Raw genomic sequence first — 72089 nt, forward strand, 5'->3', positions numbered from 1 at the left:
TTTTGAAAAACAGTATTTCCAGAGAGGGGGAAAAAGTCCTCTTTTCTACATTGTCTACTACACCCTTAGCCTAACTAGTTTTGTTTCCAGAATAATAGGCTGATTAACTTCCAGCCTTATCAAATTTCCTGGTTATATCAGATTTGCATTAAGTAAAATATTTTTTAGACATCCCTGTTCATTTCTTTTCTATTCTGTTACATCACCGTACATTAAGATTTCTGGGTTCATAATTTTTCAGCATTTTTATCAGTACAATGCATTTTCATCCATTTCCAAATGGATGAGAGCAGAGAAGAGCAGAAATAGCTTTACCCCAGAGTCAATTTCCCATACATTCTAATTCAGGAGTGTGGAGGAGAGACAAATTATGAAGTCTCTATTTTTGTCACAGTCTTGCTCCCCACCATTACCTTCTCATCTCTGAAAGCTTTTCATCCTATCATTAAAAGGACTGCCAGCAATGTGTGCCTATATTTTGGCATTTAACTCATAACTATTGAGAACACGTACACATTTCCCCTCCAGCTAGATGACGAATAAATCTTTAAGCTGATCTAAAAGATGCCCAGTCACCAAGTTCAGGGCCCACCACTTCCATTTCTACGTGGCCTCTGATGCTACTTGCCTCCTGAGAAGGTGGTATAGATCTAAGCTTGCACAAAGAGCAGTTGTAGATGCCTGGACTACAAGCTGCCTGGCAAACCCAACCTGACACGGACAGCAGATGCCACACTGAGGATGACATCTTGCTCATGTGTGGTATCCAGGTTTTTCACTCCACATTAAATGGAATGTGGACAGAGGGAGAAGGGTTTATATAACATGGGAAATAAATCTTACAAGCAAAAATGAAAGGAATGTGAGTAGTGCATTTTGGTAGGAAAAACCCGGCTTCTGTTGGCACTACACCTGGGCTGAGGGGCTGGAGGTGGAAAGAGGAGACAGAGGGGAGCAAGAATCGACTGAAAGTCTAATTTTTAAGCTATGGACTTCCGTTTCTTCTCGGAAGACATGCCTTCATTTCATCCTATCCATTAGTTTAATGCAGACTCATTTCAAAAGCACAATTAAATTTCACGGCAGTGTGAAGGAGTTGAGGAATAAACAGCATAGTTTTGGGGGGGAGGGGCAGATCACAAACATAATCTTGGGTAATCGATTCTCTTAGCACAAATCTAAAACAATAAATGCTTTCAGGTGGTCCCTGTTGACATTTCACTTTCACATGGTACAACTCCCTACATAAGTTTCATTGTTTCATTTCTAGGGCAGTGGCTTGTTGTTGTTGTTGTTGTTGTTGTTGTTTTGTTTTGAGGGAAAGATGGGAGGAGGGTGAAGAGGAGTCCCTGCTCCCTTCGAGAATCTGATGCCTGCTAAGGAGCCAATCTCCCCAGAAAAAAAATGCAGAGACACACATATTTTGGCGCTGGCAGACTCCTGACCAGCTCAACTCTGCAGGAAGCCCCCTGGCTCTTTGAGGTTCAGTTCACACTCCCACCCCCACCCCCATCTTTACCATCAGTCCTGTGGGGAGTCACAGTAATGACACCATAATGACAATTCCACAGTCTTTCCTCACAAATTTTAAAGCACTCAAGACTGCCCCATTTACATTTTAACGCAAGAATCATTAGTCCCTTGACAGAGAGAGCTCAGCTCTTCAATTCACAGCACTTTTTTTTTCTTTTTTACCAGTAGGGAACATTTTATCACAAGCCTAGATAAAGAAGATAAAATATGACTTAATGTCTCCCTTCATGCATATGTTTCATTAGAGATTACTCTATTTTCAGAGCTACCAAAAACACACTATTTTCATAACTTAAAAATAAGCCAAATCAGCATATTTCTTATCCGACCAGTTTACGTTTTCCCACAAAAGTGACAGCATGTGAGAGCTAAGATTCTGTATACTAAACATGGAAACCTCTTGTAGTTTTCTTTTTTGAGAAGTAATATAATAATGATTAATATTACATTGTATAAACATGCCTTCATAGATAACATGCATAGAGTATTAATTATAAATTAATTATACATCTAATAAAAGTCTTGTTTTTCCATGGGTGAAATAACTTTGAATGTTTCTGATTAATTACGGGTCTGAGTTTCAGGTTATATGTAGTGTATCACCAAGTACGTTTCTGTGATTATTTGCTTTCTTTGTGCTTTTTTTTATTTGTATGTCCCTTAAAGAATTGTTAAGACTATCTACAAAAATGTGTGCCAATACGTGATATACTTTTTATGTAGAATTGTTTGAAGAACTCTCGATGTTTTCTTCATTAGAATAAATGGCTTAAAAAAATCTTTTTGACAAGGCATTCTCTCAGTATAAATGCTTATTCAAATTTCTGGGAAACTTACTGTTAGTTGCAGTACTTCTCTTAAACTGGGATAAATCTCAGCAGTGAAAAGAGAAGAAAAAGTGGAGACATAGAGTTAGCATTGCCAACTTGCTGACACATCTTCAGGAATATGATCCTGATTGACAAGGATGCTATTAAAAGGAAATTTAGCACTTTATTTAGAGCCCCTCAAAACATGACACCAAGTTTTGAGGACAAGATGATTTGGGGGCCAAATGCAGCAAACCTAGAGCAAACCTCTTGCCAGCCAGTAGGTGAGAAGATGGGACACCTCCCAGCCCCTGCTCTCTCCCATGCTGCCTGGAACACACACCAGAGAACTTTGGTATTGGGCTTACCTGCTTCCCTCTGGTATTACTCAGTCAAAGGCGTGGGATTGAATGTATTTTACTCCTTTTTGTGTCCCCAGTGCCAGCTCTTTGATGGGTGATCAGTAAATTCTTAAAGATAGATATGACATCAGTTCCTGCTGTGGCCTGAATGTTTCTCCCCCACATTCATATGTTAAAGCCTAATGCTCAGTGTGATGGTATGAGGTGGGGGTGCCTTTTGGAGGTGATGAGGGCATGAGGGTGGAATCCTCCTGACTGATATCAGTGCCCTGATAAGAGGTACCCCAGAGAGCTAGCTTACCCCTTCTGCTATGTGAGGTTACAGAGAAAAGTTGACTGTCTGGGGAATGGGTTCTCACCAGACACCAAACCTGCTGGTGCCATGATCTTGGATTTCCCATCCTCCAGAACTCTGAGAAATAAATGTTGTTGTTTATAAACCACCCAGTCTTGGTATCTTGTTCTAACAGTCTGCACAAACTAAGCAGTTATCTCTGAAAATCTTCTTAGGACTCTTAATTTGACTCTTTAAATTAACTCTTGTATTATGGTTGCTTAATACCTACTGAGGGCCAACGGACCGTATCTTTTCTGAGCTGCTTTTCTTCATTAACATTTACTCATCCTTCTGTCTCAACAAAAACCTGAAGGCTCAACTAAGATCAGGAATCTCCCTGGTCATCCTAGACTAGGGTGTTCCCCTCCAAGGTGATCCCATGGTACCTTGGGTTTCTACTTCCATAGCCAAGTTGGAGACCAAAAACCCAGCAAACTGGTATTGAGATTCCTTCAAAGTGAATGCATCCGAGCTACTGAAGATGTAGAAGGATTTCTTACCTGGACTTCCCTTATCTGACTGGAACAGAACTTTATGAGAGTCAGCTGCCCCCCACCCCTGGTCTCTACTCAGAGATGCACTGATCTTGGACAAAAAAAAAAAAAAAAAAAAAAAAAAAAATTTTGCAAACAAGTCTCATCAGAACCTTCCATCCTTTGAAACCCTTAAAAGTCACCACCCTTCCAGCCTTTATTAAGCTGATATAAAAACCTTTACCCCCAGGTGCTACTATCTCCATAGTGTACTCCTGTGTGAGTATATTTTTTCTCCTGTTAATCTTTCTATTTCAATTAGTTTGCAGGCCCTGGACCAGTCTAACATAAGTTGGTAGAGGAGTTTTCCTCCAAACACATGGCACTGTTTATTACAAATCGATTTTAACATGACTATAAACTCTCTGAAAACAGAGATTTAGTCTGTCTTAAACTCACTGACTCCCCCAAAAGGTTCTCGAAGCAGGTGCTCATCTTTGACTATTTTTTCACTTCATTCACACCAGAACAACAAAGTTCCTGGGATTAGAATTCATGTACAATAGTCTTTTTCCCCCAAAGCTAACTGGATATTTCTTAGTTGAACTAGCTATTTGATCCTTGCTGAATATGCCAATTATTCTTCTTATCCACAACCCCATTCCACCATCCAGATCCATGCCATGTTTTCCTACCCTTCACTAACCACTAGGAGACCGACAGTTCTTTTCTGCCTCTGTTGGCACTCTGGTTGGCTGGCTTCTGGTTGGGTTTGGTCAGTGGGAGGTACCAGCAGGAGATCAGAGGATAGGAGGGGAGAGAGAGGTCATTTTCTGCATTTCCCCCAGCTCAGTGCAGCATCTCTAGTAGTAGTGAAATTTTGCAATTTTGTCACCCACACAGGGTCCCTCCTTCCAGGTTCCAGCTTATTGGATTCTGCTAACTCCACTTTCTTTCCTCACTCCTTCAGCCCAATGGGTATCAACATTTTCCCATTGCTACTAATTTCTGGGTACCCAACCTTCCTTTTTTGTACCTTGGGCCCTTTCTGTAAGTGATGCCTTTATCAAAATCTCTTCACTGAACCATCAGAAGTGGTTCCTGTTTCCTGTGGAGATCATAACTGACACAGTAAATAACTTGATGGGTTGTTGGTTTTGTTTTGTGGGGGAAAGTGGGGAGGAGAGTGGGAGTGCTAAAAATGCTGGGGTTTTTACATATCCTTAATAACTGAAAATGGCCAAATATTATTGAGTATTGATGTTTTGTTATGGCATTTGCCTGGGGATATTATCCATGCTTTGATGTTTGGATTTCTAGATTGAGTTTCTTTGGATCAGCCAATTATTCTTCCATTAACTCTTTGATCTTTGTTTCTGGTCTATCTATTCTATTTTTTCCTTTGGGAATTCTATATTCCTTAGTTGGTTCTCAGTGATCTTTTCCCCATTTTTAAATTATCTCATCACTTTAATCTTTTATCCATTTCTTCTGTGTTCTGAGAGAATTTTGTAAATTATATTCACTAATTGATTTTCTACAATATTCTCCTATTGCCTGTTTCCTTCTCTTTTAAACTTGGCATTCATGTTTTTCAAATTCAAGCAATCCTTCATTATTTCAGATTTTCATAATTGTTTATTCAAGTTATATAAATGCAGTTCTCTCTTGAATCTTAATGAGACAACAAATTAGATATTTTTCAAAGCAGTTTACTGAAAATCGCAGTTCTCTGAGTTGGATTACCCCCTATTTTTCTTTGGTTTAAAAATACATTTGTAGGCAATATAATATTTCTCTTTGCCCATCATTCAGAGGGTGCTATATACTTCCCAGGTTTTGCTTACAATTAAGTAAAACTTGAGTTAGGTTCTATCAGAGACTGGTTGTGAGTTTCTGTCCAAACCCCTAGTTCAGAAGGGCATCTGAGTCAGGGTTAAAGAAATAAAGGGAAAAGGCTTCAGAAGATCCCAGCAGAATCCTGCAGGCAGTGAGTCAGAAATGACCTGGAGCTTGAGTTGCTGCCAATGACCATGTTTTATTCTTTGTATTCCTAGCACAATATCTGGTAAAAAAAAAAAAAAAAAAAAGATTTGATGGATGGATGAATGAATGAATGAGTTCAAAGTTCAAGAGTTTTTAAAGTAGTCACTGAAAGAAATTTCCATATTAAAAAATAATCAAACTTTTAAATATTCATTATTTTAACACACTGTCAGCTCAACAAATTGTGGGTTTAAAGAAGAAATTAATTTAATGTTTTTAAGTCCCAAAGTGTCATTTTTATTTAAATGCCATTGTTTTCTAAGTCTGAATCAATAGTCTTCCTCTCTGTACTTGGAGGGAACAAATATGCAGATGAATCATCCGACTTGCAAATAGGCCATGCAGGCAAGATGGTGTCAAGAAAAGAGCAAACGATTTGCAAGAGTAGACCAACGTCCCATTTCCATTATTCCAGCCATATGACTTGGGTGTGTCATTTAAACAAAGTCTTGGATTTCTTATCTGAAAAATCTGCTTTACCTCAAAAGGAAGGGGACAAAGATGTATTTTAACTGTGAAGTACTATGCAAATCTCAGTTGTGGTTATTATTATAATTTCGTGTACTGTATTGATTGTAAACAAAATGTTCTCTGAGTTAGATGGTAAAGAATATGAAAAACTTCAAGAATGGGAGAAAAAAACCCAACTGATCCCTGGCTGCCAAGGAAGTAGAACCAAAGGAAGTGAGTTTCAGCAAGAAACAGAATTGAGAAAGTAATAAAGTCCTTGCCTTTCAGAATGACTGAACACAGCACAATCTACCTGAGAAGATCAGGGTAGCTCTCTCTTCAAAAAAAAAAAAAACATCAAAAAGAGAATAAATAGGTTGTTCTATGTTGACCAAGGGGTGGCAAACTGACAACTGCAGACCAAATCTGTGCTGTGGATGAGCTTAATTTGACCGACACAGATGTTGTTGTTACTTTTTACATTGAATTTGAATAGTCTTTCTGTCATTGTAGTCCCCACAACTTTCTGTTGTCTCATACCCAACCCCATTCTCATTCAAGCTACCTTCAGGGCCTTCAAGGCTTTTGAGGTTTTCAACTCTGCTGAAGGCCAAGGTCCTAGCTGACGCCTTCCCTATTGCTCCTTCTAAGCTCTCCCCAAAGCATTCTAACTGGTCTCTATGTCTTCAGCCTATCTCTTCTCCACTCTATCTTCCATATGATGAATCTGATGAGTCCTTAAGTCCAAATTTCTTAAGACTGACATACAATACCTTTTAAGAAATGTTCCCAAAATTCCCTTTTTAGACTTCCTTGCTTCCACACTCCTCTCTTTAGGTACTCTAAACCTTCCTTTTGGGACACATGTCATCCTTATTTATACTTCTGAGCCTTATGTAAGGTGTTTTCTATGATTAGAATGTTGAAAGGCCTTTTATTCTTTATGGCCAATGTCAAATCTCATTCCTGTGAGACCCTTCCCAATCTTCTCCCGTTACTTCAGGAGGAGTTAGTTATTTTTTCTTCTGTGTTTCCATAGCACTCTATACCCAATTCTAGGACTTCTATTGCATATAAGTTTACATATCCATGTCTATTTTCCCTGTCACACTGTAAGATCTTCAAGGCCAGGGGCTCCACCTAATTAATTTTTGGATCTACCTCAGTTCTTAAAGTGATGATTATCTCAAGATTGTAATTTAGTAAAATGTTTGGAGAATACAAAATGTTCAATGGACATCCCTTTAAGGTGGTTAAATAAATAAAATAACACAGGAAGAGTGCCTTTTATTTTCCATTTCTTCTCGAAATAATAAATACTGTTATGTGGACTTTTGGGGGGGGATTGGGTAAATGATATTCTGTGGGATATGTTACCTATCATAGGGATGGAGAACCAGTCTTTCAGACATGTATCTTTGACAAAGCAGAGCAGGCCAGAACATTGTCAAGCTATCATTCTACTGCTACTTGCCATCTCCTTGCATACATACAACTGCAAAAAGTACCAGTTATAACATAGGCTGACCAAGAATTGCCTGACACACTCTAGGCAGAGCAATCTTGAACCCAGGTGACAAAGCTAATGGACCAAAACCCCAGGACATTGCAATATTATCAATGTCAACAAGCAGAAGCAGCACTCCATTTTTCACATTGCTTTAGAAGAGACCCAAGAGCAGCAGATTTGATTTGCAATACAAAGACTAAAAACAAACAAACAAATAAATGAATAAAACCAGTATCGAGAATGAAATGCCATAAGAGGGATTTCATGATTCCTAGACTATACTCATTTAGAAAAACATGCATAACTCTGTGACATATTCCTCTGTAACAGTGATCCAGCAGAATACTAGTCCTTTATGACCATTAGATTAGTAGACTAGGGTTAAACAAGAAGGGTGGTACAAAAATGTTTCTGACCTTTGAAACTTATGTGTAGTTGTATGGTGAAATAAGAGTTACATCTGGCATATCTCTCTATAATCTCAAAATAAGGAATTAACTCTTTATAGAATGTATTAATTCATTAATTCAATAAATGTTATTGAGAATATATTAGGTACTATTCTAGGTGCTGGGATGAAAAAGATGAGTAAAATACAGAATGCTCCACTTAAAGAACTTGAATTCTGGTAGATGGAGCCAACATGTTAGTGATGATTACAGATTTCTTAATTCTTTTTTTAGATTTCAAGGTCTTCTTGAAATACTATAGATAGTTAACATTTTGGAGAAAGGATTTTGACAGTATGCAAAATGAAAGTCAGTGAACAGTAATAAATCATCTTAAGAGAATAAGAGATAGACTGAAAACTATTTAAAGCGCAACTGAATAAAATTTTAATTGTGTAATTTAACACAAGTTAAATTCATTCTGAAATTATGAGAGCCTGAGCTATGGTTGGCACATTTATAGTAAACTAATTACATTTTGCACTTGCACTCTCCTTCCATACCTAAAACTACAAAAAGCATCCATTGCATAGCATAGGTTGAAGGAAAACACACGCATACATATATACATGTATATTACTTATACATTTATACATGAGGATATACATTTATATCTGAAGACTGAGACTTTGACGTCCTGAGAGTTGAGAAGGCAGCACCCAAGATTTCCATATGAAGCCAGGACCTTAGAAGAGGATTAAGTAGATCTAAATCAGTAGCTTCCCCTAACCACATTGAGGAAGGCCATCCGCTTCATTTAGTCCATGAATTCAAATGGTAATTTCTTCAGGAAACATCCTCACAGATATACTCAGAAATAGTGTTTTTACCGGTTATCTGGACATACTTTAACTCATTAAGTTGACACATAAAATTAATCATCACAGTATGCTACACTTCCATTACAGTGCCTCTAGGTATGGGTTTATTTATTTATTTATCAATCATGCCTTTTCTTTTTGTGGAATTATGTCTTTTATCAAATCTGGAAGTCTCTCCAACATTATCACTTCAAATATTGCCCGTTTTCTATGACATCTGTTCTCTCTCTCTCTCTGTGAGATTCCTCAGATTAAGTTCTACCAAATACAAGCTCCCCATTAAAAGTTCCCAAACCACAGGAAACAAAGTACAATGAGTAAAAGTTAGCAAACACAATGCATAAAAGATGATCAACCATTGAAAACTTCAGATATTAGAATGATTAGATAACAAATGTAAAATAATTATAACTAATATGTTTAAATAGTGGAAGTGGAATAAAAAATGAGCAAAGAACAAGAGACTGTCCTGAAATCCAGGTATACTTAAAGAACAAAATACAATGCAGAGAAATGGAAATTATAATTAAAACCACAAATTTGAAAGGACAAAACATTCAATTAGACACAGCTAAAGAGAACACGAGTGAACACAAATGTAGATCAGTGCAGATTACCCAGAATGCAGCTCAGAGAAACAAGGAGCAAGAAAATACAAAAGGGAAGTTAAGAGACTTGGAGGATAGAATAGCAAGTCTAACCTGCATATGATCAGAATCTCACAGAAAGAGAGAGAGAGAATAGAAGTCAAAGAAAGCAGGCAATATTTGAAGTGAGAATGTTGGAGAAACTTCCAGATTTGATGAAAGACATGAATCCACAAAAAGAGAATCATGATTGATAAATAAATAAATAAACCTATACTTAGAAGCATTGTTAATGAAAGTGTATCATATTGTGATGATTAATTTTATGTGTTAACTTAACGGGTTTAAGTATGTCCAGATAACTGGTAAAAACATTATTTCTGAGTATATCTGTGAGGATGTTTCCTGAAGAATTACTATTTGAATTCATGGACTAAGTAAAGCAGATGGTCCTCCTCAGGGTGGTTGGACATCATCCAATCTATTGAGGACCTGAACAGATCAAAAAGGTGGAGGAAGGGGGGCACCTGGGTGGCTCAGTCGTTAAGCGTCTGCTTTCGGCTCAGGTCATGATCCCAGGGTCCTGGGATCGAGCCCCTCATTAAGCCCCTTATCAGGCTCCCTGCTCGGCGGGAAGCCTGCTTCTCCCTCTCCCATTCCCCCTGCTTGTTTCTCTCTCTCGCTGTGTCTCTCTCTGTCAAATAAACAAAATCTTAAAGAAAAAAAAAGGTGGAGGAAGGGCTAATCACTCTCTCCGTTTGAGCTGGGACATCTATTTTCTTCTGCCCTCAGACATTTGTGCTCCTATTTGGTAAGCCATCAAATTTAGACCAGGACTTATACCACCACCACCCTCCACCCCCTGGTTCTCAGGCTTTTGGACTCAGACTGAATTACACCACTAGATTTCCTGATTCTCCAGCTTGCAGATGGCAGATTGTGGGACTTCTCAGCCTCCATAATCATGTGAGCCAATTCCTATTTTGTGTGTGTGTGTGTGTGTATATATATATATATATATATATATATATATATATATATATGGTTCTGCATTCTCTGGAGAGCTCTGACTAACACAAATATCAAAGAAAAATAGATGATAGTCTTAAAAGTAACCTGAGAGAAGAGATAAATATGATAAACCATTTAAAAGAGAATGACAACTAGATAAAGCACCCTTCTTAATAGCGATAGTGGAAGCCAGTGACAGTGTAATTTACCTTTAAAGTGAATTGTATACTCAACTAAATTATCTTTCAAGAAAACTGTCTTTCAAAAATGAAAGTTAAATAAATATATTTCCAGACAAACAAAAACTGAGAAAGTTATCACTAGCAGACTTTCAGTAAAGGAACTTTTAAACTTCAAAAATACACTTAACGCTTAAATAGCATTCACTATGTGCCGGATTCCTTATATTTATTAGCTAATTAATCCTCAGAATAATTCCATGTGGTAGGCACTATCATCCACATTTTACAGAGAGGTTAAGGTCCAAGGTCACACAGTTAGTAAAGAACAACTCCAGGGTTTGAATTCAGTCTAAGTAAAAGTCTAAATGAAGGTGCATTTCAGGACAAAGAAAATATTACCAGAAAGGTCTGAGATTCAAGAAGAAAGAGTAGGCAAATAAATCAGTAAATATTTTGGTATATATAAACTAATGTCTGTATAAAATAATAGTAATAATTATGCTAATTTGTGGAGTTAAAAATCATATAAAATTGATAAAAACTGCATATAAATTCAAAGGGAGTAGTGTTCTAAGTCTATGTTCTAAGTATAAATTGTTCTAACGTCTATGTATTTGTCAAGATGATAGTAAGAAATGAATTAACTTTAGACTTTGTTAATTTAAGAATAGATGTTAGAGTGGTGTGCGTGATTTCTGAAAAAGGCTGCTGCTTATGACTAAAGACGTAGAATGGCTGAGTGGATTTAAAAAAACAAGATCCAACTATATGCTACTTAAAAGAGACTCACTTTATATTTAAGGACACAAATAGGCTGCAAGTGGAGAGAGGGAAAATATATTCTGTGTAAATGGTAGCCAAAAGAGAGCCAGGGTGGCTATACTTACATCAGACAAAATAGACTTTAAGTCAAAAATTGTCACAAGAGATAAGGAAGGACATGATATAATGATAAAAGGGTCCATTCACCAGAAGAATATAACAATTATGAACAAATTGTACCCAATATCATACACCTAACATATATAAAGCAAACATTGACAGATCTGAAGGGAGAAATCAAAAGCAATATAATAATGAAGTAGAAGACATTAGTACCCCACTTTTGATAATGGAGAGAACAACCAGACAGAAAATTAACAAGGAACTTGACCAACACCATATCCCAAATGGACCTAACAGACGTATACAGAACATTCCACCCAATAGTAGCAGAATATACATTCTTCCCAGGTGCCTACTGAACATTCTCCAGGATAGATACGTGTTAGGTCACAAAACAAATGGTAACAAATTTAAGACGCCTGAAATCATACCAAGTACCTTTTCTGACCATAATGAAATGAAACTAGAAATCAATAGCAGAAGGAACACTGGAAAATTGACAAATATGTGGAAATTAAACAATATGCTTTTGAGTAGCCAATGGGTCAAAGAAGAAATCAAAACTGAAATCAGAAAATATCTTGAGACAAGTAAAAACAAAAACATAACATTTCAAAACTTTTGGGATGCAGCATAAACAGTTGTAAAGGAAGTTTAGAGCAATAAATTCCTACATTAAAAATAGAAAGATCTCAAATACACAACAAAACTACACACCTCAGGGAACTAGAAAAAAAAGAACAAACTAAGCCTAAAGTGAGCAGAAGGAAGGGAATAATAAAGATGAGAACAGAAATAAATCAAATACAGAACAAAAATTTGTCTTAAACCAATGGGAGTAGGAGTTGGCATTTTGAAAAGGTAAATAAAATTGATAAACCTTTAACTAGACCAGGAAAAAAAGAAGATTCAAATAAATAAAGTCAGAAATGAAAGAGGAGACATTACAACAGATGCCACAGAAACAAAAAAGATCATAAGAAACTACAATGAACAATTATATGCCAACTAACTGAGTAACCTAGAGGAAATGGATAAATTCCTAGAAATATATGGCCTGCCAAGGCTGAATCAAGAAGAACTGGGAAGCCTGAACAGACCAATAACAAGGAAATTGAATAAGGAATCACAAATCTCCCAACAAAGACAAGCCTCAAACTAGGTGGCTTACTGGTGAATTCTACCAAACATTTAAAGAAGAATTAACACCTATCCTTTTCAAACTCTTCCAAAAACTGAAGAGGAAGGAATACTCCCAAAATTACTTTTTAAGCCCAGAATACCCTGATACCAAAGCCAGATAAAAATACTACAGGAAAAGAAAGATATAGGCCAACATTCCTGATGAATACAGATACAAAAATCTTCAACAAAATATTAGCAAACTGAATTCAGCAACACAGTGAAAGGATCATACACCATGACCAAACAGGATTTATCTCTGGAAAGCAAGACTGGTTCATCATACAAAAGGCAATTAATGTGATGAACCACATTAAGAGATAAAGGAAAAAAAATCACATGATCGTCTCAGAAAAAATATTTGATAAAATTCAACACTCTTTCATGATACAAATTTTCACAAACTAGGAATAAAAGGAAATTACCTCAACACAATAAAGTCCATATATGAAAAGCCCACAGCTAACTTCATATTAAATGGTGGAAAACTGAAAGCTTTTCTTCTTGTTACAGGAATGTGGCAAGGTTTCCCACTCTCAACACCTCTAGTCAACATAGTACTGGAAGTCTTACCCATGGCAATTAGGCAAGAAAAAAAAATGCATCCAAATTGGAAAGGAAGAAATAAAATCGTCTGTTTGCAGATGACATGATTCTATATATAAGTTCCCTAAAGATTACACACACACACACACACACACACACACACACACACACACACACACACACACACAGTTAGAAGTAATAATTTCAGTAAAATTGCAGGATTCAAAATCAACAGACAAAAATCAGGTGCATTTCTATATAGTAACAATGAATTATCTGAAAAGGAAAATAGGGAAACAACCCCATTTATAATAGCATCAAAAAGAATAAAATACTTAGGAAAAAACTTAACTAAGGAGGTGAAAGACTTATATACTGAAAACTACAAAACATGATGGAAGGAATTAAAGAAGACACAAATGGAAAGACGTCTCATGTACACTAATTGGAAGACAATATTGTTAAAATGTCTATACTACCCAAAAAGATCTATAGATTCAATGTAATCCTTATCAAAATTCCAATGGCATTTTTACAGAAATAGAAAAACCAATTCTAAAATTCACATGGAACCAAAAAGAACCCCAAATAACCAAAACAATTATAGAAGAAGAAAGCTGAAGTCAACACACTTCCTGATTACAAAGTTCCAGTAATTAAAACAGTATTTACTGGCATAAAGGCAGACCTAAAGACCAACGGGAACAAAATGGAGAGCACAGAAATAAATCCACATATATACAGTCAACTAATTTCAACAAGACTGTGAAGAATACACAATGAGAAAGGATAGTTTCTTCAACAAATGATGTTGGGAACTGGATATTGACATGCAAAAGAATGAAACTGGACCCTTACTTTACACCATACACAGAAGTCAACTCAAAATGGATTATAAGCTTAAATGTAAGATCTGAAACTGTAAAACTACTATAAGAAAATGTAGGGAAAAACTTCATGACATTGGTCTTGGCAATGATTTCATGGATATGGCATCAAAAACACATACAACCAAAGCAAAAAGAGACAACTGCAACTACAAATTGAAAAACTTCTGCACAGCAAAGGAAACAATTGACAGAGTGAAAAGACAACTTGCAGAATAGAAGAAAATATTTACATGCCATATATCTAATCAGGAGTTAATGTGCAAAATATGTAAGGAACTCCTACAAATCAGCAGCAACAAAAAATTATTAAAAAATGAGCTAAGGACCTGAATAGACATATCTCAAGAGAAGACATACAAACGGCCATCAGTTATATGCAAAGATGCTCCAAGTCACTAATCATGAGGGAAAGGCAAACTGAAACCACAATGAGATATCACCTCACACCTGTCGGTAGCTATTTAAAAAAAAAAAAAGACAACAAGCGTTGGCAAGAATGTGAAAAATCGGAATCCTTATATATTGTTGGTGGGAATGAAAAACGAAAAATGGTACAGCTACTATGGAAAATTGTGTGAGAAAGGTCCTCAAAAAATTAAAAATAGAACTATCATATGATCCAGCAATCCACTTCTGGGTATTTATCCAACATAATTGAAATTAGGATCCCAAAGAGGTAGCAGGACTCCCATGTTCATTGTAGCATCACTGAAACAACCTCAATGTCCATTGATAAATGATTAAACAAAAAGAATGTCATATATTTATATATATATATATATAATGTAATATTATTCAGCCTTAAAAAAGAAGGAAATCCTGCCATATGGGACAACATGAATAAACCTGGAGGATATTATGTGAGTGAAATAAGCTAGTCACAGAAGGACAAATACTGCATGATTCCATTTACATGAGGTATCTAAAATAGTGAAACTAATAGAAGCAGAGAGGGGAAAGGTGGTTGCCAGGAGCTCAGAAGGAAGGAGAAATAGGTAGTTGCTAACCAATAGGTATAAAATTTTAGTTATGTAAGATACATAAGTTCTAGAGATCTGTAGTATAACACTGGGCCTGTAGTTAACAATAAATATTGTATTGTGCACTGAAAAAAATCTATTAGCAGGGTACATTTCATGTTAAGGTTCTGACCACAATAAAGCAATTTTTTAAAAATTTAGAGAACTTTAGGAAAAATTGATATATCTATCATCATAGTGGAAAATTTCAACACATCCTTCTCAGTTATTAGTAAGGCAAGCTGAAAAAAAATTAGTAAAGCTATGGAAAATTTGGACAACAAAATTAACAAACATGGTCTCTTGGACTTAAACGATATAATGCACCCATCATTTACTACATTTACAAATGGCAAGTATGTTCTCAGCCACAGGACAAGTTTTAGCAAATTTCAAAGAATTTGCATCACATAATCATATTCTCTGCCCACAATGCAATTAAGCTAGACATCCATAATAAAAAGATCACTGTAAAAAATCTTCACACGGGTATTTGGTAAGGAAACAACGTTCTAAAAATTTACAGTGCAAAAAAAGAAACAAAAATGTAAATTTATTTTAAAACACATGGAAATAATAAAAAATGAAAATACAATAAATCAATACCTATGGGATACACTGAATGTGTATTTCAAAAGACATGTATAGCTTTAAAGGCTTATTTTTAGAAATAAAAGACTGAAAATTAAGAAGTTAAGCATCTACTTTAAAGAAATTGAAAAACATAAAGTTAAGTAGATAGGAACAGATAATACAGACAAGAGCAGACATTAACGAAATTATTTAGATAGATACAAAAATAAAGTTACAGTTGCTGATAAGGAAAAATCTCTATGATATGTTATTAAATAAAAAGCATGGTGAAGAATCACAATAATATGATCAAGACTGCATAAAAATAAGATGATACATCTATATGTATAATATGTCTTTAAAGGGAAACAAAAGACAACAAATGATTGTTTCTAGAGATAGTGGGTCTGGGACAAGGAGGAAGATTTTGATTTTTCATTTTACACCCCAGAATTTTTTCTATGTTCCATATTTCTTTTGCAATTAAAAAATCCCAAAGTGATTTTATACAAGTGATTTCTTTTATATCAAAAAGTGAAGAAGAAAAAGGAAGAGAAAGAAAAAAGGAAAAAAAGAGGAAAAACAAACAAAAATATAACAGATTTTCTGTTTGTAGCACAAGCATATTGTGTAATAATAATTTGGTTGACCAGTTGAAAATTCTTGGATAAAAATAACTGCACCAAAGCAAATGTCAGTGATTCGGCACATTGATGCCCTTTGTGGAATTTCTAAAAATTCCTGGCCTCTGAATAGCTCTCAGATGAACTTCTTGCAGGAATGATCAAGGGAAAAAAAAAATCAGGCATAAATAAATAATGCTAGGAAATAACAGGCAGACTTTATACAAATGTGCTAGAAATTTAAAAGATGAGGAGTGTGTGGAAAGTTTATGCCAATATATTTGGTAATTTGTTTGATATTGACAAATTCCTGTAAGAATACAACTTAACCTACAGGAAGAAGAAAGAGAAAGCTAGAAATGCCTGTAACCACTAAAGAATCTGAAGCAGTAGTTTAAAATCTTCCTACAGAAGAAACACCAAGCCCAGACATTTTTGCCTCAAAATGAGATACAATTTTATACCTAGTAAATTAGAAAAAAGAATAGAAAGTCTGATAACACGAAGTCTTGATGGTGATGGGAAGCAAGCAGAAGTATTCTCCACTGAAGACAGGAGAATAAAGTGTACAGGCATTTTTAGAAATAACGCATTACAAACCTGAGTCACATATTCCCATACATTATAACCCAGCATTTCCATTAGAAGGCATGTTTATCCATTAGAAACTCATGTCTCTGATCTAGAGACAGCCACAAGAATGTTTATAGCAACGAGCATCCTGCATATAGTCACACAAAGTTAGACCATTTAGAAGTGAAAATAAATACAGCTAATAAAAAAAAAACACCTGAATGAATCTTATCTACAAAATGCTAAGTGAAATAAGCAATCTACAGTACAACATCATTTTTATAAACACTAAAAACAGTATTTTGGTGATAAGTATGTGATAAAATTTATTAAAAAAAAAGCAAAGCACGATCATACAAATCTCAGGAGGTCAGTTACTCTGATAGGGGAGATAGCGTATGGGACAGGAGAGGAGTATAAATATACATTTTTTAAAATATTAGAAATTTACTGACTCTTAAGTTGGATAATTATGTTCATGAGTCTTCATTTTATTAATGTTTCATAATTTACTTATATATATTCTTTTTCTATTACCAACATGTGGGGTGACTACCAGAGGACGGACTCTGTCACTGTGGTTCAAGAGAGGAGTGCCCTGAGTCACTGACAGGGCTTCTCCACTCCCTCAGTAGGTCCTTGTGATGGAGATGGGTTAGCTTCATGACAGCTTCAGGACAGCTGCTGGTAAAGTCATCAACCTTCCTTCTCGTTCCCATGTCTACCAACTACCTTCTGATGGTAATTTAACTTTCTATGTACTGACAGAGATTGTGCTGATGAGAAGAATCACAAGTGTGCAGCACTCACCCTTCATCACCATTTCAGCTTATGTACATCAGTCTCTTGTGAGTTTGGTTATCATAAGACAGCATCTGTTAGAAGATCTAGATCAAAGGACACAATGACAAGATGGTGTTTCTTATCCTGCAGAGCTAAGGGCCAGATTACAACCCATGGGATCCAAGGTGCTGCCACCCTGAATGTCCAGTCTCCTTTCCACATCATGCTTTTTATCTTTCTCTGATGGAATCCTAACTAGTTCCATAAAATATGAATTTGTTCAGGGCTCCCCCAAGATGTTTTCTTATGTGAGATAAAAGAAAAAAACATTTTCTTATGTTCCTATATAATACATGTAATATCTTATATTTGAGGGTGTAGATGATACATATATTAACCTATTTACTTTTATTGAGCATCAACTTAGCAAGTTCTATTCTAGGCTTTGAGGTTACAGGATTCCTACCATCATATGAAAGCTTATGTTCTAGTGGCGTGTAACAAATCAAAAGGAATTTTCTGTGCACTAAAAATGTGCTACCAGAGAAATTAGAAGAAAATCATGGTTAAATAACGATTCAACAATAAGCATGAGATGGACTTCAAGCAACAATAAAGGAAAAAACTAACAGTTGCATTAGTAGCACTGACACACACAATTATATGAATATCCAGAATGTATTTTGAAAGTGAAACCAGATTGTATATTACCCACACTTGTAAAATACACATACATAATTATGTATATGGGTAGAGTAACCCATTTGGATAAATACACACCAAATATTAATCATCATTTCTGGGTAATAAGATTTTAAGTACTTTTAGTTTTATTATTCATGCTTTTCTACACTCTGCATTTTTATAAAAGGCATTCACTACCTTTATAATAAGAAAAAAGGGTCTATGGCAGTATTCCCATTGAAAATAGGAATTGTAGCAACAACAATGTTCTCTGCTTGTATGTGAAGATCTGACTGCAGACCTACTTGCAGTAGTGGTGAGAATTGTTACCGACCCATGTAGCTTCTCGTCCCCTCAGTGACCGATGATCCACATTCTCTAGGTACTTGGCAGGCCTCAGGGAAGTGAGTATCTTCATGTTTTTATTTCTCATCAGTGTGCTTCATTGTCTCTAGGTTAACCCAACTGCTTTCTCCTTGGAATAGAAGAACTTTCATCCACAAATTGCCAGTCCCTCTGGTGAACACTGGACAAAATTGCTCTAACTGGACTGGTTCTCTGGAACGGCTGTATAAGACTGGAATAACACTCTACCTGTAGGTTCAGGGGCCTGCGTGGTGAAGAAAGGATCCCAGAGCCTTACAAGAGCAGAGTATAGTCTGAGAACTGGAAGCCAGGCAAGCCAGCATGACCCATCTCAATTAGGAAGCATGAATGTTCCATAGAACGGTGGGTTTCACCCTTCTCAGACACAAGTACCTTTTTTTGATAACAAATATTTTGTACTATAACCTTAACTAAAGTGAAATAAAATTTGTAAAAGTATAATTTACTACACACCTAGTTTTTGAAGAAAACCTAACATCAAACCCTAAATAAAATATAAAAAAGAACTGAAAGGAAGCAATTTATGTAATATACATATATATCATTCTGTATAAGCTTGGGCATAGTGGTGGCATAGTCAGATTATACACAGGATTACTGTGAATGCACTAGTTATACAGAGACCAATAAAGATATGTTGATTTAGGACATAAATGCCTTAGTGATGAAATTTTTCAAAATGTTTTGCTCTCAATTTACATGGTGGTTGTATTCCTGGAAAATTCAATGTGTATTAAAAACATGACAAAGAAAAAACCCACAAAGAACTTTGGATGGACTTAACGCATAAAAAAGGTAATTAGGCTCTGGGCCTAGAATAATAAAGGCTCTTCACTCACATGAATGGCCACCAAAACATTTGTAAATTGTATGAGACACAGGACAGGTTTTAATTGTGTGAGACTGCCTGTGAATTGCAGCATGTCTAACATTCCAGCCTCTTATTCTACCCTCCCAATGGTAGTGACAACAAAATACCCCTTCTCCAACAATTTCCAAGGATCCTGGAAGGCAGTACTGGTTTACCATCTTTGAGCTAGCCCAGGGCTGTCTTGGAGATGGAGCTAGACCAGGTTTTCACTTCACTCCAGCCATGTGTTTATATGGCTTGATCATGTCCATTTAAAGGGCTCAGTATGGAGTGCCAGGGTGGTGCAGTCAGTTGAACGTCTAACTCTTGGTTTTGGCTCAGGTCGTGATCTCAGGGCCTCAAGCAGGGTTGAGAGACTGCACCCCGTATCAGGCTCCACACTCGGTGTGGAGTCTGCTTGAGATTCTCTTTCTCTCTCCTTCTCTCCCTCTCCCTATGCCCCTCCTGCTCATCCTTTCTCTCTCTTTAAAATAAATAAAATAAATCTTTAATAAAATAAAATAAAGCGTTCAGTATGCAACTGGAATTTTCTGTCAGTGTTTGAAATACACAAAACTTTCATTCCAAAATTCCATTTCTGGGGATCTGTCCTTTAATTCTCTTAACCGATTATACATACAAACAATGTATAATGGGATATATATCACTCTTAACAGCAATTCCCTCTGGGTAAAGAGTTGAGAGATGGGGGTAGGAGGAAGAGACTTTGACTTTTTACTTTTTATCACATAGTTTTCCATTATGATTAGCATGTTTTAGTTTTATTAAAACAGTAGTTTTTAAGTGCTATTTTTACTCAAAAATAATAAAGGCTGAGAATGAAATGATCAACTTGAGTGTTGAACCTATGGTTTGCTTCAGTGACTCAAACAGTTGAACACATTAGCCCCAATGTATTATTGTGATGTCACTAAAAAATGTCATCTTGACATTGTATTATCTTTGATTTGAATCATTTTTTAATCAAATAAAATTAAATATCCACACTTTGTCTCAATGTGCTCTTTCAGGGTTATTTCTAAACCAGTTCATTTCTCCGAGGTCTTTTAGAGCAGAATGAATTAGTAGGGAGCTATGCTTACAGCCAGGAATTCTCCAAAGTCAGACCCCGGGGGCTGCTTACGAAGGATGAGCTTCGTAGTAGGCAAAGTATCAGACAACAAATTTCATATGTTGTCTCAAGCTTCTCATTTTTAGTATTTAAGGGACGCTAGGAGATACAGATATTCTGGAGAAATCTTTTTTATTTTCTTTCCTCTTGTTTCTTTTTTCTTTCCTTTTTCTGTATTTCCCCATCCACCCACCCAATGGGTTCCTTATTAACAAAAACATCTATTAAAGGGAGAAAAAACTAGAGAAAGGGAAAAGAAAGCCTTCCTCCAGAAGGTGAGGAAGGAGAGAATATTTCAGCCAATTGGAGGTGTGGTCTTGGCATTAGGATTCTCCTTATAACAGATCATGATAGAAAATTTCAGAACTGAAGTTATTTACAGTTTTTTAAAGATTTTATTTATTTATTTTAGAGACAGAAAGAGCAGGGGGAGAGGCAGAGGGACAGGGAGAGAGAATCTCAAGCAGACTCCACGCTGAGCACAGAGCCCGATGTGGGGCTCGATCCCAGGACCCTGAGATCATGACCTGAGCTAAAACCAAGAGTCGGATGCTCAACCACCCAGGTGCCCTGAGGGAAATGATATTTTTAAAGAAATAGTAAATAGCACATTTTCTAGATTTTTGTGTATGAGTAAACTGTGTCCCCTTGAGTTGAAAAAACCACCCTCAGTGGGCAACAATTTGTAGCATGCAGTAGCAAAAACCACAGGTGGATCAGCCCTTCTACCAGCTTAGAGAGACATCCCCTCAGTCCACAAACTGAAATTCCTTTCAGTACCCATAATCATCCACTATATACGTCCTGTATTCTTGCTTAGGAGTCTTCAACTTGGTTATTAGCACACTACATGCTCTTCCCTGGGCCTTGGATACAAAGTCAATGCCTTCAAAGCTCTAAGATTCATAATGTATTTATTTATTTATTTTATTTTTCTCTCTTGAAATGAGCAGAATATTTAAAATATTCCATGTAATTTGATACAACTGAGAAATCAGTGGACCATTACACCAGATAAATTATTAATGGTAATAAAATCCTTCATTGAATTTTTCTTGAAGGTTTCCAAGGTATTTCTACCTTCATTATCTTATTAGACATTCTGAAAGACTGTATAAAAAGTTAGACAGATTAGTGTTATTCCCATCCCACAGAATAGAAAAGTATGTTCTAGAAATGGTAAGTTACAGCCTGGCAGTGCCATAGCTGACGTTCTGCTCCCAAATCTCACCTACATCTTGTCTAAATCGATAGTTCTTCAGACACGAATTCGAAAACTATGATACTTTCAATCCTTTACTGCTGTGGAAACAGTAAAGTCTGAGCTGTCCTTGTTTCTTTAACATGTTTTGGATACAAAAGATAAGGCAACAAGCCCACAGACTCATCATATACCCCATTGGGTTTTGACAATTCTCATTTTTACTGGCAGCGGCATTTCAAGGAAAAGCTGGTGAACTGCAGGGAGCAGATAATGTGGACTTCTCAAGGTATCAGTACATCCAGACCCCTGTGTAAAGCAGATAATCCATGGCATCTGTTTAGAATGGGAGCCACAGCAAAGAAGTCACAGCTGAGCCCCAAGAAACCTGCAAAATGTGTGCACTTTGTTTACGAAGAGTCGCCCGCCCGCCCGCCCTCTGCTTTAAGAAGACCATACTGCCATCCTCTCCAGACATTTAATACAAACCCAGCTAAAATGGGGCAGTAGTGGCGGGAGAAAGAAAAACAACTCTCAATTACAGAAAGCCGAAGTTCCAGGCACCAGGCTGGGGGTTCTGTGTTTATTATTTCATTGAATCCTTGTAACCGGAGATAGGTAGACATTTTCCTTAAGCTCCTACCTGAAGTTGAGAAAACCATGAAGGACAGCAGGAAGAGAATTCACCAGAAAGCAGGCCAAGTGACTATTTAAGAAGTACCTCTCTTTTAGTACTATTGTTTTCATTATTTACCATATTTTGACATTCTCATACTGCTGCTTGCCCAATTTTTCAAACAAGTGAAATATTTAGACAAGGACTGTTGGTAGCCTTTTTAATTATGGAGTTTTGATGGCTATTTTGTAAGAGTTTAATCAAGGGGGGAACAAAAGCTTTATTAACCTGTTTTCTCACTCCCTTTATTTGCACTATATGTTTGTTTATTATCTGTTAGCACATACTCCTCATATGGTTTGAAATGAAAGGATGATCCATCTCCTCATTACCAATCCTCTGCTTCGTGATGAAAAACAAAACAAAACATATGAACAAAGGAAAAATGCCTTCCTGTCATTTCTCAGCCTTCTTTGCTGCTGCTCAGCTGGGCTGTTAAAGAGTGGGGTTTAATGAAAGAAGGTGAGAAGGTGAAAAAAACCGCCCTAATGAGCATGTGTTTAGTTATATGGGAAGATCACTGAGAAGCGGCAGTGATTTTCTTTGTGCCTGACATAACACAGTGTTCCCCAAGGTCAAGGAAGCCCAACGTCCTTCCTTCTTCACCCATTCATTCCCTACCCTGGCAACCAGCTTCTCCACCTAGATCAGATTTCATTTTTGATGGTGGAGTTAAAAAGAATGTCATTTTTCATCTCCAGCTTGTAGCTCTTGCTAAACATGCAGAACTGGTGCACGAGGTTCTATAGGTTACCTGCATCACTGGTAGAGCATCTTGTGAGCAAGCATTTCAGATCTCAGGCCTGGGATGACAGAGCCCCAGCCATGTCCGTCTGCAGGCTTGCTGACACTTACCCTTTAGACTGGGAATGAGGAAGTAAATTCCCATCTAGCACTGAAAAACAAAATGCTTTAATGCTTCAAAGGAGAGCCAATAATAGCTGTCAAATTCTAAAGCAAGGCTCCGAATTAGAATGAAATCGTGCAGTCATAATATCATTCCCAAAATGTCTTTAATCAGCGAGCGTTCCAGCCCTGTGGTGTGAGCGTCACACTGAAAATACCAAAGAAAACATGAGGGTCAAACTTTGATAGAGCTCTCAAAACTCTGAGAGAGAGTGATGTTTTTGCTTCACCAGGTCCCAAACCAGGAAATCATTACTCCTCAGTCCCAACAGACCATGCCTGTGGGGAGTGGGAGAGAGAGGCACGGCCAACCATAAGTAAAAAAAAAAAAAAAAAAAAAAGCAAGAAACCTTGAAGTACAGCTCCTTTAGGATCAACAGCTATCTCAGGGAGGCAGGACATGCTTCTCTAATGTTTTATGTCCAGTAAAACTATTAACATTTTGGCAGAAATAAATTGAGATCTTTCTCTGAAGTTGAAATACGCAGCCTTAACTGTGCTCTCATCCTCTACATTTCACTGAGTGAATAACCTAAATTACACAGAACGGCAGTAAATTGGCTCATCATAGCCCTGTTCTAATTTTAAAAGGATAAAGAACTAAAAAACAAGACAGCCTCACATGTAGCAGTTCAGGGACCAGTAAAGTCCATTAAAGGGCTGCCATACTCTTTCCCCAGACGGTCATGGGTTCAAATTCAACCTGGGTTTGTGGTGACCAAGAACCACCCAATGTCTTGTGTTGAATGTATGTGTGCCTCCACAGAATGTTCTTAACAGGGATGCTGACAGCTTGCATTTGTCCCTCTCGTTGACTTTCTCGGGAGTATAGTGGCTGGCCAACCATGTGTGGAAACTAAGTCATTTCCTCCCATTTAGAGGTGATCCTTGCATTGGGTGAACTCTGAGGCACTAAAAATCATCTTGCTTTCACGCTGTTTGCTGTCTGCTCCTCTTCCAGCTCTGAAGGAAAAGTATAGCAGCCCTTTGACTGGGGGCAGTGGCGGAGGGGGGGCGGGTTGTCTAACATCCTGGTGGGCCCAGGATAGACTTTAAATTTTAAACATGTTCAAGCATGCCCACAAGAACTGCATTTTTCAAACAAAATAACTCTCTCAGTTTCAACAAAGCTTTCACATGTGGTGATAAAATGCCAGGTCACAAGTCAAATTTTGACTCCATTACTGAGCATTATCCTTGAGCTCTAAATGGAAAGTCAGTACAATTCACCAGCTGTCAGGCTCCAGCCTTCGCCCAGCCCTGAACAACAACAGAATCACAGGCAAAATAGTTATATCTGCTGGAGTCACTACTTGATTAGATTCTTAATGATTGGCTCTGTCCACAGGTCACTTCAGCCCTTCAGCCAGTCACTCAACAAATAGACTTCAAGCTATTTGGATCCCAGGTTTCTGTTTGGAATTTCATAGAATTCAGTGAAAAAAATCCACTATCAACCAAAAGAGATTCAGGATGACTCACAGACCCTTAAAGTAATTAGATTGCTCCTCTTTATGAAAAAGCAAAAGTTAGTGTGAATGAGTTGAGATATGATATTTCCATGGAGCACTTTTCATAGGTTACAAATGATTTCCACCTTTAGATTTGATATTGAACACTGGGGGTAAGTTGATGAGTGGGAGAATGTCCTATCAGGGGTACCCCTGGGGTGTGTCGGAATTGTGGATAGGAGGGATCCTAAATACCTGGGCCACCCCAAGAGCACAGATCACCAGCCTACAGGGAAGAGTGGCAACACCCATGTGAAATCCCGTTGCTGGAAAGCTCCCAGTTTTCCTGTCGCCTGAAAGATGTGCTCATCATAGCAAGAAGACCTACCTAGATCCTTTCTTTTAATGGCTAGCAATCGTTTGAACCTAGGCTACATGAAAGTGGCAACACTTTGAAGTTGGTGTCAAGTCACCAACTCACTTGGGAAATTAGAGTCTGGGAGTCACAAGGAGGGCAAAACTGTGACTATGTCCTCCTGCCAAGAGTGTAGGTGAAGGTAAAAATCTAACAACCATGACCCCTAAAAGAAAAAAGAATCAACAGATGCTGAAGCCTCCCTACCCTGCCTTTTACATCTTTAGATAAATCTGTCTCCCCAGTGGAGGTAGGCTGAAGATGCTTTCCTCTGCTGTGGGTAGAGCCTGCACCAGACATCAGGTTCAATGCCCAGTGCTCATCCCACATCTACCCACATGTCAGTCATTCCTCCATGTATAGATGGGTCCGTCAGATCTTCGTTTATAACCTATTCCATCTACCCACTTACTAGAAATTGATCATTTCAGCTGTGGATACTTAAATGGCTATTCCCTGATGGGGAAATGGGAAATACTTTTTCTTTTTTTTTTTATAATTTTTTATTGTTATGTTAATCACCATACATTACATCATTAGTTTTCGATGTGTTCCATGATTCATTGTTTGTGCATAACACCCAGTGCTCCACGCAGAATATGCCCTCTTTAATACCCATCACCAGGCTAACCCATCCCCCCACCCCCTCCCCTCTAGAACCCTCAGTTTGTTTTTCAGAGTCCATCGTCTCTAATGGTTCGTCTCCCCCTCTGACTTACTCCCCTTCATTCTTCCCCTCCTGCTATCTTCTTCTTTTTTTTTTCTTAACATATATTGCATTATTTGTTTCAGAAGTACAGATCCGTGATTCATCAGTCTTGTACAATTCACAGTGCTCACCATAGCACATACCCTCCCCAATGTCTATCACCCAGCCCCCCTCCCACCCCCCACCACTCCAGCAACCCTCAGTTTGTTTCCTGAGATTAAGAATTCCTCATATCAGTGAGGTCATATGATACATGTCTTTCTCTGATTGACCTATTTCACTTAGCATAACACCCTCCAGTCCCATTCACGTCGTTGCAAATGGCAAGATCTCATTCCTTTTGATGGCTGCATAATATTCCATTGTGTATATATACCACATCTTCTTTGTCCATTCATCTGTCGATGGACATCTTGGCTCTTTCCACAGTTTGGCTATTGTGGACATTGCTGCTATAAACATTGGGGTGCACGTACCCCTTCGGATCCCTACATTTGTATCTTTGGGGTAAATACCCAGTAGTGCAATTGCTGGATCATAGGGTAGCTCTATTTTCAACTGTTTGAGGAACCTCCATACTGTTTCCCAGAGTGGTTGCACCAGCTTGCATTCCCACCAACAGTGTAGGAGGGTTCCCCTTTCTCCACATCCCCGCCAACATCTGTCATTTCCTGACTTGTTAATTTTAGCCATTCTGACAGGTGTGAGGTGGTATCTCATTGACGTTTCGATTTGGATTTCCCTGATGCCGAGCGATGTGGAGCACTTTTTCATGTGTCTGTTGGCCATTTGGATGTCTTCTTTGGAAAAATGTCTGTTCATGTCTTCTGCCCATTTCTTGATTGGATTATTTGTTCTTTGGGTGTTGAGTTTGATAAGTTCTTTATAGATTTTGGATACTAGCCCTTTATCTGATAGGTCATTTGCAAATATTTTCTTCCATTCTGTCGGTTGTCTTTTGGTTTTGTGGACTGTTTCTTTTGCTGTGCAAAAGCTTTTTATCTTGATGAAATCCCAATAGTTCATTTTTGCCCTGGCTTCCCTTGCCTTTGGCGATGTTTCTAGGAAGAAGTTGCTGAGGCTGAGGTCAAAGAGGTTGCTGCCTGTGTTCTCCTTTAGGATTTTGATGGACTCCTGTCTCACGTTTAGGTCTTTCAACCATTTGGAGTCTATTTTTGTGTGTGGTGTAAAGAAATGGTCCAGTTTCATTCTTCTGCATGTGGCTGTCCAATTTTCCCAACACCATTTATTGAAGAGACTGTCTTTTTTCCATTGGACATTCTTTCCTGCTTTGTCAAAGATGAGTTGACCATAGAGTTGAGGGTCCATTTCTGGGCTCTCTATTCTGTTCCATTGATCTATGTGTCTGTTTTTGTGCCAGTACCATACTGTCTTAATGATGACAACTTTGTAATAGAGCTGGAAGTCCGGAATTGTGATGCCGCCAGCTTTGCTTTTTTTTTTCAACATTCCTCTGGCTATTCGGGGTCTCTTCTGGTTCCATACAAATTTTAGGATTATTTGTTCCATTTCTTTGAAAAAGGTGGATAGTATTTTGATGGGGATTGCATTGAATGTGTAGATTACTCTAGGTAGCATTGACATCTTCACAATGTTTGTTCTTCCAATCCATGAGCATGGAACGTTTTTCCATTTCTTTGTGTCTTCTTCAATTTCTTTCATGAGTATTTTATAGTTTTCTGAGTACAGATTCTTTGCCTCTTTGGTTAATTTTATTCCTAGGTATCTTATGGTTTTGGGTGCAATTGTAAATGGGATCGACTCCTTGATTTGTCTCTCTTCTGTCTTGTTGTTGGTGTATAGGAATGCCACTGATTTCTGTGCATTGATTTTATATCCTGCTACTTTCCTGAATTCCTGTATGAGTTCTAGCAGTTTTGGGGTGGAGTCTTTGGGGTTTTCCACATACAGTATCATATCATCTGCAAAGAGTGAGAGTTTGACTTCTTCTTTGCCGATTTGGATGCCTTTGATTTCTTTTTGTTGTCTGATTGCTGTGGCTAGGACTTCTAATACTATGTTGAATAGCAGTGGTGAGAGCGGACATCCCTGCCGCGTTCCTGACCTCAGGGGAAAAGCTCTCAGCTTTTCCCCATTGAGAATGATATTGGCTGTAGGTTTTTCATAGATGGCTTTTATGATATGGAGGTATGTACCCTCTATCCCTCTACTCTGAAGAATTTTGATCAAGAAAGGATGCTGTACTTTGTCAAATGCCTTTTCTGCATCTATTGAGAGGATCATATGATTCTTGTTCTTTCTTTTGTTAATGTATTGTATCACGTTGATTGATTTGTGGATGTTGAACCAGCCTTGCAGCCCAGGGATAAATCCCACTTGGTCATGGTGAATAATCCTTTTAATGTACTGTTGGACCCTATTGGCTAGTACTTTGGTGAGAATTTGTGCATCCATGTTTATCAAGGATATTGGTCTGTAATTCTCCTTTTTGATGGCGTCTTTGGTTTTGGGATCAAGGTAATGGTGGCCTCATAAAATGAGTTTGGAAGTTCTCCTTCCATTTCTATTTTTTGGAACAGTTTCAGGAGAATAGGTATTAAGGGAAATACTTTTTCTAACCTGAAGCAATCTGGGGAGATTTTCGAAGACTGAACTAGCACTCTGCAGGAAACCTATGACTGGCCTGATGCTTCCAAAAGGCACTTACTGACCCCAGGGTTCTGGACTCACCACCCTCTGGCTTCCTCCCCACCAATTTCCCCTCTTCCTTCAGAGGCTGGTTTTTCCGGATTCTTCCCACGTAGTCCAAATATGGGGCCCAGATGTTACAACTGCTATTGGGCTCTGGCCTGGGGCGAGAGGAATGTGGAGGTCGCTATGGGAGGGCGTGCGGAATGAGGACTGGGGCGGACTTTGCTGGATCCCTGGCGAGGTGTGGTAAAATGAACGCTGAGGCAACCGCGGAGAGGAGGGCTGGGAAGCTAACCAAGTGCCTTCGGCGGGGTTCCTGGGGCCCGGAGTGACGTGGCTCCCTCCATCAGGTGGAAACCGTGCAGTTCTTCCTCGACCCAACTCACGAGAGATAAAGATGTCTAAACAACCACTAGCGCCGCCGCCACAACTCTGCCTGGGCCCCGGAGGGAGGAGGAGCGCCTTTTCTGCTGAAGCAGCGACTAGGGCTTGTTTGTAGGTTCGCAATTCACCATGATAAATGTAAAGACCAATTAAGGTTTGATCCGTGCACACGGGAGGCAGACGGCGGCTGATAGTGGAACCAATTAACGAGCATGTACCCTAATTTCTGTCGCGGCCACCGGGCGCACCGCTGTTCCCCAGGCGCCTGCGGCGGCTGTCCCTAAGCCCCCATGCGCCTCCCGCCCGGCCCTGGAGGGGGGAGTCCTCCTCGTGCGGGAGGTGCGAGGAGCTGGGTTCCCCGGCGGCTGCGGAGGGGGCGCGCCGGACAGCGAGGCGCAGAACCAGCCGCCTACGGAGCCCAGCTGTTTGTAGCCGGGGCATGCGGGTGGGGCGCGCCCGAGTGGTCCCCGCCGGGCGGGGGCGGCGGGGGCTGGAGAAGGCGCCCAGCGCGAAGCCAGCGGGTGCCCCGAGGGCGGAGGACAGGTGGTTGCGTGGCCACCGCCAGGTAGCAAACTGCTCGGGGCCTGCGCAGCGCGGTTCCAACGCTTCGCCCGCCTCCGGGCCTGGCTCACTATTGCCCGCCGCAATTGCCCGGGGGCGTCCTGGGGCAAGCTGAACGGCCAGTGGCCGCACCGCCGGCCCGGCGCGTCTCGGCCTCTCGCCTCCTGCTCCCCTCTCCCTCACCGCTCAGCCCGCTGCCCCAGACGTGACCCCCGCGCAAGGTGTTGGCGCTGCGCGCAACCGGGGCGCGCGTGATTAATGGCCCCGAGGTCGGGGGCGGCGCAGGCACGAGCCCCTTCTTGGCTTGGCTGGGGTGTGAGGGTATCCGGGAGGAGAGCCAGGTCCTAGCAGTGGGAGCCCCCGGGACCGCGGCGGCGACGGCGCAGGAGGAGGAGGAGGAGGAGGAAGAGAAGTATGTGACGCGGGCCGGAGAGGCTTGTCCCCTCCGGCCCCAGGGCCGGCGCCACGGCAGGTCCCCCGCGCCAGCAAAGTTTGGAGCCACGGGTGCCGCGCTGCGCGGTGCGCGGGTTCCTCCCCGCGCAGTTCCCTCGGTGGGGTCTGTACCGCCGCTGCTGCCAGGGCAGGACAAAGGCTCATTAACACGTGATGGGACCGCGCTTCATAAATGGGACTGGAGCGAGAGGGAGCCAGAGACAGAGCGCCCGCGGAGGCAGAGGCAGGGACCGCACGAGCGTGGCGAGGCGACGGGCGCCAGTGCTGGCGGAGACCTGCGGCCCCACGCCGAGCCAGGCGGGGCGAGCGGGAGGACCCACTGAAGAGCCCGGGGAAGGGGCGAGGCTCGCGGGCGGCGGGAGCGGAGGGGTCGCCAGTCCCGGTCGCTGTCGCGGGCGGGCGGGTGCTGGAGGTAGGGGACGCCGGCGCGCGAGCACCGTGGACCGACTGACTTACTGACCGACCGACGGAGGCACACACCGCTCCACCCCACCCCATCCCGCCCCACCCCGCCTCGCCCGCATCCCCGCGCCGGCGCCGCCTCCCTCCGGCTACTCCCTCGGCCACCCCTTCCTTCTGCACTTCTTTTCCGCCTCCGCCTCTTCTTGGCTCCCGCGGCGCCAGTGCCTTCCCCTGGCCCGGGCGGGGCGCCTCGGATCTCGGCAGAGCTCCGTAGAGTCGGGCGGAACGTTTCGTTCTAGCAGAGAAGCAGCCCCTGCGCTGGGCGAGAGGTGCCGAGGGAGCTTCTCCCCGAGGACCGGGGGATGCGAAGGGTAAGACCTGGCAGGGTTGCGTTTGGAAATACTTTTTCCGCCTCCCGCCCCCTCGGGTACTGGCCAGTGTAGTCCCCAAGTGTCCTTCGTGGAGTTCTTATTCCGTGTGAGCGAATCGTGCGTCGATGTTTACTTAGCTGTATAGCCCCAGCATGTAAACTGTGGTCTGTGCTACTTCTGGAGGTTTCTACCATTTACTACTTATTGAATGTGTGGGCACCCCTGGGTACACTGATGTGTGTTTGTAGGAAACGTGTAATTGTGCATGTTTGAAAAAATAGGCGCTTGAGTTGGTGCTGAATGTCTATAACCCATATCAGCAACTAAGTGTTCCCAAATACACCGATCTCTGCACCAAACCTAGAAACTGTCTAAAATATTAAATGTCATATAAAGAAATGTATGTCAAATAATAAACTTTTGGTGTAGAAAATATAGCTGCAGGAGCCACTCTTTTTGAGGAAAAGTAAATGTACGTTTAACATCTAAATTTGAATGTTGATGGAACCATTTAATCCAGAACTAGCCATTCGATGAAAAAAGTTGTGTTTTTGAAAGACATTTCTCGGTAAGGCTCACAATCATAAATGGATCTCCTCTCCAGTGCAAATGTTTGTAGTGACAGACACTAGAAACTGTCGTTCGGTCATTTGAAAGTTTGAAAGCAACATGCATGCTTCTAATTTTAGTTTTAAATTGAACAAATGAGAAAAAAATAGTAATCCGCTAATCATTTTGCCTCCCATCTTTTTTATTTACCTTCAAATTAAGTGCTAGTCTTGTCTTCGTTGTTGCTTCTTGATACATTAAGCATCCTTGGGCATTTAATAAGAGATTAGAACAGATTTACTGGTTCAAAGGTGTTGAAAGATATCTCTGTGGGCCCCCAACTTCTTTTTTATTACCGAGTTAATATCTTTTCAACAATGGGGGAAAGGCAATTTCTTAGCATAAACTCAGTGAACATTGAGTTATCAGTGGGGTGACCACTGCCATCAATCTATTTTGCAGAATACTGAGAAGCTCAGAGCAACTAACCTTTAAGGTTCCCATAGGACTTTATCTGATTTAAAGTGTTGCTTTTCTAATCCTACCCTACTGACAGTTTGCAAGGGAAGATATACTGATTGATTTTTCTCTGTGCCTTCCCCCCCTTCTGCCCCTCCCCATCTCTAACTCAGTTAAAAGCAATTTTATCAAAATAAAAGGCCATGCATAGTTTCTTAAGTGAGACAAATAATTTTCTGATTATATGCATACATGAACAGAATCCATGCACCTCCAGATTTTTAAATGTTGCATACTGCAAGAGGTTACTTGTAGGCACAATAGCAGTTGCTGTAGTTGGGCAAGAGGCAAGAGGATGGCCGTGGTTTTTAAAAACTAATCCATTTTAGGTTACCAAGAGAACTTACTGGAAACAGATTCTTTTTGTTCCAAAGATGTCTCCCACTCCAGGCAAGGAGCAGTCCTGGCTGAGGTATGTATCAAGTGTCTGATGGGGAAAGGTCTCATTGTGTTCCTCAGTCTCTGTGGGGGTAAAGTGATGCCACAGGGAGAAAATGCTCAGTTCTGACCTTTCAAAAATAAAATTACTATGCTTGCATACTCATTGTTAGGAAGGCAAATTAGATATTCACGCCCCCCTATTTTAATAGATAGCTTTGATATAGATGCCTATGAAAAGAACGTTATGCCTAGTCCCTTAAATAAACCATAGATGATATTATTTAATTTGGTGTGTAAAGTTTTACATTTTGGTAAAAATCTGATTTCACATTGGAGTAGAGCTCGGCTTTGTTTGTTATCCACTGTTTTCTGTCTTTTTCTGTTACCCTTTTCCCAGTGGACTCCATGCCTCCCTGTCGCGTGTGAGATCGTTCCTCTCTAATAAGCCGAGCTGCGGGATCAGTGTGTTCTTTTTGGCATTTCAAAATGTTAAAATAGTGAAATTGTTAAATGTTACCAAGATGAAACTGCTGGGAATGAAATTTCTCTGGAAGAACCACTCTGTCTGTGGCATCTCACAGTCTATTCCAAAAGAAAACTCCTGGATTCGGTCTACCTATTTTCTCAAGAAAGAAGCAGCCCCATTGATTGTGTTGATGAGTATTTAGTATGCGGTGTCAGCTTCTTAATTACCAAGGCAAAAGCCTGAAAAACTCTTTTCAAACAATCTTGTGATATTCTACTTTGCTTTGACTCAGAATTAACACGAACCACCAGGCTCCTTGGTTGTCTTGCATATTAGTGTTTGGAAGTAGAATGGGAACACTTGGCTGTTGAAGAAAAAACTATGATGAAATGGAACTTATAATAGCAGTTTATAGTTCACCACGCTTACCAAATGTTTCTTCCCAGAAAACAGTTGGCCTAATAAGAGAAGGGATTATTTCCCATAATTAGCTCTCCAGGAATGCTGCAAAAAAAAAAAAAAAAAAAAAGAGTAATAAATTGAATTTGGAGATACCTGACAACACGTGATGAGTAAAATGAGATTTGGTTGTAGCGTCTTGAATTTGGTTAGTCAGATGGAGCCTGTCCTTGAGGTTGCTGACTGTTATTCTTGGGGTAATTATGTTAGCTCAGTTGCCTGAAGAACACAGATGAGAGCTTTCGTTCCAGCAAAAAAAAGGATGCTGTGTATTCACCAGTGTAATCTGTCTCTTCTGTTTTAGTATTCATCATTTTCTAATTGGACTGACAAATTAGTTAGAGGGAAACTAGCCTTTGGGTTTAAATTATTTATAATTCTGCTTTTGCCTCTGAAAAGACCTGGACCCAACATTGTTTGAAAAACTGCTGGGGCCAAGCTTACATATTGCATATCTATATTTTGAGAGACTGCAAGCTCTGCTGGTTTTTCTTTTCTTGATTGAAGATTAGTAGAGAAGCTAAAGAATAAGAGGAAATCAAAACCAATTGATACACTTTGTATTGGCAAAATTTTAACTTCATGACCACCACCCCCCCCCCCCCCCCCCCGATCTCCAGTGCTTTCTTAGTTCTTCTCTCATAGCGATGTTCACTTTCGATTATAACTGCATGGACGCTGTTTCTGAGGGCTTGGGGGATACAGCACTTTGCCACTGAATTGTTATTTAATGTTTTTGATAATCATTTAATTCACTGATCTGTATCTTCTTAGATTAGCTTGGGGTAACTATATAACCCATTATAGATCAACTCAGACTACTCCCAGATATGTTCTGGACTAAAAGAATAAATTTCACCCAGAAAATATATAACATCAAATTATATACTGCACAATTTTAGATGTTTGGGATGTATAGACACACTTGTATAAATATATGAACAAACTTTTTCATAGATGTGTATCATGGCTGACATAAATATTTAGACCCATTGTCTTTATATATCTGAATATATAATTCAGATTTTAAATAAATACTACAAACTTGGGGAAATGTCCAAATTCAAGGCAGCTGTGCAGATGGACACAGAAGACTCAAGGCAAAAGAAGTATCCACCTTGCATTAAACAAGGCTGTTCTGATTTTCCAGGGTAGTGGAAACCTGTTCCTGTCTCATGTGTCATAAGAATCTTGCAAAGATGCTAGGATGGGCATAGATACATTTGATTATAGTTTTCTCATCAACCCTGATTGATGTGTTTAATATAGTTTTCACCAATCCTGCTAGTTGTTTATTATTTTTGGAAAGAAAGTTGGGAGAAAAAAAATACAAGGTTATTTCTATATCACAGAATGCATATTAATATCAGTATATGTGAAATACACAGCACATCATAGTGCCATCACAAATACGTTAAAACTATAAGAAATATGTGAGGGGAAAAGGGAAGGTTGTTTCCTGGGGGTTTTCCAGTGCCTCCCTTGGTACTACTCAAATAGTTTGATGTTGGAGGAACCCCGGTCTCAAACAGGCCTGCATGGATAAGAGGTATATTTAGGACCTATCAGTGATAATAGGTCAAAGCCATTACATAAAGTAATCTGTGATTACCTCTAGTTCTTAACAGAAAATATTTACTGAAATCTTTCCTGGGTCATATTTCTTCACTGAAACGGTACCTCGTGGAAAGTAAAGTACCTTTCATTATAATAGTTTTTCTAGCACAGTTGCCATTACAAATATATTCTTGAGGTAGTTTTCAATGATATTTTCCATATATTTGAAGTATTTCCCATATGGATTATTAACAGATAACTTCTGGATACCCTCTCATTTAAAGGTTCATTTAAATGAACCTTAATTTCGTAATTTAGTGAGCACGAGGTTCATTGCTGTGTTTGTATGGGTTTCCGAAGGAAGAATTGTTTACTCACCAAACCTGAGCAAATGGGCCTGGCAGAGTCCTAGCTGTTGTTCTGAAACACTAGAAATTCTGCTGTAGCCCCAGCTGGAGAGATGTTCACACCTGCACTTTAGGAAAGCTTTCAAAATGTTGCTTTGTTTGTTTTGTTTTCTTTTGTTTTGGAATATGTGAGTTGAGACTAGTTAGATGGGACTTGATAATGCTTAGCCAACTCTTTTTTCTTTTTAGCCTATTGTGCTATTATTGCATTATATTCTGTAGTTTTGAATGAGCTTCTTAAGGTAGATTTTTCATCTTTTGAATGCAACAAAGGATTTAAGTTCCCTTTTCTCCTAACACAGACGGCAAATCATTTTTCCCTAAGAGCACAATATTTTATTATCTAATTCTTATTTTCCCCCTCGAGTTTGGATTCTTAATTGTGTAGAGTTTGGATTCATTGAGTAGAAATTTGATATCTTTGGCTTGATTCCTTACCATCATTATCAACTCTGAAAAGCATTTAAAATTTGTTTCTGACTTCAGGAGATAAAGTGCAGTATAGTTTCCCTAATCTGACAATGTAATATCTATTTTTTTTATTCCTACTAGCAAATTCCATGCTATTGCTTTTTAAAGAAATGCAGAGGCATTTTTCAAAGATGTGCCAGGCAATCTGTTGTGGTAGTTGAATATACTGGCGAATGCTTTCACAAACTGTGTATGTCAGTAGTATATTTAAATATAATTAAAATAAAATATAATTAGGAAATAATGCTTTTCCCAAAGTTTGTGTTTAAATGGGAGGGTTCCCTTCTTTCCTCATTATTTCTTCATCTGTTCTTTTAGACCATTTATTTAGAGAAGAAAATTGGAATATGAGTTCTATAAATTGAGTTAAGTTACAAGGAGTTTTACATTTAAATTGGTAATAAATTCCAGTGTGATTTTTTTTAAAAACAAATTTCTCCTGGATATTCGTCTAGGAAATTTTATAACATTGATTTCTGTTGGCCAAGAGGCTAAACACGATGTTTTTAATATAGCAAGTGAACCAATACCATACACAGTATGCCTTTGTCCGTGTTGTTTGCTTTTAACTCAGCTATATTTAAAAGTAATCAGCCCAATTTAGTCTTTAGAAAAGAGACTTAATTTAATGCCACTATGATCTGTGTATTTTGGTTTATTCCAGTGTGGCTTGTTAAATGGACCAGACTTCCAACTCATTTCAATGCACTGCTACCAGAATTTGTAAATGTTTTCTCTAGCATTTGTACAAGTTGTGGTGAGCAAGCAATATGTATGTGGGGAAGAAGGAAAGCTGAACAATTTAATGCATAAGCAAAGTAAGTAAAAGATTGTCCAGAGAATTCGGTGTCTTTGCCTATGTGGGAATTTGACTCTGGAAGATAGACAAGTAGTTTTGGAAATTACATCAAACTTCTTACAAACAACAACCAGAAAAGGTAAAACCTTTGGATGATTGTAGTCCTCAGCTAAGGAAACTAAATATACGTAATCTCTGATCCATTTTTACTGATGAAATAATTAGAGAGGAAACAGTCTGCCCAAAGTCAGACATTTAAGTACTTTGGGATACATTTCCATATATCTATAACTTTTAGGTATTTTTGCAAGATATATGCCAGCTATAAGCAGTATAAATTGCATAATTTAATTCTGTAAGTTAATTTGCAGCAGATCTGCATTACTTGGGCCTACTGCAAAATTTCCATTTTAGTTTGTTGTTTTCTGGGTGCATATCCTGTGACACATTGTTTTACAGTTCGAGGAAGAGACGAACAGAAACAGAAACATTTCCAGCTTAAAAAAATAAGCTGAATGTTAACTACTATTACTGGTTTCCCGTTCTTTTATTCTCAGTCATCATGGTTTCCTTCACAGTGGCGTTGAGAGGAATGGCTAGCAGGCCTAGAAAGCTTTGCATTGACTTTGTAAATAGAATTAGGAGAAAATGGTGTGTGGAGTTCTCAATTTATGTCTGCATGCAGGGTAAGTACACATTATGTCTTGAAGCCACTTTTGTCTGTTGGTCAAAAATATAACCGTAAATTTGCTGAGAAAGTGCAGAGAAGCCCAGAATTGTAGACCGAAAAAACCTTGAGAGGTTCCCCACTCGTTATGTTATGTTTATTTTCAGGCTAGACCACATTATTCTATTTCGGTCACATAGAAATATCCTGGTTTTAAACATCTTCTTTGGGAGACTACTTTATCATCAGCAGGCTCCCTTAGCAATCTATTTCAATGATCTAAAAACTTACACTCACAGAATATGTGTTTTCTTCCTATCCTCAATTCCTAAAGGTTAGGTTTTATCCCCCCACCCACCCATTTAGTCTTTCTTATAGGTCTCCATAAACTTTAGAGTGTGTTAGAATCTCCTGGAGGGCCTTGTGACAACACACCTGGGCCCCAAACCCCAAAGTTTCTGACTCCGTAGATCTGAGGTGAACCTGAGAATTTGCAGTTTTCGTAAAGTTCCCAGGTAATGCAGATACTACTGGTTGGGAGATCACCCCTTGGGAACCACTGGCCTAGAAAATCCCTCCGCATGCGCTCACAGACCACTGTGTGACGTCTCAGAAAATTCTTTGAGATGTATGTACCCTAGATGTCCAGCCCGTTCTCACCCATCTTATTTCCTAATTCTTTATCTTCACGTCACTTTTTCCTGAATACTCGCAGTTCCTCAGCTCTGTTCATAATCACAAAATTGCACCACAAAAATCCTAGTTGACCTTGAACAAGTACATACAGAACCACCTCATAGTTTCAGTGACATCAAAATCCTATACTTGAAACCAATTTACACACTTACGTCTTAACTGAAACTACATTTCCAAAGCACATTTTTCACTTTTAATGAAACCTAGTTCTTCCAGTTCTGTTTGTATATAATTATTTGCATCTTGAAAGCATATTTTTATGTTTGTATCTTGCATGTTAGTACACACTGAAATTTTTTTTTAACATTTCAACTAAAGGAGATGGCACATAAGTACCTAATTTATAAAATCGTGTTTGAAGGGAATCCTGGATTTAGACAATAAAAACTTATTTAAAATTATTCCAGTAAGAAAATGATAGGAAGGAAATGGAATTATTTAGAAAGCTACCATATCCTTGATTTGTATGAGTATTTGAACAAATATTCACTTCTCTTGTGAAATATTCCATTGTAGCCCCTGTAGTGATAAATAATTTTTCGTTCTTTTTCATCACAGAATTATGGCCTGTGTTGGTGATTTCGTATTTGAAACTCGGAAAGCCAAATGTTTCATAAAATAGAAATGAGTTGAGTTTGTTATTAGAATTGATTTTGGGCTCCTGAGATATTCCCATCTTACTTTTAGCATCTCTTGGCATAAACATATTATTTGTTTCCAGTAGAGCTACTTTCCTTTACTCATCTTTAATTACTTTCTTGAGGCAGACTTCCAAATATTCACAATTTATTTTATCAATATATTAAATTTTCTCAATGCCCCTTTGCCCCAGAAAAGCAATTAGAAACAGTTTTTGTAGGCAGTAATAATAACCCATTTTAACCCTCCATAACATATTTTCTTATTTATGTTTTAATTAATTTGGTTGTAAAGTACATAAAATGTTGCAGCAGGAGGAGAAGTTGCTCAACCAAAGCAAGAACTATGTCCACTGAATAGAGTAAGAAATTGATTCCTGAGGGCTTATAGAAGCCGCTCCATCTAGTGGTTGAATTTTCACATAACTTCTCTTGACAAGTGGTTTTGCAAACACACTTGCACGTGGAGAAACCCCTTTGGGAAAGATTAATGCATAGTAACAGACATTTGAGGGAAGGAAAAACTTCATTATAATGATAACTTTATATATTGTCTTTAAAGGTCTATCAGCAGCATGTAATCAGGATTCATTCAAGGTTGTGCGTGTCACAAAAATCCCTTTGTTTATCATTGCTGTGTGGCTACACAGTGAGGTTCATAACACACACCCAGGCTCAACAAGGATCAGAATAAAAAATATATCCCTGATCTTTGCCTCAAGCTTCCACTTGCCATCAATATAACTTCCATTTAACAATGAGATAAAAGATCCTGGGATGAATAATTGTTGATGGTTTTCTGTAACCTTTACATTTGGGCAGGTGCTTTTTTTTTCAGGTGGAGGTTTGTTTGAGACTAAAACTCAGTTTTAATTCCCTAAAAACCAATGGACTTTATGCCAAGGGAAACCATCCATAGTTAAATGCCATTCTGCTAAGATAGATCTGCCATGTTGCTGATGCACACCAACATTCATTTAGTAAACAGGTATTGAGCTCCTACCCCATGCCAGGCACTGTGCCAGGCAGAGGACACGCAAGGCATGTAAGACAGATCCCTCCTCTCAAGGTGTTCACGATTTGAGGGGGTTAGACACAAGAAAGACTGCCACAGGACGACTCAGCAGTGCCCATCCTCTCTCCTGGGAGGAAAACTCAAAGCATACATAGGAAGGGGATTACACAACCCAATTACTGGGCTACACAACCCAATACTGTTGGATGATGCAATATCGTATGCCTATCACATGTTTTCATATCCTGTTCTATTCTGTCATCTGTGGGAGGAGAAGGACAGATGGGTGGCCTTTATTACCGGAGTGGGGTGAGATGGACAACCATTTCTCTTGCTTCCCCAACCCATATCCATTACACAGGTGTAACACATGGATATGTATTTAATGTCTACAGTGCTAAGCACAGAGTATGTGCCCAGTAAAAATGCAATACATGAAGCATGTGAGGGCCTACAACTTTGTATCCATCAGCCACGTTGTTGTAGTAACACAGCTTTGTGCTCTTTGAGCATCAGGAATCTGTTACAAGCACTCCTTTGTTGGAGCCTTACAAAGGTTTACAGAATTTCTTCTGCCTTGATTCCAGCCAGCATCTTAGGAACTGGCCATGGAGAATCATCTTCCGTCTGGGCCTAACAAAACCACACTGCTCATGGTGACAAATTGAGTGATTTCAAGTGAGTTTTAATTTCTTCATATGGGAATGAAAGCTTCAAACTTTTGTTTACTAACAACCATTGTGCCCCTTTCAGACCTAAAGAAGGTGTCCTCTCCATTCCCCGCTGGTATAAACTGTCATTACCATCCACAATCCTTAAAATTGACTAAATGAAGGGGAAAAAATCTAATTAAAAAAATAGTGACAAAGACAAGGTAGATTTTATTTATTATTTGTCAACAGTCACTGAAAGGTGCTAATCCAGGGTTAGGATGTATAGCTTATAGTTAATTATCATACTTTGTCTCTGAAGACCATGGGGCAAGGATGATTTGCAAGCACTATGGGCGATATTTTTGCTGTCAACAGATCCTTCCTTCAGATTTTAGTTGTTTGCCATGTAGAATGATCAGGTACTGTTTATTACTTCTTTTCCCCAAAATCAATTCTTTGCCCTTAGAAACACAGAAAAGTGTTTTATTATATGGTTCCTGGACCTCAAAATTAAGAGCAGGGACTTCGAGTTATGCAGCCCTGGGTTGAGTTCTAGCTCTGCTCCAATAGTTACATATCTCTAAGCTTCAGTTTGCCCGTATGTAGAATGGGGATTGTGATAGCATCTAATGCATGTAAATATTTAAAAAAATAATATATATTCTTAGCACGTAAGTATTCTAATGTTTCTTGTTAAAATATTGGGGAATTGGAATTTTCTCTATTGTGCATTTATTTAATCACCCAAATCACCCAATCACTCTGCGATTTGAACCTAGAGAAACAAGACTTGATTTTTCACTGGGCTTAATTTGTATGTTTGTGGATTCAAAGAGAATGTACTCCTTCATCGAAAGATGAAGGAAAAAATGGAAAGGTATGCTGCACCACTGGACAACATGTAGCACACTTTAAACTATTGCTGTCCTTGGCAATGAACTGTCAGGTAACCTATCTACTGGGTTCTACATATTTTATGGGCTGGCTTTTAATGACCAAACTTCACATACATGATAAAGATAGGCTTATAGAGTATTTTTAATGATCAAACTTCACATACATGATAAAGATAGGCTTATAGAGTATTTTGTATATGGACCGTGGCTTCTACCGAGTTGAAAATTTTGCGTGGTCTTTTTTAAGGGAAGGCTGCATCAATTATGCTTGATTACTTTCTTTACAGGTATGTAGAAAAGTTAGCTCTCTAAAAAAAAGAGAGATAAAGGCACTTAGTAAGAAGAAACATCAAAACAATAGAACAAAATTAAATGGTAAATGAATAAATGGAATTGGTTACAAAAGTCAACAAATCATTTCATTTGTATCATTGCCTTTTTGATAGGCTTTTCTTATGGCATCATCACCTAATAGTGAATGTTTAATCTGATATAGTTTTAAAGCCATCATTTTTAAGCCCTAAAATTCTTTAAATTTTAACAAGCTTTTAAATGTTAAATAATTAGGCATACTAAATTTGAACAGAAATATAGCCTTATAAGTGCCTTAATGTCGATTTAGTTCATATTAATTGATATATTTTCATGGAATATATTTTCTTACTAACAAAGACCAGAGAAAATGGTGCATTTGATAACTTCTATTCCACATTACAAAATATATGAAAAGCTAAAGCTTTGAGAACCAACCGAGCATTACCTACATAATGGAATTTTCTCTTATATATGGGAAAAGGAACTGACATTAATACAAGGAAGAAGATTATGTATTTTTGCCTGAATTATCAGGATAATTAAGTCAATCCTTTACTTGTCTTTGGTATAGAAGATAATGCAAAAAGTGACCAAACTACTTTAATAATTCCAAAACTCTGATGATTGTGTAAGAGTTAGAAAAGACTCAGTTGCCCATTCAACCATAGCAGAAGCATCATTCATTGAATTATGGTGTTGGCCCATGAGATCTGCCATGTATATTGAGGACATGTCTTAGATATAATGCAATTATAAGGGTCAACTAAAATTTTCCTACTAACTTTAGAGAAATACATTATCAAGTTACTTTTTCTTGATCAAATTAGTAGAAACCAGACTTGTTCCCAGAAGTGAATGGGAAATAATAAATACATCCACTGGCACCTTCATTCCCTTGAACCCTTCACAAGGCTCTTTTATGAAGCTAGCTGAGCAGAACAACACAAAGCCAACAAAGAAATAAGGGAAAAAACAATGTTCATTTAAGCAAAGGCCTGGGACTCCTGCATTCGATATCCTGGACTCCTATCAACATAGAAACTATGAGCTTGGCGTTGTGTCCTTAAAACGTTTCTACACTTAACGATATTAGAGAAGGAGCCTGGGGGGTTGAGACAGTCTGTAAGTATTCAGGAGCACTGGTCCTTCTGGTGCTTCTAAAGAGTTTTCTGCCCAACTAGACATGACCTCCTGCAGGGATGCCCAGAGATGTTGCACAGTCCAGAACTGCAAGGATTTTTGACTCCAGTACAGCAGTGATAAATATCTAAATTATTGAAATGTCTCTCTAAAACAAAGAAGGTCTTCAGTAGGGCAGAGAAGACTAAAATAACCAGCTATTAATTATATTGATATAGAAAAGCCTTTATTTGAAGTCTTGTTTTATTACTCAATGCTCACCCTAATCAGAACATGGATATTTTATACCCTCAATGGTTACAGAAACAAAGATGTAGGCTCTAGGTAGACTTTAGAATGTTTCATGCTGCTGATGTACCCAGATCATTTCTTTGATGTGATACTATAGTCTGCCAGTTATATAAGTTTAGGGGTAGTAAATGGAGAAACAAGTGTGTATTTAGTGAGATGGACAAACAGAACAGGTAATGTCATTCTAAAAACTTGAAATGTTTTTTAAATAATAGATTCAACACATTAAAATATTTTTATTTTTATAAAATTGATTTATAGCTTAAATTACTAGCATAAGTTTGTTATATTTTTAAAAACAGAATTCTAGGAATATCCCCTTAAATGTCATTCAATCATTCTTTTACTATAACAGTAATAAAAACCAACTGCTTTTTTAATAGGTGCATCTACGCATGTTGCTAGAAATTTCCAATTATGATTTTCCCAGTAGCAAACAAAAACAAAATTAATGGCAGCTGCATCCCCCAAAGCCTAAACTGTATTACTAATGAACTCTCAAAGAAAACTCTCAATGCAAAAAATAATCAGGTGAAAATTACTGTAATAATCCAAATGTAGAAATAAAGGAAAGAATTACTGAAATGCAGAGGACCGCTTTCCCTCCATGATCCCATTAACTGTTAAAATAGCCTGTGCACTAAAATCCTTGAACTGCACAAAATCCATGTATACCTTAAAACTGTATTCCTTAATTAAAGTTGGCTGATAATGGACCAAAATTAGTCTATATTTCATAACCACACCATGCTCTGGCTCAGATTTAGCAAGTTAGTTTGTTTTAATGAAAGTGCTTGGTTGCATTAAAGTGGGAAATTGTGATCACATATGTGGTGATCTTAATATAGAGTAAATCACAGGCACGCATGGTTTGCATTACTGAAAAAAGGTCTGTGATACTTTGTCTTCACTGAAGAAGCTTGACAGCTCTTCCAGATACTAAAATTTTAATCCTTGAGGCCATGCCAGTAGGCAAATTTACCTAGATGGGCTGGGATAGGAAATAGTGATTTAGTAGGAGCTAGTCTTAATTACTATTGACAAAATGCCTTAACTTGAATTTGTAAGAAGCTAGAAGACTTGAATATAATACAGAAAGCAAAATGGCTTTATTCTAGTTACTGTTAATTCCTAAAACAGTGCATAAAGTCCAAGAGCGAAAATTCTGGAGTCTGAGAGACACGGGTTCAGCTACAAACTCTTCATCTTCTGGACAACTTACATTAACATCTAATGACCTCCATTTCCTTATCTGTGAAATGGGGATTATAAATAAGCACCTGATAGAGTTTGTGCATCTTCTATTTCTTTCATGCTTTAAGTGCTGAGAGAAATAAAAATTGAATAAGCAGCCTATGATCTCATAAGGCAATGTGCTATCTTGAAATAATATATGGCAAGAGTCACAGTACTAAGTGATGATTGATAATTAATATTTACTAAAGACTTAAATTTTGTGCCAGACACTATGTTAAGTGCATTACCTACTTTTTTTTCATTTAATTTTTAGAACAATTGTATGACTTAGGCAACATCCTCCTCCTCCTCAGCCCCATTTTGCAGATGAAATATTGAGGCTTAAAGACAACTCCTTGCCCAAGTACAAGTCTCACGGTAATTTGGTCTGCTAACTCCTAATTCAATGTTTTCTTCATTACTAGTGTTTTGACTGGTTGGAATCAGTGGGGAAAAGGAGGGAGATAGTAGCATCCCTGGCTCAGGTTAAAGGGATGATGGTTCATTAAGATTAAAAGCAGCTCTGGACCTGTACCGTCCAGTATGGTAGCCACCAGCAGCATGTGGCTATTAAGAACTTCAAATGTGGCTAGTATCACATGTGGAAGTAATAATATTTTGGGTACATTGGGTTAAATAAAATATATTATTAAGAGTAATTTCACCTTTTACCTTTTTCTTTTTACCTAGGTAGTGGAAACTTTAAAATTGCAGGTGTGGCTCCTATTACATTTTTATTAGACAGCACAGCTCTAGAACCAGAACATCTGGGTTTGTTCTGGCTTGACCACCTACTAGCTATGTGAATGGCGAATTCCTTACTCTCTCTGTGCCTTTCATCTATGAAATGTGGATAATAGTGGCACCCACCTCATAGGGCCATTGTGAAAAATAAACAATTCGATAGACATAAGAGGCTCAGGATGCCACCTACACATAATAAGCTCTCCATAAGTGCATAAAAAGGGAAAATCAGCAAGACTTTGTGGTCTGCTTGATTACAGAAGCCAAGAAAGAAGAGGCGTCCAGGGTAAGTTCAATGTATGAGATTGCACAACTAATACGATTATTCATAATTCCATAAGAAATGTGAAAAAAGACAGGACTGGTGGTAATTTGCTGCAGCACTCTTTGTAACAGCAAGAGATGATAAACAATCTAAACCTGCATCAGAAGGAGGCTGTTCACATTCATCTAACAGACACTTAAGGCACCTTCTAAATGGAGGGAGGTTTTGTGGACCAACGTGGAACTGTGTTCCTGTGTACTTTTAAGTGGAAAAGCAAGGTGCAGAACAGTACCTATGGTATATTAGTATTTGTTAAAAAGAAAGTAAAGAATGAATTTATATATTTGCTTGAGTATACACGGAATATCTCTAGAAAGGACCTTCTTGCCACTGGGGAGGAAAACTGGATGGTTGGGACATGGGGATGGGAGAGACTGACTTTGCTGTACATCCTTCTGTTCCTTTTGAATTTGGAATCATTTGGATGTAATATATGCATATAAATGATCAAAATTTCAAATAAGTTAGTTTTTAACTGGGAGATGTGAAGGGCAAGTTAGTTACTTGAAATAAGAGGACTTAGGTGATGGAGGTCCTGGCCTGGCTCCCAGTAGGAAATGTTGGGCTCAAGTTTTGGTTTTCAGGCCAAATATCCATTGAATTAATTACCTTTCTCTCCTCTAATTTTTAGAAAAGGCAAAGAAATATTATTAAATCACTGCTTTTATGCACCAGTTAATAAAATTCAGCTGCCACCCATTTGGTTTATGTGACCCTTTCTAAGGGAGACCAGCCCTCTCTTTCTTGTCTGCTATCATGTTTTCAGACTGGTGAAACACAGAAGAGAAAAAAGACACCATTCCTGTGCTTCGAAACCACTTTCTAGTTATGGAAGTAAATATGTAAGCTCATGATTAAATGATACGATGAAGCCTGTAATAGAGGGAAAAAGGCACCAGAGGCACCAGGCCCTGAAAATCAATGGAACAGAGATATTGGAAATGCGTATTTCAGACAGGGGAAGGCTCAGAGGGAAGGAGGAAAGTGTGCAGGTGTGATCCAAAGAGCAGCCTGTCTTCCAGGGCCAGTGAGCACTGTATCTGAGTACGGGTGGGAATCGAGAGGCCAAAGTGAGATGTGAGGATATGCCAGGACCATTAACAGCTCTCTCACCAGTTGTGCCTATTTTCTGTGTCCCTCAAATGATGGGGGAAAATTTTCATATGTAAATGGAGTTGTTTAGCAAATGTAAGTTTGCAGAGAGTGGAGTTGACTCAGGAGACAGCCTGGACCCAGGGATGGCAGGATATCGGAAGGTGGGCCACATTTAGCACCTTGTCCCTATTCCAAGTTACTAAATAAACAAGAAAAAAAAAAAAAAAACACTTTGTGATACTTAAGGTATTAATTAAAAAATTTTTTTCTTTGCCTCCATGTTTTGTCTCCAATCACTAATCCTACGTACTCTTGGCATCAATGTCCTTTCCTTGGGGAAGCCTCCTTCAACCCCCCTAGTTTGGCTGATCCCAACATCATCTGGTATATCTCCAGTCATAGCTGTCACCACACTTCATCATAATTACAGGGTCAGCTGTCTGTCCTCTGCCACACTGTGTACTTCATGTGATAGGGACTCTTGCTTGATACTGTTCGTGCCTAGCCCCTTGTGCCTACCTACCACAGTGCCTGGCACATACTGGGTGCTCTGTAATTTGTTGAATGGATGAGTAAATGAATCACGACTTCAGATAGGTAGGATCTTTGTGTTTTAGCAGGAGAACTCAGAACATTTTCATTTGTTCCAAGATTAATAACTACCCCCCCATACAGTGTGATATATTAAAAAAAGAAAAATACAATTAGGAAATAAAATCTTTGATTATTTTAAAATTATTATAGGTACCACTAATTCTAATATCTTGATAAGCTGAAGCGCTTAACAGCTGTGTTTTAAACAGACATTTGTAAATAGTAAAATCAATTCCCTGGCTGTTTATTTTGAAACAAACACCAAATTGCTTATCTTAGAATTGAAGAGCCCTTAAAATTTGGCCCCCCTTTCTCAGTCATCCTTATTTCCGGTGCCGTCTACATGGAAGCCTAGATGATACACCATCGAGGCCTGCTTCCTGTCTCCCAGCATGCTTGTGTCACCGCACCACTCATGGGTGACACGTCAGGAAACGCTCTCCATCATCACTGCTTCCCAATGTTCAGGATCTTGGCCTCCCCAAGAGCCTCAGTGCAAGTTTGCCCTTCGTGACATTTTTCTTGTTTGGTGTAGACATTTTCGAAGTTCACCTCAGCTGTGTATTGGTCTGAATGTCTCCTCTGGGGGAAGAAACCTGCCTGATAGAGACAGGCCAGCATCCAGATCTTCCCCTGTGGTCATCTGTTCCTCTGGTTCTCAGAAGTCTCTTCCTCCCCCTTCACACTCAGCACACAGGCCACACAACACAGTCCCTGATTACACACCTCCTCATTCTTTGGTTGTGCCGTACATTCAGTCTTACCTGTGTGACAAGGTGATAAAGTCTTCAAGAGCAGAAGCTGTGGGACATGTTGCTCCCCCCGGTCCCCACCAGCGTTAGGACTCTGTGTATCTGTGACGGTAGAAGCCAGGTGGTAGACACTTCCTAAGGCAACTATGAGGTACGCCCAAGATACACTTCCTTCCGCTCGACTGTCAGACCCTGAAGGTCTGCGCAGGATCACACAGTGCCTTAAATCCAGACAGCTTAAATAATGAAAGAAGTGTGTTTCTAGTGGGCGCCTCCACATCGCCAACTTTGGGTGGTTTTCTCGGACTGACTGACTCATTTTGTTGATGGAGTGTGACAAGGATTTTATCTAGGCCCAGAGATAGGAATGAAATAATATGATGGTACACATTTAGGATGTTTACAGTCAGTTTTTTTTAAAATTATTATTATTCTCCCAGTCTTCTAACCATTGAGCTTTTTTGTTTTCCCTCCTGTTAGGATTCCCTGCTGCGGGTCTCTTTCTCAGTCCTTTTGAGTTTGGCCTAATCCAAGACAGAGGTTATGAAGTCTATCCTAGATGGCCTTGCCGATACCACCTTCCGCACCATCACAACAGACCTCCTCTACGTGGGCTCCAATGACATTCAGTACGAAGATATCAAAAGTGACATGGCATCCAAATTAGGGTACTTTCCACAGAAATTTCCTTTAACTTCCTTTCGGGGAAGTCCCTTCCAAGAAAAGATGACTGCAGGAGACAATGCCCAGTTAGTCCCGGCAGACCAGGTGAACATTACCGAGTTTTACAACAAGTCCCTTTCATCCTACAAGGAGAATGAGGAGAACATCCAGTGTGGGGAGAATTTCATGGACATGGAGTGCTTCATGATTCTGAACCCCAGCCAGCAGCTGGCCATCGCTGTCTTGTCCCTCACGCTGGGCACATTCACAGTCCTGGAGAACCTGCTGGTGCTGTGTGTCATCCTCCACTCCCGCAGCCTCCGCTGCCGGCCCTCTTACCACTTCATCGGCAGCCTGGCGGTGGCCGACCTCCTGGGGAGCGTCATTTTTGTCTACAGCTTTGTTGACTTCCATGTGTTCCACCGCAAAGATAGCCCCAATGTGTTTCTCTTCAAACTGGGTGGGGTCACTGCCTCCTTCACAGCCTCCGTAGGCAGCCTGTTCCTCACAGCCATTGACAGGTACATATCTATTCACAGGCCCCTGGCTTATAAGAGGATCGTCACCAGGCCCAAGGCCGTGGTGGCATTTTGCCTGATGTGGACCATAGCGATCGTGATTGCCGTGCTGCCTCTCCTGGGCTGGAACTGCAAGAAACTGCAGTCCGTTTGCTCAGACATTTTCCCACTCATTGACGAAACCTACCTGATGTTCTGGATTGGGGTCACCAGCGTGCTGCTGCTGTTTATCGTGTATGCATACATGTATATTCTCTGGAAGGCTCACAGCCACGCGGTCCGCATGATTCAGCGCGGCACCCAGAAGAGCATCATCATCCACACGTCAGAGGACGGCAAGGTGCAGGTGACGCGGCCCGACCAAGCCCGCATGGACATTCGGCTGGCCAAGACCCTGGTTCTGATCCTTGTGGTTTTAATCATCTGCTGGGGCCCTCTGCTTGCAATTATGGTGTATGATGTCTTTGGGAAGATGAACAAGCTGATTAAGACGGTATTCGCATTCTGCAGTATGCTCTGCCTGTTGAATTCCACCGTGAACCCCATCATCTACGCTCTGAGGAGCAAGGACCTGAGACATGCTTTCCGGAGTATGTTTCCCTCGTGTGAAGGCACCGCACAGCCTCTTGATAACAGCATGGGGGACTCAGACTGCCTGCACAAACATGCCAACGACACAGCCAGCGCTCACAGGGCTGCAGAGAGCTGCATCAAGAGCACAGTCAAGATTGCCAAGGTGACCATGTCTGTGTCCACAGACACGTCCGCTGAGGCTCTGTGAGCCTGACGCCTTCCTGGCGGCACAGGAAAAGAAATTCATTTTTTTTTTTTTAAAGCTTAAAATCTAGAAGAGTCTGTCGTCTCATCGGTTATATTTTTTTAAGTTGACCACGCTCAGTGAAAGGTGATTGTTACCAGGATCGGTTATCAGTTCTCTAGCATTTCGATAGTGTACTGAAACTCAGTTCTTCGGGGGTTTACAGTGAAGAAAGCCTGCTGCTGATGTGGGGACCGAAGCTGCTTCAAAGTCTCAGTGAAATAGGAGAGACACCTGCGGCTACACAGTCGGAACTCTAAGGACCCGTAGGAAAACACCATCAAATGAGTAATGCCTTTGTAACCACAACTCTCGTTATAATGTGAAATGTATTTGTCCATAAGTATCAGAGATGTCCATTCTTACAAGTTACAGTACTAAAGTAGAACTCTTTTGTAAAATGTATCATGTCATGTGAGATGCATATCAGTGTTTACTGTGTGTTATTTATATTTGTCTAGTTGAGCAAAACTGAAAGGTAGACTTTCATGAGAACAATGGGACACAAGCGGCGGATATACACCAGTGAGACCACTTTTTAAAAAATCATTGCCCGTGACTATAGGAACCTTAATATTTTTTCCAATCTATTTAAATTTGACACTCGGATAACCATAAAGGTTTATTTTTCTGTTGACACAACAAGAAGAATTTGAAGACTGTCCAGAGTATTGAGCAGAATTCATTGACACTTAAAAATTTGTTAGCCCTGCATTTTCATACATGGACATTTATTGTCTTCTGGACTATGGCTGTTCTGTTGGGTGATGGATTACAATCAGAACGGAAGAGAGAAGGCATATTGACTTTTACGGCTGACATCTCTGACTTTCTTTAGTCTTTAGCTATTACTAGACCCCTTAAGACAGCATGTGTCAATCTTAATGTATATTGTTATCACTGTGCAATTACTGTTTACTTGAAGAGTACTGCATTCTTATGTCCCAGGTTTCAGTAGATTTCATGCCTGGGTGGCCAAATGCGTCTTCATTTTTTCTTAATTGAAAAGAAGTAAAATTATACTGTGTGTGAGTATGAATATAAATGTGTGTGTGTGTATGTGTGTTTCTATCCTGTAACTGTTAACAGTCATGTCACAAAGTGAGAAAACTGTGACCAAGTGTAAATTGTACCACTCGCTGCACACTTGCACATGAATTCAGTTTCTAAAATTGAGTTCTTCCAGAAAGCTCATTGATAAAAATACTGACCATAAACATTCAGAAAATTCCTCCCCTCCCCCCCCTTGAGGGATTGGGTCAAGTACTACGAAACTCATCTTTAGATATTTCATAAGACCCGTGTCTAGCAAGGAATGATCAACAACAAACATGCAAGTGAAGGTATTTACCATGTCAGTGTTGGGAAATGAGTGTCTTGGTTTCTGAGCACCTAAGGTCGACCAAGTCCATGGGGAGGTAAATCATCAAAAGAGAAGTGGTTCTAAAAAGCCCCATGGTAACATTTGTCGGCTGAGCGTGTAGCAGTGTGATCCTGTTTAAGCAGCACTGGACCCCGCTTGCTGAAGGAGGACTTACCCGGTCTGGTGCATGTGGCTAAGGAGGCCAGGCAGACAGTGGGTGAGACAGAAAAAGGCAGTGAGGAGCCGACACACTTATGATTGAGGCTTGGATGACATACGGCTGCTTCTATGCTTCACCCAGATGCCCTCAGTGACAACCCCAGGACCGGGCTTTGATTGGGTAGGTTTGGGCTAAGGAATAGGCCTCTCCTCTGCTCCTGGTTAGCGAGATCTGCTGAAGTATAAAGATGAGCATGGCTCGCTTTCTTCTTATGCCCCAGCCTCGTACTCCTTCATGGCGCCATGGGTGCTCAGAATTAGGCCTTTTCCCAGTAAGCATTAATACTGCTTCAGAAGCCACTTGACCCTGACAAATTTTACCTACAAATAGTTTTCTTATACAGATAGAGCATGGCTCCTACAGGACCCAGAGGCCTGCATAGCGTGAGTTAAAGTGGAGAGCTAGCATTTATCTGGTGATTTCTAGCTCTCTAGATAGATGAGCAGCCTACTGGGCCGGTGTCCTTTTGTGCAGTGTATGGTCTGCCGCCGAATGTGGCCCGTGGGCCAACCTGGGATGGATTTAACTGTCCGTACATACAGCTCAAATCTGCCTGCTGGTTGCCTCACTTTATCTCTCTGGGATATGCAGGGGAGGGCTCAGGGTGCTGGAGGATGAATAAGATCTCTTTAGGAGAAAAAGAAAAGATCATTTACAAAAACTCACCAAGGTCTGGTTCCACTAAAGAATTGCCATTCTTTTGTCCCACATCATCCCGAATGCTCATCCACATGTCTCAGAGCTCACCAGGCACAACCAGTTCTCTTCTCACAGCTCTGAAGACCTGGTGAAGATGGACTTCTTGTTATTTGTAGAAAAAGTCCAGGATTCATTTTTGAAACTGTATCTGTGTGTATGCAATGTAGATTTTATAGTGTGTTGTGCTTTCAAGATCTAAATCATATATAATAAATTAAGGGACAATGGGGCTGACAGCACTAAACTTGGTGCTTATTGATATTCTAAGAAATATCTGTGAAATACCATCACATGTGTGTTACACTACCTTCATTTTAAAACACCTCAATTAGCTTGATTCACTTTGACGCTTTTAATATCATTTCCTAACCCAAGAGACTCAAATGTTCTCCCTAATGAGTATACTTACTAGAATTACCATTCATTAGTATCATTCATTACCTCGTCCCTTAATTAGGCCCATTAACTTAAATATACTTTAAATTTCAATAAGTTTTACAAGGTCTGACTTCAGACTTACCTACGTTCCTCTGAGGGTAACGTATTTGTCCTGACCGTGCATTTCACTAGTATGTATGTCTTCAGAAAGGGCCAAATTCCTAACTTGTTCAATTTCTTCAGAGTAGTGATGCATCTTTCAGTGCTACACCAATAGTTTCATTTAGACAAGGAGGGCTGTTTCCAAGAACCTCGAATTTTCCATTACATGTGAGATTTATGGAAAAGAAACATGGATCTGGGAGAAGCTGCAGACATACGCCTACACTTCAGATGATTCCCAAGCCTCCCCACCAGGTCGAGTCAAGTCTATCTGGCATTAAGTGTCAAGGAATTTTGGCTGCCTAAACCCACGTTGCAGGAACTAGGCCCAACCACCAGAGGAGAATTAGGCCCTGGATGAGGAGCACTCTAATTACTGTCCTGTTCATTCATTTCTGCCATTCCACATCTGTAAAAGAGACCACCAATATCATGCGCAAAATTAGATTTCTCACAATCTAACTGTATATTTGTATGATATTTTAAAATATCCTAAATGCTGGGCAATGGCTATTAACAATTGTCTTGCATTGGCCTTCTGATGAAATGTTAACAATGCCTATTGTAATATAGACAAAACATTTTATCTACTGATTTGGGCTGAATGTATGTAAATAGGTTTTAAAAAAAGTCAGATGTTTAAGCAGTGGCCTACAAATCAGTAATTTTCAGATAGAAGAGTTTCTTTACATTGCTGTGGCATCCTAAAACCTATCTTCCCATAAACTTAGTGTACTAGGCTTGCTGGGGATCAGAGTCCCCAAGAAAGGAAACGTGTTCTTGTGATAGTATGAATCAAGATACCAGATTATCTGGATTCTTATTTCCAATGTTTCAGCTGGGAAACATAACTCTTTATTGTCTGTAAATCTAACATCATTCCTTTTCCTCTTAGAAGAATACCGTATCGTTAGATGTTGAACTGGTAACACCCTTGCAACCGCTGCAATATCTTCGTTAGTAATCTGTAGAATACTTTGTACACAGGTACTAGTAAGATTGTTATTCAATGTAGCTTCAGTCATTAAATTACTAGAGCAAAGTAGTACTTTCATAATATTTACAATGTATTGAGCCCACACTATATTTTATTTCAATGATATAATTAAATTGTTATTTATTCAAAGAGAAAACATCCCATCATGTCTATTGTCCAACATTACCTGAAATCAAATAAAAATTCTAGATTCTCATGAAGAACATAAAATGCCTTTGAATTCTGCCTTATTTCACAGCTTAACATTAAAACACTCAGAATTAAAGTTCTAAAAGATTGTTGAACGACCGATTTGTTCCCAAAAATCACTTAAGACTTTATTTGAGAAATGAGGACAGATTGAATTAATGTAGTCATTTTTAACATAGGAAAAACATGCATAAAGCCATCATTTATATAATAAAGAACAAAAGCCTGCCATGCCTTTTTAAAGCATTATTTCATTAAAGGGTTTAGTGATTTTGCAGTAAATTAAAACAAATGTACTGTTCACAATGTGTAATGAAACTGGAACTTAGCAGATTTAGCAAAATATATAAATCTGAGGAATTTATAAACACATTTTCTGAATCATGTGAGAGAGAGAATTACTTTTCAATATAACTTATAAAAACACATAATTTTTAATTGAACAAGAAGAAAAAATAGTTTGGAAATCTTACAATGAAGTAAAAAAAGCATTATAATGAAGTTTACACATTATTATTATCTGAAGGTATGTTGGCAGTTAATTTTGAAAGAAAGTTTTAAATTTTTTCAAATGATAAATTGGCAAATATTTGAAAATAGATTATTATTTTAATGACAAAATAAAATTTATCATTCTGTCTGTTTTATAAAAACTGTGGTTAACTGCATAAGCTGAATGTTTCTAACAAAAAAGCAAATGACATGTGTTCTTAGTTCTTAAATATTACACTGGGACTTGATGGGAATAAGATACTTATTTCAGTATCTTCATGTAACAAAACTCAAAACCAATCCCCCATCAATAGTATGTGTTGCCATTGATAGTGAAATATACATTTAGAATGATGTAGAAACAGAAAACTATATGAGGTATGCAAGAAGCTCCACAGTGCCCCCTTGGATGGTTCCAGATGGAAAAATTCCACCCTTACCTCTAGAATATTCTATAAAGTTTCTCCTGGATTGAAGGTGATACATGTGAAGTTTTTGGCCCCACACTGGAACAGAGAAAGTGAATAATACACATAATCTTTGTTCTTCAACTCCCTGTCCCTGAATGCTGGTGAGGAAAATTTGGAGTGTCCATATCTGATTAGTTTAGGAGGTGATGAAATAAGAAGAATGGATAAGTCTCTGAACATCTAGAAGTACAGGTCATTGGGCTACTGTTCTTCAGAAGTTTCTGGTAATATTAAGGAATGAATATATAGGATTATGAGACATGTTTCCCTGTGACATATTCAAAGGAAAAGAGAATGACAGAAAGGAATGAAATGGGGTGAAGTATTAATTAAAATAATATAGCTGTAGACTTGGATTAACAGAAAAAGGAGATTCTGGGACTCCCCAGTGTTGACTGCAGCAGCTTGTTCATTGCTTTGAACATGGGTGTTCAAATATTTGTAGAGCAAATGAATAACTTTTCTCTTACCACTAAGAAACAGATGACTTATGTAGCACTTCAGTTGTTAAGAATAATAATATTAGAGGGGTGCCTGGGTGGCGCAGTCAGTTAAGTGTCCAACTCTTGGTTTCTGCTCAGGTCATGATCTCAGGGTTGTGGGATGGAGCCCCATGACAGGCTCTGCACTGGGCATAGAGCCTGCTTGGGGTTCTCTCTGTCTCTCTCTATCCCACTGCCCCTCCCCCCACTCTCTCTCTCTCTCAAAAAAAAAAAAAACCCAACATAATAATAATATTAGAATTCTCAACATCCTTAGGTAAACCTGATCCATTTGAAAATGTTCAGATGTATACATCTTTATCTGGTATACAACATTTTGATCAACATCAGAATCTTAGCAAATCTCAAAGATACCCAGTTTTGACTGATGAGGCAGCTATTGTGCTAGAAAGAACACTGGAGAAGAAATTATTAGACCCACAATGTAGTTCTGGATCAGTTGCTATCTAGTTGTTTGGCCTTGGACAAGCTACCACCTATGATCTGGTTTTCTCATCAGTAAAAATGCCTGCTCTGAAAATATCAGTATCATCGGATGATATCAGATGTCTTGAAAAAGGGCTTTGAAAACCGTGAAGGGCTATACTAATGTAAGGTATTAGCATTGGTCCATGTTCAGATTATTCATTTTATCTTAGTTATTCAGTTAATGTCTACACTAGTCCTTTAGCTAATAATCAGGAATAAAGAAGCTACATTGTGCTAGCGCTTTACATTGCCACTTTATATATGTATACATATATAATACATATATACACACACATATATATTATTTATATATACACATATATTATTATATATATACATCATATATATATTAATCATCAAGCAACTTTATTATATATATATTATTAGCCTTATAATATAGGTGAGACAAAAGCTGAGTGAAGTAAATACCACATGGCCAGGGTTAGAACTTAGGTCTTCTTGATTCCAAAGCCCATAGTATTTTTCTTAAACCACAGTGACTCCAGTCATTCATTCATTATTCATTTAAAGCCATATAGTCCACAAATATTTATTGCAAACTTCCTATGTCCTAGGAAATGCAAAGTTGAAGAACATCACCATTATGTACCAGAATGACTAGTAAAAATAATGCCCAAAGTTCTATTGTTTTGCAGGACATTTTCACACATGCAGGACCTGGAAGTCAAGTATCTTGCTCAAGCTCACATCAGTAGTTAGTAGTAAGTTGAATCTCTGGAGCTCAAACTCAGGTCCTTTGGTTCTAAATTCTGGATCTTTCCATCTCACCACATTGCAAGGGAGCATGGGATGTGATGAGGGGTGTGGCTCTAACCAGTACGTGCATTTTCCTTCCTTCATTCTCCAGATGGTAGCAATTTGAGAACTTGATCAAATCTATTCTGGATGTCAAAATAAATTAAATTTGTGTTCTTTATTACTTGCCTAGTAAGATTCATCACTCACTTTGGGTAGCTGAAACAGTGGCTGAGGAGAAATTTGATTTATTTTATCCCCAGATCTGGGTGCTACAAATATATTCCTTATCCCACTGACAATAGTGATTTTCCTAGCTCTTTGGTCACTTCCTAGAGCAAGGTTTTCATTTTAATTAAAAAAAAAAAAAAACCTTGCTTTATTTTTAACTTGTACATAGAACAAGTCATCTAGGAACGAATGCTCTAGCAGTCAATGAAATGTGACTTGTTAAAAATTTAAAATACAAGTCAGCAAGTATTTACTGAGAACCTACATTTTACTTGGCACCGACAGTAATGGTTAGCATTTATCCCATTTATTATGAGATGCAGCATCTCATTTAAACCTCTTAACCAGCCTGTGAAGTATTATGATTCCCATTTGACAGATAGTAACCTGCACAAGGTCACCCAACCATTAAATGGTAGAGTTCGGATTTGCTCTTAGTTATACTACATTACTGAATTGATAGTTACAAGGCAATTTCCATTTAGCAAACTGTACTGTGCGTTTGTTCTGTTCAATTCAAGCAAAAATGCTATGGTTAAAATGCCGTGTCTTCATGATAAGTCATCAAATTACTTAACATCTAATGAAAAAAGGTGAACACTTAAACAGGTAATCTCGATGCAATGCAATGCAATCAATGCTAAAATAGAGGACACTGTGGGAAACCAGAAAGGGCACAAGGAACTGACTTAGGAATATGGAATATTGAAGCTGACAACTGAAGACCAAGTGGGAGCTATCCAGGAAAAGAGGAAAGGGAAGACAAAGAATGTTATAGAGAAGATGGAGATAAAGAATGTTATAAGGAGAGAAATAATGGCGGGGTGGGGGAGGCAGGTGAGAGATTTAAGAGAGCATGATATGTCCAGAGAAGGACACACAATCTCATGTGGCCAGGACTTGGTACCCATAGGAGAGAAATGAGGATGTGGACCAGGGGCCAGACCACCAAGGGCCATAAATACCGAAAGATTTATTTTTCTTGATGCACTTCACTGTGATTTACAGGGGCCTGAGCAGATTTATAATATTAGGCAAAAAAGGTCAACGTTTAGGAAACCTTTTCCCTAATTCTGCTTACTCAAAGAGATTTTGACAAAGCATTTGTATACATATGTAGGAGTATCACTTCCTGCTTGGCCCGGTAAAGCACCAAGGGGTGGGGGTGGGGGTTCCATATCCTGTTTCCTCATTAGCTGGCCACATATTTTCCTTCCTGATGACATTACTGTCACTGCTAGAAAGAGCATTATTCACTAGCAACTGAGGGACATCAATTAGCTCCTGAAACAGAGCAGTCATCAGTCACAAAGAGTTCCTGGTCATTATTCACCTGGGCGGGGGCAAACCCTCTGATCTCAGGATGACAGAGATGGTATTGAACACCAGCCCTTGAGGCCTCCAACCCTCTGCCCTCCTGCCCCCTTTGTAAATAAGATTATTGCTGCTGCTTCTGCCTGGTTTGCCCAAAGAGATACAGAAACCCTTCAGAACAAATAGATAAGGACTAAGAGGGAGAATCTTTTAAAACCATCCAAAGCAACCCAACCCTACACTTGACCCAAGTGTAATTATCTCATTCATTCTGAATAACACGGACTGCTTTTCTATTAAGAATTTGAGTTTAGAAAGGGAAGGAAAAAAACTAAAAACAGTTTTTGAGTTATGCTGTGGGGAGGGGAGTAAAGCTTTAAAATATTCAGGCATTAATGCTTTCCCAAATTAATTGCTTATTTCACAGTTTTTGTAAAGATCCTAACATACATATATTCACAAAATCTATACGAAGAAATTTTGTGTCTTTTTTAAGGTGGGGGGGCTTGACATACTTTTTTCTTTACAACAATTTTTCTGATTTGTTCCTCATTCAAAACTTTGATTATTCTAGAAAGGAATGGAGACCCTTTAGGCATTCAATTCAGCCTCTGATTGCTTCTCTTGTTAAATCCCAATCTTTCTAACCTGGGTGGCTATGAACAATTTGTCTTACTTGGTCATCTGATGCAAATATTTTCAAATATTAATCTCTTCCCACTGACAGAGGAATCAGAGAAAAGCCTTACAGAATGCCCTTTGTTTCCTAACAGAAGGAAAACCCCTATGAATTTTAGCACTATTCACTGAAATTCGATAAATCCTTTGAATGACCCAGAATACGTCACACCTACTGCAAAATGCCACTGTCTCCCAAAGACATCCTCCAGGAAGAGTTGAGCAAGATGGGACACATGCCTGCTACAGCAGATATGGATCAACGTAGATCTTGGTACAAGTTGCCCCTTCTAGCGGCCCCTCAAGAAGATCGGGGCACATTTGCCTCCCAAGAGCCCCAGTTCCAAGCCTGCTTGGTTGAGGTCCCTAGCTCTCACGGCCATTGTGATGCCCAACTGGAAGGAGAATAGCAGAATTCACATGTGGGAAGAGGACTGTTGGACAGTGTTTTCTTTAGCAACAATTCTGATAAGTCCCAAAGCATGAGAGCTCTTTATTCTAATCACATTATGTCCAAGCAAAGGGAAATAGGAAAAGAAATATTGATTCTGGGAAACTGATTATGAAATTAAATTCTTTAACAAGGTGGCCTCAGGAGATGCTTGCAGTAGAACAGAAAATTCTTGAGGCTTGTTGAGCGTGCTAACAGACTACCCTTGGTAGTTTGAAGCTAGAAACAAACAATGCTATGGTTAAAATGCAGTGCCTACCAATGGAATCAGCTTCTACAGCTCCCCTCTTCTAAAAGGCACACAGCTAACCTTCTTAAGGGTGAAGAAGAACCAGGTCTGCTTCTAAAGGGGATTAGGCAGGTAACCAAGATATGATTTCTGGTGGAAGGGTAAGAATGAATACCAAAGCCAGAGAACAGTCATGAACCAAGGACCTTGGCAAGACTTAACGTCTCTCTTCTTGCTGCCTTCGTCTCGGACAGTAAATACTACAACCAGTCTAAAAAAGCAATTCCTGCCTTTGTGTCCAGGGCTAGAATATTCAGAGTATACCTAATGGATGTCAGGCAGTGGGCCAAGAGAAACGAAAACTGTAGGCAAAATCAGCTTTACTATACTTAAACACTTGCAAATTTTTTTGGCTTATTTTTTGTGGCACTATATGTTTGTGCTGGAACTCTGAAGCCATCTGCACAAATGACAGCAAAGACAGAGACAGAGAAGTCATCTGGAAAATGGGAACTAAAAACACTAGCTTTTGTCTAGGGATAGAAGAGCAGAGAGGAGGTATAAACCGCAGAAAAGAGTATGAAATTTATAAATGAAAATGAGCTTACTCCAACTTGTTGGGTCTAAACGAAAACTTGGTAGGCTACTGATTAAAGTGTTTGCAAAGATATTAGATTTAGAGACCTAAAATAAAAACAAATACACCCAAATATACATAAACACAATAACCAATAGATTTAACATTACATAAAGCAGAAACTTCTAAACCTGGCTGTGTGGAATTGGCCCATTTGCTTTTCTCCTATATACAAAGAAGAGTGTTCAAGAAGTGTAGGAACCTAATCAGGTGTAGCCGATTAAAAACCTATGTCCAATTTCCAATAAGCACTTCTCAGCTTGAGAATGAGTCTGTTCATCTACCAGGTAGTCAATGAAAAGCATCTTGGCAGAATACACCAGCTACACAGGTGTTTGAAGACAACTCGATATATTCAAATTCATATTCATAAAAAAGATGAATGGGAAGGGAATTATTTCCTCACAAAAATACTTTGCACCTGCGAAAAGAGCCCATAACAGGGCGTGCCTTGAGTTGTCAACTCCTCTGGTGGATTTAAAATGCAACTACTGTTTAGAAATCTATTCATAAGAACTTTTCAGGTATAGCTCTATTGTTCAGAGGGAGATGTTCCTACAGTTTAACAGTTTTCCACCCATCGTACCTTCTAATTCCACACACGCGCTTCTTGCAGCCTTCTGTATTGGTAACCCGCCATTGTTTGCCATGGATAGATTGATGAGCTGAACATGCTCGGTTCTTCAGGGCAGAACACCCCTCCACAAATTTGTAATTGTGTTCGGGATATAGGCAAGCCCCAGCTCTTCACAGTAATAGTGAATGGAATAAAGTGAGTAATGAAATCCATAAATAATCCCCAGATGTCCAAATCCTCGATAGCCAAATATGAAACATTCTGAAAAGATGTTTCCATTGTCGCTAACAAGTGGGAGAGGAGGCCTATTAAAGTCTGATGCCTTCTCTCGCTGACCTCTGTCTGCTGATAGAAATAGCAGGCAGGCAAATGGTCAGAGAGCAGGCAGCACCCGGCTCGGGAGCAGAGACACTGGGCAGACGGCCTAATTAGCTCCTAAATAACAAGGGAAAGACCATAAACAAGGCAGAAGCAAGCCGGGGATTTTTTTGAGGGGATTTTGCTTCCATTTAGCAATAAATTTGTCCATGTCCACTGGATGCCAAGAAGACTGAGCACCTTGGCCTAGCGTGGTACCCTGGACCCTCTCCTGCGGCTCTCCAGAATGGCCCTGGGCATCGGGCTGCCTCCTCCCACAGCGGCTCCCTAAAGCCGCAGAGACTCAGCGAAGCTCCGCTCTGCCGCGGAAGGGATGCGAGGCGGGTTTCGAGGCCTGACTTAACAGCGAATTCGCCCTGTACTTCTTCCCCCGCCCCATGTACGAGGCCCCAGCAGTTCTCTCCTGCCTCCTTTTAGGGCCGACGGGCTAGAATTGTGATTAAGTGGCATCGCTGGGGTAGCTACACCTTGGGCCTGTGAAGTGCTGTTTTCACGGAAGGTTTTATTTGGGGGAGAGTTTAGGAAATGAGCTGGCAGTGCAAGTAATGTCAGATGGGCCTGGGTCTTTCCATGAGCATCCAATAGGGCCCAATCCCTTTGTTCTGTTTCACCTCCCTTATCTCGCTCCAAGAGTGCTGACAGCAGGGAGTGTGGTGTTTGCAACCAACACTGAAAAGAAAAGTGGCAAACCTCTGCTATGTAGCGGCTTTGCTGGGAGAATTCTTTTTAAAATATGATTCTGTCTTTTCTGATCAAATTCAGTGCCACCTAGCTCTCCCCAGAGCTTCCTGGGTGACTCAGGAGCAGTTAATCTGTGCACAGAATTCATATATAAAGTCAAACTCTTTGCTATACATATTATTTTTTTCTCCATAGATCACATATATGCAAAAAACTGAAGGCACTGAGGAAAAAAGAAAAAGCAGATGATTCTCCATAGATTTAGAGGCACACTTGAAACTTCTCCATGTAACTGATACTATTATTTGTTCCAGTTTTAGATCTAATCTTGGGAATTCACTTTGGGAACATAAATCAAAAAACTTGTACATTTCACTTTCCAAAACAGGATTGTACCATGATTCCCAGCTCTCAAATATCACATTATGATGTTTTGGTATAATTGCTGATTGCTACATTCTTTTTAACTTTTTAGCCAGACTAAAGCACTATGCAAAGACCAAATTGTTTTACTCTGTTCCTTAACGATAGTTGTCATGAACCAACCAGAATTTGATTATTTGTTGATTTATATGTTATTCATTCAACAAACACATGTGCAAATCTATTGCCTTTGCTGGGAAAATAGCTCAAAGCCCTTAGGAGGTTATGTGCCTCTGTGATAATTAATAGTACATAAGCAATCCTCTGCAGTCATGGATCTATGATTCCTTGATTTAGAATATCTATTAAGTTTTTGTCAACATTCGCTTCTCCCTCCAAAAATGACTATTTTTTAACCAAGCCCCGTGAGATATGAAGTCACTTGGAAAGGTGTTAGGATAGCGAAGTATAAGTGACACAAGACTTCCTGCTAAGAAACAATATTGATTCTGTGCATTTCACAGTGTACGGGACTAGTTTGCAAGGCAGGGAACGGTGGAGGATGCTGACCCCATAGTTGGGGGCAATGAGCGGTTGCTAGGGGGAAGAGAAGCTGTGGTTTCTCAATTAGAAACGAGTTCGGATTAACAAGATCCTTTATTAGATTGCAAATGTCCTCATGTTGTACTGAACTTATCAGTCATTCATACCTTAGTGTAAGTGTTTTTAAATCATAGCTTCAATTGTATGTATTTTTTACATAAGCACTTTTTTCTATTATTTTATTTTATTATGTTATGTTAATCACCATACATTACATCATTAGTTTTTGATGTAGTGTTCCATGATTGTTTGCGTATAACACCCAGTGCTCCATGCAGAACGTGCCCTCTTTAATACCCCATCACCAGACTCACCCATTCCCCCACGCCTCCTCCCCTCTAGAACGCTCAGTTTGTTTCTCAGAGTCCGTAGTCTTTCATGGTTCGTCTCCCCCTCCAATATCCCCCTCTTCATTTCTCCTTTCCTACTATCTTCTTCTTCTTCTTCTTCTTTTTTTTTTAACATATAGTGTATTATTTGTTTCAGAGGTACAGGTCTGTGATTCAACAGTCTTACAGAATTCACAGCTCTCACCATAGCACAAAATAAATAAGCACTTTTACTTCACTTACTAGGTACTGGGGCACTATTATGGAAGGTTCCTAAATCAGTTTTAGATAACCTCAGAATAAGAGCATCTTTCTGTCATACTCAGGACAGTTCTTCAACAACTTAAAAAAATGTCACCTCATGCATGGAAAATAATATTTGTGTGTTAATTACACTGGAGTCAATTGCTACATCAGCTCATGGGTGGAAACCGCTGCTCTCAGACCCTACCCAGCCCCCTAAGGACTGAGGAAAGCAACAATCATTCAACACACCTGTAACCTGTTTCTGGCACGTTGGCTGGAAATGTCTGACTTAAAGAAGCTGAGATTTAACTTGGTAATTATTAGGGACTTTGGGAGCATGAAGTATTTGGAGGGAGTTGAAAGGCTTTGAACAACCAAAGGGTAACAAGAAGTCTTCGATTCTGCATCTGTATGAATATGAAACGAGAGTGTTTTTCTTTATCGTTGTTAGGATGTCACTAGTCAGATTTAAAAGCCATATGGTTCTGGGTCTTAGGGAGGAGAGCCTATAATCTATGATACTATATAAAGCCTAAATTTTAAATAATATATGTCTACCATGTAGATTCTGATCTATTGTAAACTTCCCTTTCAGATCAGACATCTGTTCTTCTGGTAATTCTCCTGGGAATGTCTTGATCTCATTTGTGAGAAGGCCAAGAGGCTGCTTGCATCACCTCAATCTAATGCCTTTTAAGCTTCAAAGTTCCATCAATGAAATAAGTGCTTATTCTGCCCTGGGAATTTTAGTTCCTGTATAAACATTGTAATAAGTCATTGTTTCTGAATAAAAACAGTTGAAAGATGATTTTGATAGGCTAAAATGTGAGAAGTTCTGTATTCTCTTAAAGTTAGTAATAATGCTGTTGTTCATGTATATGACATTTTCTTCTACTTGGAAAGTGTTTTCCAATAATTTATTAGTTTCACTCAATTGAATGCATTTGCCCTTTGATCTCCATGGTTCTTATTGAAGGCACGTTCTTCTTTTTCCCAGTAATAACTGGTGTTATGGCAAATCTTTCATTTCTGTTCTAATTTATATAATTATTTGACCCAAGAAGTCAGAAGTCACTTACAAACAAATTGCTTTTTAAAAACCCATCAGGCAATAGCCATTACCTGCCATTTGCAGATGTAGATACTGCCATTTATAAATGTAGATACTAGAATCACCTGAGAATTCCTTTGCTTTAGGGTCATGTACAAATACATAGTAGGTTTGGGAATTAATGTGTTCTAGTCACTGTAATATCTTCTTTAAATCATGCAGTGATGGTAAGGTGGAGAAAATAAGTGTAGACTAGTGAGGAGAAATATAGTCCAATGGAATTATTCCAAATTAAACCAATGCATGGAAAATTCCCTCAAACTCATCGCAAACATATCTGAACTTGCCGAACAACTGAGGTTAAGTGCAAAGTTTAGAATACAGAGGATCCTCTACCTGTGGGAGGTTTGACAGCAAAAAGCTGGTATGTCCTCTTGTCATAAATCCAGAGATTCAGAGACAGTTAAGTTTATGGCAGTTTAGCTGTTTAAGAGTAGAGGTTCTGGAATCAGAATGCCTGGGTTCACAACCCAGCTCTACCACTCTGTGGTACCTGGGGCAAGTCATTTAACCTCTCTCTACCTCCAGTTTTCTCCATTTGTACCATTTTGAGAGCTCATAAGAAACCATACATAAAGGGCAATGAGTTGACTATTTGAAGCTTGAAAATTAATCATTCTCATCTTTCCTTATTATCTTCAATATCTGTTCCCCCAAATAACCAGTTTCCCATACCAAAAAATCTGTTGAGATAGATACCTTCTACCTCAGTGAGTGCCATTGTATCATGGGGTGTTTCTTGGCTCTCCGGCAAACAACCCCTACCCTTGTTGCCCTCAACATGGTCTAACCTTGGTCAAATGCCAAGGGGGAACCTCAGACCTATGAAATCCTCCACTCCTCATGGGAAAGTGTCATCGGGAGCACTTTTATCATGGATTGGTTCTAAACTAAACTCCAGGCATGCTACTGAATTTACATTAGAATATTGGGGATCTCATATTGGTTTCCAACATTCTGGCTATACATACAAAAGATTTTCCAGCTGTCAATCACTTTCTTGTCCTTCATCTAAAGAAAAGGTCAATGTCTCCACTTGGGAATTTACTTTAGGACCACACTCAAATGCTGCCAAACAAGCAGCCCCACCCCTACCCCTTGATTTTAAAATGACCTAGAGCTTAATCTAATGCTTCACCTCTGCCCACCCATCAAAATGCCTGCAGTCCCAGTGTAGAACACTAAGAGAGCCCTTCTTATATTTGATATAAAGCATTTTCTTCCACTATAGAAAGATAGAAGTGTAAAAAAAGTACTACACCCTTATTGAAGGAATACGTCTTCCTTTCTCATTCTTTACCCTTCCCCAGGCCCAATGCTAAGTCACCAAATATTGCTTTCAGTGGCCCTATTATTAGGGAGAGGGATGTATTCTTGGCATCCAAATGTATTCTGCTTTGTCCTTTACAGATAGTGGTTATGTCTAGTTAAAATCAGCACTGTTAATGCTATTCTGCAGGCACAGCATGGATTGACCTGGTTACTCAATGACAATAGATAACAAGATGTCCAAGTGCTAAACAAAAACCTTACGAACAACCTTTAGGGATGATAATTACCTCGAGATTAGGTTCAGCCTCAAAGATGTTGTGTTTACAGGAAACTATTGCTTAAACTTTCAGTGAGGTTAGCAGCTTGACTTTCCTTTGAGGTGGGCAGTCCCAGAGATGGACCAAGAACACATCACCAGTCTGTCCATCAGCAAGTTGTGACATAGAATTGTCCATTTGATCTGCCTGACCTGTGGTAGCCCTGGGCAGGCTAACCATTTGGCATCCTCAAGCAGATGGGGGGCTTGATCTCAGGACCCTGAGCTGAAACCAAGAGTCCGATGCTTAACAGACTGAGCCACCCAGGTGCCCCTTGGCATCCCTTCTAATGAATCTTCATTAAATATTTCTTCAACATATATTCAAGATAAAAGTTGAGTGTTACTCAGAAGGAGGGACAAAAAGAAGGCCACAGATAGTACTGTATCAATTTGTATGCCCACCCAATCACAAAATTAAAGGCTCTGCAATTAACTGAATCTACTTTCCTTAGAAGGTATTTTATGTATTTTACTTTAAGTACTTTAAATACTTAAGCACTTTAAGTAGCAGGTAAGTGGCTGGACGGTGGGCACGATCCACAGAATGTATTCTTGGCAGAGTCAGCCCTTGTGTACGGCTGGCCCTCACTCCTGGTCTTTGGGTAGGGACCTCTCTTTGCCCCTTTGGATGATCATGGAGCCCCCTGCTGGAGGCAAAAGGCCCATAGTCTATCCCCCTGAGGGTAGTGAAGAAGAGAAATCAAACAGACTATAATTAGCTTTTGAATTCTTCCTTAAGATTTTACCAAGATTCAATTAAAAAAACAAGGTCTTTTAAACCTAAATTAGTCCGCAGAAAAACACATGAAAAGCTGAAGGCACCATAAAAGTACCTGGAGCCAAGTAATTTTCAATGGCTCCATTCCAGGAGCTGTTGGGGTGTTTTTAACTGCAGTAAAGAACTCCCTCCATTAAACTTGTAATAAAAGCCTCGTGCAAGGATTCTCAAACTTCAGCTTGCATCACAATCACCTGGAGTATTTGTTAAAACACAGACTGCTGGGACCTACTCACAAAGTTTTCAATTCAGTAGGTCTGGAATAGAACCTGAAAAATGATATTTATAACAAGTTCCCAGGTGATGCTAATTGCGACAATCATTTTTTTCTGCCTCCTTTTAACATTTTAATATTTCTCTGCCTCTTTATAATATTTGTCTTCCCATTTAGAATGTAATTATCTTGAGGGAAGGAGTGAAGTCTGTCTTGTTCATACAATAACGCTAGATTCTTCCAGTGTCTCAAATTATTTGTAAACTGAATAAATGACATATTTATTACTTTATTTTTTGCTTCCATCTCTCTTTCAAAACCCTATCTTAATAAGAATGGGAGTTATATTTCTCTAAAATGAAGGGGGGGGAATCGGAGGAGGAGATGAACCATGAGAGACTATGGACTCTGAGAAACGAACTGAGGGTTCTAGAGGGGAGGGGGTGGGGGGATGGGTTAGCCTGGTGATGGGTATTAAAGAGGGCACACACTGCATGGAGCACTGGGTGTTATGCACAAACAATGAATCATGGAACACTACATCAAAAACTAATGATGTAATGTATGGTAATTAACATAACATAATAAAAAACAAAAAGATTTAAACAAGTGTTTCTCAGAATGCAAGGTAAATATAGCACTGGTGACCATGACATGGTTTTAGATGATACATAGACACAGTATTATTTAAAATTAAATCAAATAATGAGAAATTTGGTCTCTTTTAATCTCCCTCTCAATTTCTGTAATGCTAATTTTAACTCTTTTCTAATGCCAAATAATCTCCCTTTTGATTAAAAAATGGCTTATTTTTAATAATTATTTAATTTTGAATAGTAATAATATAGTTAAAATTTACATAGCACGTTATTATATGCCAGGCATTATTCCCAGTGCTTGACATTTATTAACACATTTAATCTTCACAACTGTGTCAGACAACCTGTAGAAATGCAATGCTGTTGTTTTATTTCATTGTAAATTTTTTTTAAAGATTTTATTTATTTGAGAGAGAGAATGAGAGAGAGAGAGAGCACATGAGAGGGGGGAGGGTCGGAGGGAGAAGCAGACTCCCTGCTGAGCAGGGAGCCCGATGTGGGACTCGATTCTGTGACTCCAGGATCATGACCTGAGCCGAAGGCAGTCGCTTAACCAACTGAGCCACCCAGGCGCCCTCATTGTAAATTTTTATGCCGTCACGTTCTACACATAGCAAATGATATTTCTATTTAGTTTTTAATAAATTACTGAGGCTTAAAAAAATGGGGGTTATAATAACTAAGGCTAATGTCCATTAAAACAGCCCAGAAACTGTGCCAAGTGTTGACATACATAATCTCATTTAATTATCACAAAAATCTTTTGAAGAGGGGCGGAGCAAGATGGCGGAGGAGTAGGAGACCTGGATTTCGTCTGGTCTCAGGAATTCAGCTGAATAGGGATCAAACCATTCTGAACACCTACGAACTCAACAGGAGATCAAAGAAAAGAATAGCAACAACTCTCTGAACAGAAAAGCGACCACTTACTGGAAGGTAGGACGTGCGGAGAAGTGAATCCGAGGTGATATTAGGGAGGATAGACGGCAGGGGAGGGGGCCTCCATCGGCCGCTTCTGGCAAGTGCTAGAGCCGCGGAGCACAAAATCGGAACTTTTAGAAGTCGGTTCCGCTGAGGGACGTCGCTCCAGTGGCAAAGCGGGAGTGGAGCCCTCGCGGGACAGTGTGGTCTCAGGACCCTTGGGGTCACAGAAAGACCGGGGGTGCCTGAGTGCGGCAGAGCTCCCAGGTATTGGAGCGGGGAAGCCGGCTGCAGAGACGGAGCCGAGGCGCGGGCTCTCAGCTCGGGGTTGCCATAAACTGTGATCCGCGGTGCAGTCCGCCCACTGCTCCTCCAGCAGGGACCCAACAAGCGGCAGATCCAGGGAGACTCCCCTTCCTCCCCCGGGAGGAGCGGCGCGGGAGCACACCGCAGGGATCTGCTGGGTTTGGAGACTCCACACAGGATCAGGTGCCAGAGATAGAAACACTTGGTCACAGGCAGGGTGAGCACGGAGTGCGGCCGGAGACCGGGGAGACGGGAGTGATTGACTGCTTTTCTCTGGGGGCGCACTGAGGAGCGGGGCGTGAGTTCTCGGCTCCTCCAGGTTGGAGATTGGGAGGCCGCCATTTTCACTCTCCTCCTCCAAAGCTGTAAGGAAAGTTGCAGGGAACAAAAGCTCCCCAGAGCAAACCTGAGCAGATTACTTAGCTCGGACCGGCAAGGGCAGGGCAATTCCGCCTCCGGCAAAGACAACTGGGAACCACGGCAACAGGCGCCTCCCCCAGAAGATCAGCACGAACAGCCAGCAAGCCTAGACCAAGTTTACCGATCAAGGAGAACGGGAGAACTCCAGCGCTAGGAGAATACTGCACATAGAGTTCATGGCTTTTTTACCATGATTCATTAGTCTTTCAAAGTTAATTTTTTAACTGTTTTTTTTTTTAATATTTCTTTTTCCCTTTTTCAACTAACATCTTATCAATCCCTTTAAAAAAAAACATTTGTATTTTTCATAAAGATGAAAAATAAATGACTCTAAAAAGAGTCATATTCTATCCCTTCATAGTAGTTACCCTTATTTTTGGCATATATATATAAATTGTTCTCTCTTTAAAATTTTGAGATACAGTTTCTTCTAACATATCAAAATATACCCGAAATCTCTAGTGCATGGCTTTGTTCTAGTCTCCTGCCTGATCACATTCTCTCCCCATGTTTTTTTTTTATTTATTTCTTTCTTTTTTTTTAATCCTCTTCTTTCTTTTTTCAAGCACCTTATCAATTCCTCTTTTAAATTTTTTTATAATTTTCATCTTTACAGTCATATTCCATCCCTTCATTATATCAACCCTTATTTTGTACATATATAAGTCTTTCTTTCTTTAAAATTTTAGGAGGCACTTTCTTCTAACAGACCAAAATACACCCAAAATCTAGTGTGTGGCACTGATCTATGCACTAGCCTGATCATATTTGATCAAATTCTGTTTTTTTTGTTTTGTTCTGTTTTTGTTTGTTTTTATCTTTTTCTTTTTCTTTTTTTGTTCTCTTTCTTTTTTCTCTCTTTCCCTTTCTTTTCCCCTGGTTTCAGGTCTTTTCTGATTTGTTTAGAGTATATTTTCTGGGGACATTGTTAACCTGTTAGTATTTTCTTCTCTCATTCATCTATTCTCCTCTGGACAAAATGACAGGATGAAAAAAATCACCTCAGCAAAAAGAACAAGAGGTAGTACCGTCTGCCAGGGACCTACTCAACACGGACATTAGTACAATGTCAGACCTAGAGTTCAGAATCATGATTTTAAAGATGCTAGCTAGGCTTGAAAAAAACATGGAAGTTATTAGAGAAACCCTTTCTGGAGAAATAAAAGAACTAAAATCTAACCAAGTCGAAATCAAAAAGGCTATTAATGAGGTACAATAAAAAATGGGGGCACTAACTGCTAGGATAAATGAGGCAGAAGAGAGAATCAGTGATATAGAAGACCAAATGATGGAAAATAAAGAAGCTGAGAAAAAGAGAGATAAACAACTACTGGATCACAAGGGCAGAATTCGAGAGAGAAACGATACGATAAGATGAAACAACATTAGAATAATTGGGATCCCAGAAGAAGAAGAAAGAGAGAGAAAGGTATATTGGAGAAATTATAGCAGAGAACTTCCCTAATGTGGGGAAGGAAACAGGCATCAAAATCCAGGAGGCACAGAGAACCCCTCTAAAAATCAATAAAAATAGGTCAACACCCCGACATCTAATAGTAAAACTTACGAGTCTCAGAGACAAAGAGAAAATCTTGAAAGCAGCTCAGGAGAAGAGATATGTAACCTATAATGGTAGAAACATTAGATTGGCAACAGACCTATCCACAGGACCTGGCAGGCCAGAAAGGACTGGCATCATATCTTCAGAGCACTAAACGAGAAAAATATGCAGCCAAGAATACTATATCCAGCTAGGCTGTCATTGAAAATAGAAGGAGAGATAAAAAAGCTTCCAGGACAAACAAAAACTAAAGGAATTTGCAAACACGAAACCAACCCTACAAAAAATATTGAAAGGGGTCCTCTAAGCAAAGAGAGAGCCTAAAAGCAGCATAGACCAGACAGGAACACAGACAATATACAGTCACAGTCACCTTACAGGCAATACAATGGCACTAAATTCATATCTTTCAATAGTACCCTGAATGTAAATGGGCTAAATGCCCCAATCAAAAGACACAGGCTATCAGATGGGATTAAAAAACAAGACCCAACGATATGCTGTCTGCAAGAGACTCATTTTAGACCCAAAGACATCCCCACATTGAAAGTGAGGGGGTGGAAGACCATTTACCATGCTAATGGACACCAAAAGAAAGCTGGGGTGGCAATCCTTATATCAGACAAATTAGATTTTAAAACAAAGACTGGAATAAGAGATGAGGAAGGACACTATATCCTACTTAAAGGGTCTACCCAACAAGAAGATCTAACAGTTGTAAATATCTAGGCCCCTAACATGGGAGCAGCCAATTATATAAGGCAATTAATAACAAAAGCATAGAAACACATTGACAACAATACAATAATAGTGGGGGACGTTAACACCCCCCTCACTGAAATGGACAGATCATCTAAGCAAAAGATCAACAAGGAAATAAGGACTTTAAATGACACACTGGACCAAATGGACTTCACAGATATATTCAAAACATTCCATCCCAAAGCAACGGAATACACATTCTTCTCTAGTGCCCATGGAACATTCTCCAGAATAGATCACACCCTAGGTCACAAATCAGGTCTCAACCGGTACCAAAAGATTGGGATCATTCCCTGATATTTTCAGACCACAATGCTTTGAAACTAGAACTCAATCACAAGAGGAAAGTCGGAAAGAACTCAAATACATGGGGGCTAAAGAGCATCCTACTAAAGAATGAATGGGTCAACCGGGAAATTAAAGAAGAATTAAAAAAACTTCATGGAAACCAATGAAAATGAAAACACAACTGTTCACAATCTTTGGGATGCAGCAAAGGCAATCCTAAGAGGAAAGTATATAGCAATACAAGCCTTTCTCAAGAAACAAGAAAGGTCTCAAATACACAACCTAACCCTACACCTAAAGGAGCTGGAGAAAAAACAGCAAATAAAGCCTAAACCCAGCAGGAGAAGAGAAATAATAAAGATCAGAGCAGAAATCAATGAAATAGAAACCAAAAGAACAGTAGAACAGATCAACGAGACTAGGAGCTAGTTCTTTGAGAGAATTAACAAGATTGGTAAACCCCTGGACAGACTTATCAAAAAGAAAAGAGAAATGACCCAAATCAACAAAATCATGAATGAAAGAGGAGAGATCACAACCAACACCAAAGAAATACAAACAA

The 72089-nt window shown here is 39.3% G+C and overlaps 1 protein-coding gene across 5 annotated transcripts; it reads left to right on the forward strand.

The window, feature by feature from the left end:
- Positions 1 to 30144: 30144 nt before the first annotated feature.
- CNR1 (cannabinoid receptor 1) lies at positions 30145 to 50591 on the forward strand. Of its 5 annotated transcripts, XM_027603489.2 has the most exons (4): positions 30558 to 30899; positions 32297 to 32379; positions 40111 to 40201; positions 48045 to 50591. In XM_027603489.2, the coding sequence occupies exon 4, from the start codon at positions 48108 to 48110 to the stop codon at positions 49524 to 49526; it is 1419 nt and encodes a 472-aa protein (XP_027459290.1). In that variant the 5' UTR covers positions 30558 to 30899; positions 32297 to 32379; positions 40111 to 40201; positions 48045 to 48107; the 3' UTR covers positions 49527 to 50591. The 5 variants fall into 5 exon arrangements, with proteins under 5 accessions (XP_027459288.1, XP_027459290.1, XP_027459292.1 ...); XM_027603491.2 differs by lacking the exon at positions 40111 to 40201; XM_027603490.2 differs by lacking the exon at positions 32297 to 32379.
- Positions 50592 to 72089: the final 21498 nt, after the last annotated feature.

This window comes from Zalophus californianus, chromosome 7 (assembly GCF_009762305.2).
Source record: "Zalophus californianus isolate mZalCal1 chromosome 7, mZalCal1.pri.v2, whole genome shotgun sequence".
NCBI lineage: Eukaryota > Metazoa > Chordata > Mammalia > Carnivora > Otariidae > Zalophus > Zalophus californianus.

Coding starts and splice junctions, on each gene's coding strand:
- CNR1 (XM_027603487.2), top strand. CDS start 48,108: ATGAAGTCTATCCTAGATGGCCTTGCCGATACCACCTTCCGCACCATC.